At 44.5% G+C, this 69899-nt stretch overlaps 5 protein-coding genes across 10 annotated transcripts in view; 4 read left to right on the plus strand and 1 right to left on the minus strand.

Annotated features, from left to right (window-relative positions):
- The first annotated feature begins 2587 nt into the window (after positions 1–2587).
- PPP1R3E (protein phosphatase 1 regulatory subunit 3E) lies at positions 2588–10801 on the plus strand. Its single transcript, XM_058183658.1, has 2 exons — positions 2588–3043; positions 7782–10801. Exons 1-2 carry the CDS (start codon positions 2588–2590, stop codon positions 8262–8264), a joined length of 939 nt encoding a protein of 312 aa, XP_058039641.1. The 3' UTR covers positions 8265–10801.
- A 3066-nt stretch (positions 10802–13867) lies between these two features.
- LOC131198718 (twisted gastrulation protein homolog 1-like) lies at positions 13868–27701 on the plus strand. 2 transcript variants are annotated; one of them, XM_058183660.1, is made up of 5 exons: positions 13868–14283; positions 17104–17232; positions 17792–17885; positions 22103–22318; positions 26622–27696. In XM_058183660.1, exons 2-5 carry the CDS (start codon positions 17119–17121, stop codon positions 26849–26851), a joined length of 654 nt encoding a protein of 217 aa, XP_058039643.1. In that variant the 5' UTR covers positions 13868–14283; positions 17104–17118; the 3' UTR covers positions 26852–27696. The 2 variants fall into 2 exon arrangements, with proteins under 2 accessions (XP_058039643.1, XP_058039642.1); XM_058183659.1 differs by lacking the exon at positions 13868–14283 and adding an exon at positions 15271–15293 and having other exon boundaries at positions 26622–27701.
- A 4501-nt stretch (positions 27702–32202) lies between these two features.
- HOMEZ (homeobox and leucine zipper encoding) lies at positions 32203–39960 on the plus strand. Of its 5 annotated transcripts, none has more exons than XM_058183061.1 (2): positions 32203–32469; positions 36798–39960. In XM_058183061.1, the coding sequence occupies exon 2, from the start codon at positions 36859–36861 to the stop codon at positions 38299–38301; it is 1443 nt and encodes a 480-aa protein (XP_058039044.1). In that variant the 5' UTR covers positions 32203–32469; positions 36798–36858; the 3' UTR covers positions 38302–39960. The 5 variants fall into 5 exon arrangements, with proteins under 5 accessions (XP_058039044.1, XP_058039047.1, XP_058039045.1 ...); XM_058183064.1 differs by lacking the exon at positions 32203–32469 and adding an exon at positions 33077–33095; XM_058183062.1 differs by lacking the exon at positions 32203–32469 and adding an exon at positions 33298–34737.
- A 121-nt stretch (positions 39961–40081) lies between these two features.
- On the minus strand, positions 40082–52720 carry RNF212B (ring finger protein 212B). The gene is made up of 15 exons (XM_058183065.1): positions 52621–52720; positions 52163–52215; positions 51293–51367; positions 46519–46634; positions 45625–45685; positions 44875–44903; positions 44607–44653; positions 44335–44377; positions 43591–43648; positions 43015–43060; positions 42677–42716; positions 42396–42544; positions 41831–41877; positions 41192–41232; positions 40082–40682 (listed from the first exon to the last, which is right to left on the minus strand). The coding sequence occupies exons 1-15, from the start codon at positions 52718–52720 to the stop codon at positions 40649–40651; spliced, it is 939 nt and encodes a 312-aa protein (XP_058039048.1). The 3' UTR covers positions 40082–40648.
- Positions 52721–64653: 11933 nt separating this feature from the next.
- SLC7A8 (solute carrier family 7 member 8) overlaps positions 64654–69899 on the plus strand; it is a 57936-nt gene continuing 52690 nt past the window's right edge. Inside the window, exon 1 of the mRNA XM_058183926.1 lies at positions 64654–65665. Within this exon, the coding sequence (XP_058039909.1) occupies positions 65545–65665 (121 nt within the window). The 5' untranslated portion in view covers positions 64654–65544. The remainder of the gene's footprint in view (positions 65666–69899) is intronic.

Raw genomic sequence — 69899 nt, forward strand, 5'->3', positions numbered from 1 at the left:
GAAGTCCACCCGTCTTGAAGCCGGTTCCTCAGCGAGCATGGGGAATTCTGGGAGTTGAAGTCCACCCGTCTTGAAGCCGGTTCCTCAGTCAGCATGGGGAATTCTGGGAGTTGAAGTCCACCTGTCTTGAAGCCGGTTCCTCAGCCAGCATGGGGAATTCTGGGAGTTGAAGTCCACCTGTCTTGAAGCCGGTTCCTCAGCCAGCATGGGGAATTCTGGGAGTTGAAGTCCACCCGTCTTGAAGCCGGTTCCTCAGTGAGCATGGGGAATTCTGGGAGTTGAAGTCCACCCATCTTGAAGCCGGTTCCTCAGCCAGCATGGGGAATTCTGGGAGTTGAAGTCCACCCGTCTTGAAGCCGGTTCCTCAGCCAGCATGGGGAATTCTGGGAGTTGAAGTCCACCCGTCTTAAAGCCGGTTCCTCAGCCAGCATGGGGAATTCTGGGAGTTGAAGTCCACCCGTCTTAAAGCCGGTTCCTCAGCCAGCATGGGGAATTCTGGGAGTTGAAGTCCACCCATCTTGAAGCCGGTTCCTCAGCCAGCATGGGGAATTCTGGGAGTTGAAGTCCACCTATTTTAAAGCTGCTACTATCATAGATTGTATTGCCCTAAAGTTTTTTTCTCCTGGTTTGACCGGCCGGACTTGGTGGACTGGAGGCAGTTGGTCAATTTGCATTGACCAAGAGCCCCATCACCACCCTTTTTTGTTTTGGTTGCATAGCTTGGTTGTCAGCAACCTGCGGCTCCAGAGCCGCATATGGCTTTTTGGGCCCTCTGCTGTGGCTCCCTGTCGGGTGATCCCCACCCCTTGCCTGCCCCTCACCCTCCCCTCGCAGTCACTTCTCACCTGACCTGAGAAGGTAAGAGCAACGGCGGGGGATGGAGAAGCGGCCAGGGCAGAGATAGAGAGATACACAGAGAGAGGGAGGGAGGGAGGGAGGGAGGGAGGGAGGGGGAGAGAGAGACATCAAAAGGGTTTTGTGGCTCCCGGTGTTTTCTTTTCTGTGGGAAATGGATCCAAATGGCTCTTTTGAGTGTTGCAGACCTCTGGCATAGCTCAACCCTTTTTTATGCTGCATGACGAAGAGCTCAAGGGAATTTCAGCAGATCCAAGATGGGAGTTTCATTATTCATGACCGGGCGAATAAACCTTCGATGATTCAGATGTAAAGAGAAACTCCTAGTTAACGATCCCATCAAGCCAACCCAAACACCTCTTCTTGACATCCAAGGTCATAAGAAGAGCCCGGAAAGTGACTCTGTTTTACCCCTCAAGCCAACATGGAGGCCGCCCATGGCAGGATCCCATTTCTGACCTCCTGTTTCCAAACTGATCCATGTCAATGATCCACCCCACCCCACCCCATTCTCGGTCCACTCTCCTTCCTCGGTGAGTGTGAGGTTTTTCTCCTTTCGATATCTCTGACAGTGCATTAACTCCATTTGATCTTCTGAATTATTCATCTCCTTGGAAACATTTCTGGGCACGGAATCTCTTTTTAAAGAGACATTTTGTCCTTGGCACCCGGACTTCTCTTTCCAGAAGTAATAAAACATTTCGGAGTCTCGTCCTAGAGACGTTTCTTTGTCCGCCCTTCCAAACCTCTCGTTTTGGGTGCGATTCTGGGATTTCTCGCAAGGATTCCTTGCTCGAGCATCGATCCGGTCAAAAACTGGAAGTCCGGCTTTCAAAGATTGGCGGCAGGAGTAATTTTTGAAGCCACCTTTGGATGGACCGAACCCAAAAAAAAACACCCCACTCCTAAGCTTGCAAGCTCTCAAGGAAAACACATTGTTGCACAAACAGGGCAGGCTTCGGTGGAGATATAAAAGGATTGAGCTGGAGAGAGAGGGGCAGTCGGACAGGGTGAGTGATGGCTGGAAGGCAGAAAGGAACGATGGAGCCCTTGGCAAGAGGCAAAGAGACATCTCTCCGCCCCCCATTGGATCAATAGCCTAAGGGAGAGGGTGTTTGGAGACTCAGCATCTGCCTAAGATGTCAGCAAGCTCAGGAGACATAGATAACCAAAAAAAGTACAGAGGACAGCTTAGACAGCCGGCGCGATAGGACCGAAAGCAGAGATCAGGCAGACATAGGACATTTTCACTGAAGGAGAGGTCCGAACGTTACGGGTCACAGATCTGGCGTGGACGATTCCTTTTTTTCTTCCTCCTAAAAAGAAACCAGACAGAAGACTCGATGGGAGAAACAGAGATCACCAATGGCAGAGTTTATTCCTCCCCCACCCACCTCGCGTAAATTCCTGTGAAGAAGCAGAACGACGGTAGAGCCGCAAGGAGGCTGAAGAATCCACGATCCGAGGAGCTAACAGGATAACGAGGAGCTCTTGGCGCTCCGAAGATTGGAAGATGCGCAAGAGAATGATCAAGAGGCAAGTCTTACCCACTCACCCACCCAAGGAGATCTAGGACGGGACCTCCGAGCACCGTGAGAGCAAGGACGAGTCCCGTGGGAGGGTTGATCAAGGACTGTGATCCCTGAAGGTAACAATGACTAAAAGATCACAATCGACTGGACGGGGCAAGTGAGCTGGGCTGTAGGGAAGAGGGGTCGGCAACTTTGCTCCTATGGCCCATGCTCCACCTTCCCCTTTGACCCCCAGCAACATTCCCCGCAATTTAAGCTACATCGCCGGCTTGTACGAGAGGGCCTATTATCGCACAGCCCGTCCGAGCATCGCAGAGGATTCGGGAACCGAAGGTTCCGAATCCGAGTCCGAGGGCAGGCCGCGAGGCAGGACCCAGAGGAGACGTCGCCATCTCTTCCGGGGGCCCAAAAGGAATGGAAGACGCCGGACTCGCTCGGCCCCAGCTCAGGGTAGGATACGAGGAGCATCACGCAGCCGTAGCCCCGGGACTCGCAAGAGGGTGCGCTTCGCCGATTCCTTGGGCCTGGAGTTGATCAGTGTGCGGCAGTTCTGGCCCAACGACCTCCCGCAGGTGCCAGAGAGGGTCCACAACCAGCTGAGGCGCGACTCGCTCAGTCACTTTGCGCCGTGTCTGCCGTTCTGCCCGCCAGTGAAGGTAACGGGGGGTCGGTCCTGCTTGGAAGCACCTTGGGGGGGTGGGGTTTGGATGAGCCTTCCATAAAAGTTAGAACCATGCAATCAATTCAGCGTTTTCTTTTCCCCAGCAAAAGGAGAAGAACAGGGTGTTCATTTCCTTGAGGGGGAAAAAAAAACAACAGGACCAATTTCTAACCAGGTCTCGGAAGGTCAAAAATGTCTTCCTGGCAACAGAAATAGTGCTGCCTCCAGTGGCCACATGGGGGTGCTGTCCTAAGCCAGGTTTAAGCAAGATACGATTTTAGAATAGAATAGATGACTTTATTGAGAGAATAGAATAGAACAGAATAGAATAGAATAGAAAATAGGGAAGGGAAGGGAAGGGAAGGAAAGGGAGTAGAGAAGAATAGAATTAGAATTAGAATTAGAATTAGAATTAAATTAGAGTAGAGTAGAATAGAATAGAATAGAATAGAATAGAATAGAATAGAATAGAATAGAATAGAATAGAATAGAATAGAATAGAAAACATTTAGAATAGAATAGAATAGAATAGAATAGAATAGAATAGAATAGCATAGCATAGCATAGCATAGCATAGCATAGCATAGCATAGCATAGAATAGAATAGAATAGAATAGAATAGAATAGAATAGAATAGAATAGAATAGAAAATATGGAAGGGAAGGGAATAGAATAGAATAGAATAGAAAACATTAAGAATAGAATAGAATAGAATAGAATAGAATAGAATAGAATAGAATAGAATAGGGAAGGGAAGGGAAGGGAAGGGAAGGGAAGGGAAGGAATGGTTTTAGAATAGAATAGAATAGAATAGAATAGAATAGAATAGACAACTTTATTGAGATAATACCATAGAATAGAATAGAATAGAATAGAATAGAATAGAATAGAATAGAATAGAATAGGGAAGGGAAGGGAAGGGAAGGGAAGGGAAGGGAAGGGAAGGGAAGGAATGGTTTTAGAATAGAATAGAATAGCATAGCATAGCATAGCATAGCATAGCATAGCATAGCATAGAATAGAATAGAATAGAATAGAATAGAATAGAATAGAATAGAAAATATGGAAGGGAAGGGAATAGAATAGAATAGAATAGAAAACATTAAGAATAGAATAGAATAGAATAGAATAGAATAGAATAGAATAGAATAGAATAGAATAGAATAGAATAGAATAGAATAGAATAGGGAAGGGAAGGGAAGGGAAGGGAAGGGAAGGGAAGGGAAGGGAAGGAATGGTTTTAGAATAGAATAGAATAGAATAGAATAGAATAGAATAGAATAGAATAGAATAGAATAGAATAGAATAGAATAGAATAGAATAGACAACTTTATTGAGATAATACCATAGAATAGAATAGAATAGAATAGAATAGAATAGAATAGAATAGAATAGAATAGAATAGAATAGAAAATATGGAAGGGAAGGGAATAGAATAGAATAGAATAGAAAACATTAAGAATAGAATAGAATAGAATAATGTTAATGTAGACGAGAAGGTGGGCTGCCAAAGTCTAGCCGTCTGTGAGACGAGCGCGGTTTTCTGTGTAGCTTTTCTCATCCCCTATTCGGCAGAATCCTGTACGGTGGGTCTACCTTAGTCCACGAGAGAGAAAACAACGGAGTCATGACAGCAGGGCTAGCAAATTTAAACCTGCTGAATAATGCACAATCCTGAAGATTACGGCTAGCTCAGGAGCTTTATCCAAGAACGGCGGCGTCCATTACTTCTAATTAAAATAATAATAAAAATGTCAGTGCATTACAGCCTTGAAAACCTGGGGCAGAAGATCTTGAATCAAGAAGAAGACAAAAAAACCCAAAACATTTCTAGGAATAAAGTACGCAAAGAAGATTTCAAGGCTTTAGAGAGTCAGGCTACAAGGAAATTAGCCCTAATTGGAAATTATGGCTAGTAGACATAGTTTCGGCTGCCAAAAAGTCTTGGGTTTAGCAATTCAACATTTATTTATTTTTGCTGATATATTTTTTTTTAGTTGCGCTTTGGGATTTTAGATATGATTGAGCTATGCGGGTGGTAGGGACCAATCTCTTAAGCCAGGGGTCTGCAACCTTAAACACTTAAAAGAGCCGTTTGGACCCGTTTCCCACAGAAAAGAAAACGCCAGGAGCCACAAAGCCCTTCCCGTGCCTGACGATTTCCTGAGGGGGCCACAAAAGTAGCATATGTCATTGCATTAAATGTTCCTGTTTTCTTCTGAAACTTTTCTTTTTTTTGGATTTATTTACAGTTGGGCTATCGGAGTCAAAAAGCTCAATAAATCGTGGGCTGGCAGGTATCCCACATTGGCAGCTGGTGACGCATATCTTGAATGACAGGGAGCCGCAGCAGAAGGGTGAAAGAGCCACATGCGGCTCCAGAGCAGCAGGTTGCTGACCCCTGTCTTAAGCTGTGGTGAAATCCAAATTTTGTTACTGCCGGTTCTGTGGGCGTGGCTTGGTGGGCGTGGCAGGGAAAGGATACTGCACAATCCCCATTCCCTCCCCAGTCCAGGGGAAGGATACTGCAAAATCCCCATTCCCACCCCACTCTGGGGCCAGCCAGAGGTGGTATTTGCCAGTTCTCCGAGCTACTCAAAATTTCCGCTACCGGTTCTCCAGAACCTGCTGGATTTCACCTGTGCCCTTAAGGCTCCTAACAACCTGGAGTTGTTCCTGTGTCTTTGAAGTCTAAAAAAGGAAAGTAAGACGTGTTATTGATTGGTCTGTGTGGATGGCTGCCTAAAAATGTTCCAAGTGAGGCTCCTTGGTCCTGAAAATCTGCCCCAAATTGAAATATGTTATTAATTTCTTCATTCCAACTGATTAGAGCTTTGGGGGGGAGGGGAATCTTGCTGTCATTTTTTTTCCTCTCTCTCTCTCTCTCTCTCTCTCTCTCTCTCTCTCTCCCATCTTTTCCTTCTCTCTCTCTGTGCTGACTTTCTCTCTCTTAGCTCCCCCATCTTCCTTGGTTTTCCATCTTCCCCTCTCTTTTTCTCCCCTTTGACCTATTCCCCTTTCAGGTCTCCTTTTTTCCCCCATCATCTCTTCATCCTTTTCTCTACAAGCGCATCAGCTAGAAGGCTCAGTTTCATCTTGGAGTCCTAGTGGATAACCATTTAGATATGAGCCAGCAGTGTGCAGCAGCTGTTAAAAAAGCCAACCCAGTTCTGGGCTGCATAAACAGAGGGATAGAATCAAGACCACGTGAAGTGTTAGTGCCACTTTATAATGCCTTGGTAAGGCCACACTTGTAATATTGCATCCAGTTTTGGTCGCCACGATGTAAAAAAGATGTTGAGACTCTAGAAAGAGTGCAGAGAAGAGCAACAAAGATGATTAGGGGACTGGAGGATAAAACATATGAAGAACGATTGCAGGAACTGGGTATGTCTAGTTTAACAAAAAGAAGGACTAGGGGAGACATGATAGCAGTGTTCCAATATCTCAGGGGTTGCCACAAAGAAGAGGGAGTCAAACTATTCTCCAAAGCACCTGAGGGTAGAACAAGAAGCAATGGGTGGAAACTGATGAAGGAGAGAAGCAACCTAGAACTAAGGAGAAATTTCCTGACAGTTAGAACAATTAATAAGTGGAACGACTTGCCTTCAGAAGTTGTGAATGCTCCAAGACTGGAATTTTTTAAGAAAATGTTGGATAACCATCTGACTGAGATGGTGTAGGGTTTCCTGCCTGGGCAGGAGGTTGGACTAGAAGGCCTCCAAGGTCCCTTCCAACTCTGATGTTATGTTATGTTATGTTATCCCCATCTGCTCAGGGATAGCCTGATTCTCCTTATTCCAGCTCTCCCCCTTATATCTATATTCTCTTATGGTCCCCATCACCTCATTTTTTTCTATTCCATTACATTTTCTCCAGTGGTGGATTTCAAAATTTTTTACTATCGGTTCTGTGGGTGTGATCCCTTTTAGTTCTCCCTGTTTCTCTTATTCCATACTTCCTAGACAGGGTTTTGATAATTCACTCTCTTTGGGTCCCTTTCTCTTTGTGCTTCCTTCTCTTCCCTTCCCTTCAATCTCTCATATAGTACTTGCTTTCCTCCTTTCCCTGTCCGATGCATCTATAATCCTACACATTTTTCTTATCTTTCTGTATTTTTTTTTCCTTCCCATCAACCTCTAAACCAGTGGTTCTTAAATTGTTTGACTCAATTATCCCTAACCTGGTCTCCCAAAATGTTATTATACCCGTAATCGTCTTTTACAAGCATTTCGGCACCCACAGCCCTAAACTGGATCCCCAACTCATAAATGATCAATTACAAATTTATCCATCACCTCCCAGAATATGCCCCAATTAGCCCAGTTTAAGAACCACTGTTCTAATCCTTAAGGCAGGGCTACGATTGCATGCTTATGGCTGCCATTTTGACTTTTTTGACCTTCCACGCCGTACCCCCTGCCTCTAATACTGCAACAAAGCTACAATTTCTCCATTTATTAATCCTTGCGGAGTGGTGCGGTGGCCTAGAGGTGGAGCCCCCGTCTCACAATCAGGAGTTCGATCTCAGGTAGAGGCAGATATTTCTCTCTCTGAACACAATGAGAGTATATCTGCTGAACAAAACTCCGCATTGGCAACAGAGCAGGGCATCCGGCTAGTAAAACACTGTGCTAGCTCCATTCAGTTGCCCAGATTTCACCCCACAAAGTATTATGTGGTCATTAAAAGGAGATGATTAATCCTCGCTCTCCCGTTGTTTACCTCCTCAGGAACTTTTGAACCTGCAGACTCGGCTGCTGGAGCCGACGTTCCCAGATCCTCTGAGCATGCCCGATTTCCTGCCTCGTCTTCTGGCTCAGTGTGTGCTGCTGGAGGGCGTCCGGGCCGAGGGTTCCTGCGTTTCTGGCACCATCCGCGTGCTCAACCTGGCCTATGAGAAAAGGGTCTCTGTGCGATATACCTGGGACTTTTGGGCTACCGAGCACGAAGTTCGTGCCTCTTACGCCGCCCCTGCAGGGCGGGATCGGGACCACGCCGACCGTTTCGCCTTCCGCCTGCCTCTGCCAGTCCCACTCGCCGCGGGGGTGGTACTCGAGTTCGCCCTCTGCTACCTGGTGGGGGGGAAGGAATTCTGGGACAACAACCATGGACGTAACTACTGTCTGCGGCCGCCTCCTTGCGTGGCCGAGGAAGACGAATTCCCCAGCCCCATTCAAGATTGCTGTGAAACTGGCTGGATACACTTTCTGTAGGCAAAAACTCTGCCTCCAGGAGAGAAGAAAAGACGGGGAGACATGCTGAACTTTAAGTTTGATAGGAAAAGTCGAAGATCAAGGTTGAAACTCAAAGGTACATAGACATGTGGGCACACACCCACAAACACACCAGAATTTGACTCAAGACACTTGGATTTGCTTCCCGTTTCCCAGCAGGCTTTTCACTGAACCGAAATCCACTGCTTGTAGCTTTCGCAATCTCCGACAGAGCATTCACACAACCCCTGAAATTGCCAGGAGGACCGCTCTTTGTTTAAACTTGCTGACTTGCTTGCAATCCAAATCCAGTGTCGATGTTGAGCAGGGACGTCGCCCTATGGGGTGGGGGGATAAAGGGCAGAGATGCCCGTGAGAAAAGGGAATTAAAAAAAACCCTCAAAATGCTAGCCACAACGATGTCATCAAAGATCTGAGTTCCGCTCTCCCGTCTTGTAAACTAACCTTGATACCCAGGAGATTTTGGAGAGAAAGGGATCAGAACAAAAGAGAATAAGAGCAGAGCAGACGAAGATGATTTGGGGACTGGAGGCAAAAACGAATATGAAGAATGTCGCAGGAACTGGGTAGGTCTAGTTCAGGGGTCAGCAACCTGCGGCTCTGGAGCCGCATGTGGCTCTTTCACCCCTCTGCTGCATCTCCCTGTCACTCAAAATATGTGTCACAACTGCCAATATACAACACCCGCCGGCATGCAATTTATTGAGCTTTTCAAGATCCAGTAGGCCAACCATGGATAAATCCAAGAAGAGAAAAGTTTTAGAAGAAAACAGAACGTTTAATTCAATTACCATGTTTCCCTGAAAATAAGACCCTGTCTTATATTTTTTGAACCCTAAAATAAGCGCTTGGCCTAATTTTCAGGGAGGTCTTATTATTTTGGGGCGCGTGGAGAAAGACGTGGCTCCACTTGCCATCTTACCTGATTTCCAGCTCTTAAAGCTGTCAGAATATTTTCAGGGAGGGCTTATTTGCAGGGGGCAGGGGAGAGGTGCATGCACTCAAAAGCCCGATTGAGCTTATTATCAGGGGATGTCTTATTTTGGGGGAAACAGAGTACATATGCTAGTTTTGTGGCCGCTCAAGAAATAGTCAGGCACGGGAAGGGTTTTGTGACTCCCAGTGTTTTCTTTTCTGTGGGAAACGGGTCCCAATGGCTCTTTGAGTTTTTAAGGTTGCAGACCCCTGGTCTAGTTTAATGAAAAGGACTAGGGGTGACATGATAGAAGTCTTCTAATGTTTGAGAGTCTGTCACGGAGAAGATGGGGGGGGGGATCAACCTGTTCTCCAAAGTACCTGAAGGCAGGAGAAGAAGCAACGGATGGAAACTAATCAAGGACAGAAGCAACCTAGAACTAAAGAGAAATGTCCTGATCGCGAATACAATTAACCAGCGGAATGGCTTGCTTTCAGAAATTGTGGACGCGCCATCACTGGAGGCTTTTAAGAAGAGATTGGACAACCCTGTTGTGTCTGCGCCCCCCGAGCCGGGCCTCCTGCCAAAAAGTGACTTGGACAGTGAGGGGGAAGGGCCATCAGGACTTACCTCAGGAGCACCGGCTTCCCTGGCTCAGCTCCAGGAGTCAGAAACAGGCCAGGTGGAAGAGATAACGAGGCCTCCGTCCCCTGACTCTTTCCTCCCCCCAGGCCACGCCTTCAGACCTGGCTGATGGCAATCAGGCTTGGTTGGACCCTAGGTTTCGTAGGCAGGAGAGGAAGGAACAAGAGGAAGCAGGGGTGGGGCAGGCCTAGGAAGTGCTGAGTCATGGAGCCACACCCCACAGGATATAAATAATTTGTCTCTTCGTAGCAGGCAAATCAACTGAGTAACTAAAAGCTGAAGTTTGTTCCTGGGTGACTCATCGGCATCGAGGGAGATAACAGAGACACTTGGCAGACGCTCGCTATTTTGCTGCCAGAGCTGATAGTACCGGCTAATTAAGCCATCACTCGGACGGAGGCGAAGGAGGACAGAACAAACCCTTTGTCTGGAATGGTGTAGGGTTTCCTGCTGGAGCATGGGGTTGGACTAGAAGGCCTCCAAGGTTTCTTTCCAACTCTGCTATTCTATTATGTTGCCCACCTTGTACATCGGGGGGGGGGGAAACCCAGATCCATACCCATGTGGATGAAAAAACAGATTTTATTCAATTTCCTGTTTTCCTCGCCTTGGGAGGAATCTCCATTCCAAGGGACTCATTCGCACATGTTGTTTCCTCCTTTTTCTGCATGAATGAATGTATTCACACTTCTCGTCGCATCTTATGTTATTTCTATGCTGGCTGGTTAAAGGAGAGGGGGAAAAAAATCACTCTTGTTATTCCTGACGCGGCGTTTCTTATTATTTTCTTCTTTTTTAAAAAAATTAAATCTTATCGATTTTCAACCCTTAAAAAGCAAAAACGTTAAGTTTAAAAAAAAAAAGGTTTCTTGTGCATGACTGTGACCATTTGCATAGCATATCTCTCCAAAATACTTATACGCTATACAATTGACTTAAATCTAATTCTACTTTGTCTGAGTCTGTTTTATTTTTCTATTATCAATCCATTTGTACCGTTTCTCCCTTGATACGTAATATTCCAAATCCGTCAATCCTTTCGATTCCAGGGTCTGCTTGGCCATTTCAGCGCAATCAAAGACTTTTTTAATTATGAAATATTCGGACTGACATCTTTGTGCTTCTCCAACATTGCGCAAGGGCTAATCTTGCCGCAGTTGTTCTGTGTGGAATAATGTGTCTTGTTTTCTTGTCATAAATCTTTTTCGTTATCCCCAGGAGGAAGAATTCCGGTATGTATTCTAATTGAACGCCTGTTATTTCCTGTAACCAATTTTGTATTTTTTTCCCCAATATTTTTTCGATTCTGGGCACAGCCACCATGAATGATGGAAGAATGATGGGGTTAATTTTGGATATAACTTTGGTTTCTTATTATTTTCATCCATGCGTCATGGACCCTGATCGAGCGAATGTTGTTTTTTTTTTAGACCCCGCAAAAATCCAGAAAAGTTATTTTAGAAAAGACAACATAAGTGCCGATCGGTGCCTTTATTGGGGGGGGGACCACTCTAACATTTTAATCACTTCTATGCTTGATGGATTTCTAAGTCATTTCTAGCCCACAACTAAAAGAATAACATTTGAACCTTTGAACTCATGATGATAGTGGTATTTCCGAGGATTTTACAACATGGGCAGTTCAGTTCCCAGAATTCTCAGCAATAGCCATACTGGCTGGAGCAGACGGTGGGAAATCTATGGCCCCTTTATGATGTGTGGACTTCAACTCCCAGAATTCCTGAGCCGGTGGGAACTGAATTCTGGGAGTTGAAGTCCGCAAGTCATAAAAGGGACGTAATTCCCCACGTGTGGGCTAGGGTAGGGGTCTCCAACCTTGGCAACTTTTAAGACTTGTGGACTTCAACTCCCAGAGTTCCTCAGCCAGCTTTGCTGGTTTAACATGCTGGGTGAGGAACTCTGGGAGTTGAAGTCCACAAGTCTTAAAGTTGCCAAGGTTGGAGACCCCTGGGCTAGAGGATTCTGGGAAAATCTGAAGTGCCATTTCTGGAATAAGTAGTTTGACCCAATGGGCACAAGAAGAACTTTCAGAATTACAGATTTTATAACACTTCCTCCAGATCAGTGTCTCCGAACCTCAGCAACGTTAAGATGTGTGGACTTCAATTCCCAGAATTCCTCAGCTAGCATAGCAAATAGCTGGCTGAGGAATTCTGGGAATTGAAGTCCATGCATCTCAAAGTTGCTGAAATTGAGAAATACCCTTCCAGATTCGATTGCATTTTATCTCTGAGCTGACCTACTTTGCTTTATAACTTTAAAAGTTAAAATGTAAGACGGAGCAGGGGTGTTTCCTGAGTGGGGGACACTATTGGGAATTCTAGGAATCCCATGGCTTAATTTTTTAAATTTTTTAAATTTTTCGAATTTTAATAATTTTAATTGGGGTATTTTATTTATGGGTCAAATTTGACGGTTTTAATTTTCGGCCATTTATAGAATAGGTTATTTTAACTGTGGTTTTAATTTGTATATTGTACTGTTTTAATTTGGCTGTACACCGCCCTGAGTCCTTCGGGAAAAGGGCGGTATAAAAATCTAAATAATAAATAAATAAATAAATAAATTACGGGCCCTGCCACCAAACTCTCCCCATGTCCTCAAAGACCCAATTACTGAAACTGTCCGGACTGATGATCAGGCTATATAAAACAGATAATCAGCTCAATCATTTAATGATTCCTGTATTTGTGGGCCTGATTGAGTGGTGGGCCTGATTGAGTGGTGAATTCAAGGCAGAGATTTCTGCTAGATACCAAAGAAACATTCTTTGGTATCTAGCCAAAGAATCACAAGGAATCACATTCATTCATTCCTGTTACCAACTGAACAAGCCAGGGGGGGGGGGGAAACGAATAATCTCTCAAAGAAATTAAAATGGAAGGAAAACCCAGAGATTTCGCATTTTATATGCAGGAAACACACTTCTGGGCCTAAGGATCTACAGTTCTTTGAATCCAGGGGATCCTGGATGAAAATTGGGATATTCCAAGATGGGAGGTCTTGGCTTGCCCGACACCGCAGGGTTGTTGTTATCTTCTTGTCCAAAGAGCTTAATAGTGAGGTTTCCTGCAAGAGCAAAGTGTGCGTCCTTGTGAGATGGGTGGCAGTCCTTGTGGAAGGGTGGAAGAAAAGGAAGGAGGGAGGGAGGGAAGGAAGGAAAGAGGGAGGATGAAAGATAAAGGGGAGGAATGAGGGGAAGGAAGAAGAGAAAAGAGGGAGGGAGGGAGAGAAAGAAAGAAAAAAAAGAAGGAAAGAAAGAAGGGAGGGTTGGGAATAGGGAGGAGGAGAAGGAGATAGGAATGGAAGAGAGGGAGGGTGGAACAGAAAGGGCAGGAAGGAAGGGAAGGAAGGAGAGAAAAGAGGGAGGGAAAGAAGGAAGGAGGGAGGGAGGGAGGAAAGGAATGGGGAGGAGGAGAAGGTAAGGAAGGAAGGAAGGAAGGAAGGAAGGAAGGAAGGAAGGAAGGAAGGAAGGAAGGAAGGAAAAAAGGAAAGAAGGGCTGAAAGATAATAATAATAATAATAATAATAATAATAATAATAATAATAATAATAATAATAATAATAATAATAATAATAATTATTATTATTATTATTATTATTTAATTTTTATACCGCCCTTCTCCCGGGCGGTATAAAGGGAGGGAGGAATGAGGGGAAGGAAGAAGAGAAAAGAGACGGAGAGAAAGAAAAGGAAGGAAAAAAGGGAGGGAGGAGAAAAGGGAGGAAAGGAAGATAGGAAGGAAGGAAAGAGGGAGAGGGGAAGATGAGGAGGAGGAGGAATGAGGGGAAGGAAGAAGAGAAAAAAGAAAGAGAGGGAGAGAAAGAACATGAAGGAAAGAAGGGAGGGAGGGGAAGAGGGAGGAGGAAGAGGAGATAGGAATGGACGAGAGGGAGGGTGGAAGAGGAAGGGAAGAAATGAAGGAAGGAGAGAAAAGAGGGAGGGAGAGAAGGAAGGCGGGAGGAAGAGAAAGAAAGGAAGGAGGGAGGGAGGGGGAGAAAGAGGGAAGGAAAGAAAGGGAGGGAAGGAAGGATGGGAGGCCCCCAAATCGCGGCTCGCATAAAGAGAAGCCGGGAGGAGTCGCCCACCTGCCCGTCCTCCTGGCTGCCCCCGAAGCGATCGTCCGCTTTTGGGGCGTCGGGAGCGGCGGGGGAGGGAAGGGGAGGGAAAGGAGGCCCGATCTCTCCCCCACCCCATCCCACCTCCTCTCCCCCCTCCCGACCATCCACCGCCTTCCCATCCCGCGCGCGCCCGGCCTGCCCGGCTCGCCCCCTGTTCCCCCCCCCCATCCCTTCTCTCCTCCTCCTCCTCCTCCTCCTCCTGGAGAGAGAAAAAAAAAAGGGGGGTGACCCATCTTCGCCCTTCCCCCCCCCCCCAAAAAAAGACAGCCGCAGAGTCTCCAGCTTTTTGCCCAGGTAACTCCGGCCGCGTTTTGTTTTGTTTTTTCCAGCCTTTTCTTCTTCTTCTTCTTCTTTTCTTCTTCTTCTTCTTCTTCTTCTTCTTCTTTTTTTCTTCTTCGGGAAGGGAGAAAAACCAACGGCGGGGAGGGGAATTGGAGTGGGGTGTGTGTGTGTGTCTAGGATCTCATCTGCGCCAACTTTTCCCAGCACTTTCCAACTGAGACCCCCACCCCCCATTTAAGCCAGTTAAATCCAGGTTTTTTTTTGGGGGGGGAGGTCTTTTCCCAAGAGTCCGATCCGGTTTTATAGAGGGAGGGGGTCTCTCTCTCTCTCTCTCTCTTTATGCAAATCCGTTTGCCCCCCCCCCCACGGCTAGGTTTGCAGAATATGGGGCATAATCCCCCCACCTCCAAGAAAAAAATATATATCAGGGTTTATAAAGGCCAGGTGTGGAAAGGAAAGAAGGAACTGGGGGGGTGGGGAAGAGGAGGGGGAGGGAGAGGAAGAGTAATTTTAGAATTTTAGAATTTTAGAATTTTATTGGCCAAGTGTGATTGGACACACAAGGAATTTGTCTTGGTGCAGATGCTCTCAGTGTACATAAAAGAAAAGATACGTTCATCAAGGTACAACATTTACAACACAATTGATGGTCAATATATCAATATAAATCATAAGGATTGCCAGCAACACATTATAGTCATACAGTCATAAGTGGAAAGAGATGGGTGATGGGAACGATGAGAAGATTAATAGTAGTGCAGATTCAGTAAATAGTTTGACAATGTTGAGGGAATTATTTGTTTAGCAGAGTGATGGCCTTCGGGGAAAAACTGTTCTTGTGTCTAGTTGTTCTGGTGTGCAGTGCTCTATAGCGTCATTTTGAGGGTAGGAGCTGAAACAGTTTATGTCCAGGATGCGAGGAAAGTTTGAAAGAAAGAGAGGAGGTTAGGAGCCATGGATCGCGGAGGGAGCAACCCGGCTTGAAATGGGCATTTTTACTGCACGGTGTACGGCAGAATATGGTACCTTTGGTGTTCCTGTTTTACGGGGTTGCAGGAGGATGAGGAGGAGGGGGCTAATCGTTAGCCTCCCACTCAGTGAATTCCTTCCTTCCCAGGCCAGAGAATAAAAGAAAGAGAGAGAGAGAAAGAAAGAAAGAAAGAAAGAAAGAAAGAAAGAAAGAAGGAAGGAAGGAAGGAAGGAAGGAAGGAAGGAAGGAAGGAAGGAAGGAAGGAAGGAAGGAAGGAGGGACAATCAGAAGGAAGGAAATGAGGGGAAGGAAGGAAGGGAAAAAGAAAATGAGGGGAAGGTAGGAAGGAAAAGGGAATAAAGTACAAAGAAAAGGGAGGAGGAGGGAGGGATCAGAAGGAAGAAATGAGGGGAAGGAAGGAAAAAAGAAAATGGGAGGGAGGGAGGGAGGGAGGAAGGGAAAATGAGGGGAAGGAAGGAAAAGGGAATAAAATAGAAAGAAAAGGAAGGCAGGAAGGAAATGAGGAGAAGGCAGGAAGGAAAAGAGAAGAAAAAGAAGGGAAGGAAGGAAGGAAGTTTAAAAAGCTCCCTTTTTACATCCTATAAATAAAGCATGCTTTTCCAACCTTACCCACTTTAAGAGGTGTAGACTTCAACTCCCAGAATTCCCAGCCAGCATGCATTGTTGGCTGCAGCAGGCATCCCATCCTGGCTGAGGGATTCTGGGAGTTGAAGTCCACCTGTTTTAAAGTAGGCCAAGTTGCAAAACTCTGCCAGAGAGGAATCTATCATTCCCTCCCTCCCTCCCTCATCTCTATCTATCTATCTATCTATCTATCTATCTATCTATCTATCTATCATCTATTTATTTATCTATCATCTATCATCTATCTATCATCTATCTCTATCATCTAGCTAGCTAGCTATCATCTATTTATCTCTAGCTATTATCTATCTATCTATCTATCTATCTATCTATCTATCTATCATCTGTCTATCTATCTATCTATCTATCTATCTATCTATCTATCATCTGTCTATCTATCTATCTATCTATCTATCTATCTATCTATCTATCTATCTATCATATCTATCATCTTTTCTATCTATCATCTATTTATCTATCTAGCTATCATCTATTTATCTATCATCTATCATCTATCTATATCTATCTATCTACCTATCTACCTATCTATTATCTATTTATCTATCATCTATCTCATCTATCTGTCTGTCTGTCTGTCTGTCTGTCTAATCTATCATCTATTTATCTCTAGCTTCTATCTATCTATCTATCTATCTATCTATCTATCTATCTATCTATCTATCTATCAATCATCTATTTATCTATCTATCATCTATCTCTATCATCTAGCTAGCTAGCTAGCTATTTATCTCTAGCTATTATCTATCTATCTATCTATCTATCTATCTATCTATCTGTCTATCATCTATCTATCATCTTTATCTATCTATCATCTATTTATCTAGCTATCATCTATCTATCATCTATCTATCTATATCTATCTATCTACCTATTATCTATCTATCTATCTATCTGTCTGTCTGTCTGTCTGTCTGTCTATCTAATCTATCATCTATTTATCTCTAGCTATTATCTATCTATCTATCTATCTATCATCTATCTCTATCATCTATCTGTCTATCTATCATCTATTTATCTATCTATCATCTATCATCTCTCTCTCTCTCTCTCTCTCTCTCTCTCTCTCTATCTATCTATCTATCTATCTATCATCTATTTATCTATCATCTATCATCTCTCTATCTCTGTCCATCTATCTATCCATCCATCCATCCATCCATCCATCCATCCATCCATCTATTTTAATTCTCTTCCAGGTACAGCTGGCAGCCATGCGCTGGTGGGTGGTTCTGCTTCTCGTGGCAGCCGCCTGGGCTGTGGGTGCCCACGCCAAGGGGTGCAATAAAGCACTTTGTGCGAGTGATGTCAGCAAGTGTTTGCTGCAGGTAAGGCGCTGCGATGAGCATGCCGGGGCCGTGATCTGTGTGCAAACCTTCAGGTTTTGAGAAACAAATGGGTCATAATTACAGGTAGTCCTCGACTTACGACCACAATTGAGCCCAAAATATTTGTCACTAAGGGAAACATTTGATAAGTGAATTTTGTCCCACTTTTACGACTTTTCTTGCCACGTTTGCGAAGTGAATCCCTGCAGTTAGGTTAGTAACGCGGTTGTTAAGTGAACCTGGTTCCCACTTGATTTCACTTGTCGGAAGGTCGCAAAAGGGGATCACGTGCCCGTCATAAATATGAGCCGGTTGTCAACCCTCCGAACGTAAATTGCGCGATGCCGCAACGGTCGTAAGGGTCATCGGTTGCTTTGTTTCAACCTCAAAACGGCCACTAAACGAACGGTCGTACGTCGAGGACTGCCTGCTATTTCAGTTTTGTGGCTTGTGACGCCTCTCTTTGGGCGCCAGCGTGGTGTGCGCTCAGACGCCTGAATTCCTTTTTGGAAGAAAGCCCACGTTGCCGTAACCGATCTTCGGTGACTTCTCTCGGCAGGAAATGTGCCAGTGCAAAGCCAACCGTACCCGTTGCTGTCGGCAGTGCGCCTTCTGCCTGGCTAAACTCTGGGACCCTTGCTGCGATTGTGTAGGTGAGATGGGAAGGGGCAAGGAGTGGGATGCGGGAACCGGGGGGTGGGGGTGGGGGTTGTCTTCCTAACACAGGTGGATTTCACATAATTTTACCACCGGTTCGCCACGCACCAAAAATGTAAGCGTGTGGCTTAGAAAACTTGGCTAAATAAAACAGCATAGCTACCGGTTTGCCCGAACCGGCTGAATACCATCACTTCCTACCCTGTTTTCTCAAACTTCCATTCTTCACTCTGATGGGTTTCAATTTTCCAGCATCCTCAGGTTGAAAAAAATCTACAGGGACTCCTCGCTTTGCGACCGCAGTTGAGCCCCAAATTTCCATTGCTACTCTTTTCCCCCTAAAATAAGACATCCCCTGATAATAAGCCCAATTGGGTTTTTCAGTGCATGCACTAAAATAAACCTCCCCTGAAAATAAGCCCTCCCCGAAAAATATTTAAACGCATCTGCAGCCGGTCCCCGCCATTTCCTCTGGTTTCCTCCACGTGCCCCAAAATAATAAGACCTCCCCGAAAATAAGGCCAAAGGCTTATTTCAGGGTTCAAATATATATATATATATATATATATATATATATATATATATATATATATATATATATATATATATATATATATATATATATATATTTTCACGGTGTTTGTATATAGGTCTTTGGTTGTTCGGGTTTTCTCCGTGTAAAATTGGAAGTGTCTTGGCGACGTTTCGTGAAGTCTCATTCGTCATCTTCAGGCTTCAACCGTGCTTCTGGGAGCAATGTGTGATTGCAGCTGTTTCTTCCTTTTAACTGCTAGTGGGGTTTGAACTGATTGGGTGGGAGCTTGGCTGTGCTCTGATTGGATGGGGTTTTTGTGCTCTGATTGGCTGGGGTTTGTCCTGTTGGGGTGGGGGCTTGGTTGTGCTCAAATTAGTCTGAGTTGCGGGGGGGTTTGAGCTGGTGAGCTGCACTGCTGCTGTTTGGCTTCGTGTTCGTGGTCGTGCTACATCTTCATAGTGGGTGTCAGTCTGCTGCATGTATGGATTGGAGGGTTTGAAATGGCTAATGTTGCAGCTGCGGTCTGGCTTCTGGTCCTTGGTCGTGCTTCCTGATCAGTGTGGGTTTGGGTGTGCTTCTGGGTGGATGTGTGGTGGTGACATCCTGTGTGGACCTCGTGAGTGTGGGTCTGGTGTCATTCCTCGTGTTAGGGACACGTTTGTCAATAAGGCAGGTTTCAAATGGCTGGTAGGCGGAGGTATCATCTCGTTTGTTCATGCTGTGTGGGCGTTTTCTATCTCGATGGCTTCTCTGATTATTCTGTTGTTAAAGTGTTCAGTTTTGGCAATAGTTCTGGTCTTTTAAAGTCAATATCGTGTCCTGTGACTTTAAAGTGTTGGACCAGGAAGAAGTTAGTTCCTCTTTTTGAATGAGTTCTTGTGTTCTTCAATCGTGCACTTATTCTTCTGTTGGTTTGTCCAATGTATGTGGTGGGGCAGGCGGTGCATGGGATTTCATATACTCCTTGATTTTCTAACTCAATTTTGTCTTTGGGGTTTCTTAGGATGGTGGATATTTTTGGTTTGTGCAGAATGCTGTCTTGATGTTATGTTTGTGGAGGATCTTGCTGATTCTGTGGTGCCTTTTATATGGGAGGAGCACAGCCCTCCCATATATAAAAGGCACCACAGACAGAATCAGCAAGATCCTCCACAAACATAACATCAAGACAGCATTCTGCACAAACCAAAAATATCCACCATCCTAAGAAACCCCAAAGACAAAATTGAGTTAGAAAATCAAGGAGTATATGAAATCCCATGCACCGCCTGCCCCACCACATACATTGACAAACCAACAGAAGAATAAGTGCACGATTGAAGAACACAAGAACTCATTCAAAAAGAGGAACTAACTTCTTCCTGGTCCAACACTTTAAAGTCACAGGACACGATATTGACTTTAAAAGACCAGAACTATCGCCAAAACTGAACACTTTAACAACAGAATAATCAGAGAAGCCATCGAGATAGAAAACGCCCACACAGCATGAACAAACGAGATGATACCTCCCGCCTACCAGCCATTTGAAACCTGCCCTTATTGACAAACGTGTCCCTAACACGAGGAATGACACCAGACCCACACTCACGAGGTCCACACAGGATGTCACCACCACATCCACCCAGAAAGCAGACCCAAACCCACACTGATCAGGAAGCACGACCAAGGCCCAGAAGCCAGACCGCAGCTGCAACATTAGCCATTTCAAACCCCTCCAATCCATACATGCAGCAGACTGACACCCACTATGAAGATGTAGCACGACCACAACACGAAGCCAAACAGCAGCAGTGCAGCTCACCAGCTCAAATCCCCTGCAACTCAGACTAATTTGAGCACAACCAAGCCCCCACCCAAACAGGACACACCCCAGCCAATCAGAGCACAAAACCCACATCCAATCAGAGCACAGCCAAGCTCCCACCCAATCAGTTCAAACCCCACTAGCAGTTAAAAGGAAGAAACAGCTGCAATCACACATTGCTCCCAGAAGCACGGTTGAAGCCTGAAGATGACGAATGAGACTTCAAACGCCGCCAAGACACTTCCAATTTTACGGGAGAAAACCCAATAACCAAAGACCTACATACAAACACCAAAAACCTCAGAAAATATATATATATATATATATATATATATATATATATATATATATATATATATATATATATATATATATATATATGTTTTCTGAAACCCAACAACCAAAGACCTATATATATATATATATATATATATATATATATATATATATATATATATATATATATATATATAATTTATTTACATTTATATCCCGCCCTTCTCCGAAGACTCAGGGCGGCTTATAGTGTGTAATGCAATAGTCTCATTCTATTTGTATATTTACAAAGTCAACTTATTGCCCCCCCAACAATCTGGGTCCTCATTTTACCTACCTTATAAAGGATGGAAGGCTGAGTCAACCTTGGGCCTGGTGGGACTAGAACCTGCAGTAATTGCAGGCAGCTGTGTTTTAATAACAGGCTTCTTACAGCCTGAGCCACACCGCGTATACACCGCATATATATATATATAAGACAAAGTCTTATTTTCGGGGAAACAGGGTAAGTGAGACACTTGTTCGGTGGGGTTTTGCCCCGTTGTATGACCTTCCTTGCTACCCGTTGTTAAGCGAATTACTGTGATTGTTAAGTTAGCTATTGAAGTGAAGGACTTTGCTTGTCAGAAGGTCGCAAAAGGGATCACGTGTCTCTGGGAGACCGTCGTAACTACGTGCCGGTTTCTTGTGTCTCTCAATTTTGATCGCGTGACCATGGGGGTGCTGCAACTGTTGGGAGGTTCAATTATAAGTCGGATTTTTTTCAGTCCTGTTGTAATTTCAAATGGCCACTAAGTGAATGATTGTTAAGTCAATCGATCGATCGATCGATCAGAATAGAGCTGGAAGGGACCTTGGAGCAGGGATGAAATCCAGCAGGTTGTGACAGGTTCTGGAGAACCGGTAGCAGAAATTTTGAGTAGATCAGAGAACCGGCAAATACGACCTCTGGCTGGCCCCAGAGTGGGGTGGGAATGGAGATTTTGCAGTATCCTTCCCCTGGAGTGGGGTGGGAATGGGGATTCTGCAATATCCTTCCCCTGGAGTGGGGTGGGAATGGAAATTTTGCAGTAGCCTTCCCCTGGAGTGGGATGGGAATGGGGATTCTGCAGTATCCTTCCCCTGGAGTGGGGTGGGAATGGAGATTTTGCAGTATCCTTCCCCTGCCACGCCCACCAAGCCACACTATGCCCACCAAGCCACGCCCACAGAACCAGTAGTAAAAAAAAATTTGGATTTCACCACTGCCTTCGAGGTCTTCTAGTCCAACCCCCTACTCAAGCAGGAGACCCTATACCGTTTCGGACAAGTCTCTTCTTAAAAACCTCCAGTGATGGAGCACTCACCACTTCTGGTGGCAAGCTGTTCCACTGGTGAATTGTGACACTTATTACCATTTGCCATCTTCTGACAACGGCAGGGATTCACTTATAAAAGGGTGGCAAGAAAGGTCGTACCCACATAGGGCAAAACTCGCTAAACAACTGTCTTGATTAGCAGTGGAAATTTTGGGCTCAACTGCAGTCGTTCTGTCGAGGACATACCAGTAGCTCAGGTGTCCTTTGTTCTTTCCTTGTTGTGGTCCCCGTCTCAAGGTCTATGCGACGAACGCATCTCATCCGCTCCTCAGCCTGCCCAACGAAGTTCCATGCACGATTTGGTGTCACCGGTCCCGTCCCTGTTTCGGGCGCTCCTGGCACTCTCCAACAATCACCCTTCTCTCGGCTGGAGCATCGTGACTCTGTCGTTAGAAGAGGAACTGCGGCAAAACCACGTGGATACCGGACATCTTCTGCTGGGACCACATACAGGTATGCCCAGAGTGGGCCTGGCATACGGAAAAACAGAGTTGGAAGAGACCTCGGAGGTCTTCTAGTCCAACCCCCTGCTCAAGCAGGAGACCCTATGTACCATTCCAGACAAATGGTTATCCAATCTCTTCTTAAAAGCCTCCAGTGTTGGAACATTCACAACTTCTGGTGGCAAGCTGTTCCACTGGTTTATTGTTCTCACTGTCAGGAAATTTCTCCTTAGTTCTAAGTTGCTTCTCTCCTTGATTAGTTTCCACCCATTCCTTCTTGTCCTGCCCGTCAGGTGCTTTTTATTTATAATTTATTTATTTATTTATAATTTAATTTCTATACCGCCCTTCTCCCGAAGGATTCAGGACGATTTACAGCCATATTAAAAACACAGAATATACAAAGTATAAATAACGGATTAAAATGAATTTAAAACGAAATATTTAATAGGCCTAATTAGCTAAAACAGTCTTAGACTGATATAAAACCCTTTAAAATTTAAAATTATAATAAATTAATTAAAACACACGCTTTGGAGAATAAGTTGATCCCCTCTTCTTTGAGGCAGCCCTCAAATATTGGAAGACTGCTATCATGTCTCCCCTAGTCCTTCTTTTCCTTAAACTAGACATACCCAATTCCTGCAACTGTTCTTCATACGTTTTAGCCTCCAGTCCCCTAATCATCTTTGTTACTCTTCTCTGCACTCTTTCTAGAGTCCCAACATCTTTTTTATATGGTGGCGACCAAAACTGGGTGCAATATATGTGTAAAAATGCTTAGAGGTGAATAAACAGTAGAATAGAATAGAATAGAATAGAATAGAATAGAATAGAATAGAATAGAATAGAATAGAATAGAATAGAATAGAATAGAATTTATTGGCCAAGTGTGATTGGACACACAAGGTACTCGTTTTGGTGCATATGCTCTCAGTGTACTTAAAAGAAAAGAAAAAAAACCTTCATCAAAGGTACAACATTTACAACACAAAAGATGGTCATAGGTTGCAATTTAATCCTTAGTGATAGCAACAAAATGTTATAGTCATACAGTCATAAGTGGAAAGAGATTGGTGATGAAAATGATGAGAAGATTAATAGTAGTCTAGATTTAGTAAATAGTTTGACATTGTTAAGGGAATTATTTGTTTAGCAGAGTGATGGCCTTCGGGAAAAAACTGTTCTTGTGTCTAGTTGTTCTGGTGTGCAGTGCTATATAGCGTCATTTTGAGGGTAGGAGTTGAACCAGTTTATGTCCAAGATGTGAGGGATCTGCAAATATTTTCACAGCCCTCTTCTTGATTCGTGCAGTATACAGGTCCTCCATGGAAGGCAGGTTGGTAGCAATTATTTTTTCTGCAGTTCTAATTATCCTCTGAAGTTTTTGTCTTTCTTGTTGGGTTGCAGAACCGAACCAGACAGTTATAGAGGTGCAAATGACAGACTCAATAATTCCTCTGTAGAATTGGATCAGCAACTCCTTGGGCAGGTTGAGCTTACTGAGTTGGCGCAGAAAGAACAGTCTTTGTTGTCCTTTTTTGATGATGTTTTTGATGTTAACTGTCCATTTTAGATCTCGTGATATGATAGAACCTAGAAATTTGAAGGTTTCTACTGTTGATACTGTGTTGTCAAGTATTGTGAGAGGTGGAAGTATGGAAGGGTTTCTCCTAAAGTCTACCACCATTTCTACAGTTTTGAGTGTGTTCAGTTCCAGATTGTTACGTTCGACCTCACGTCTATATGCAGATTCGTCATTGTCTCGAATGAGACCAATCACTGTTGTGTCATCTGCGAACTTCAGTAGTTTAACAGATGGATCGTTGGAGATGCAGTCATTGGTATACAGAGAGAAGAGAAGTGGGGAGAGCACACAGCCTTGGGGGGCCCCTGTGCTAATTGTACAGGTATTTGATGTGATCTTGCTTAGCTTCACCTGCTGCTTCCTGTTTGTTAGGAAGCTTGTGATCCACTTACAAGTCTGTTCCGGTACCTGTAGCTGGTTTAGCTTAGTTAGAAGGATGTCTGGAATGATGGTATTGAATGCTGAACTAAAGTCTACAAAAAGGACCCTTGCATAGGTCTTTGGAGATTCAAGATGTTGTAGGATGTAGTGCAGAGCCATATTAACAGCATCATCTGTTGATCTATTTGCTCGGTATGCAAATTGCAAGGGGTCTAACAGTAGATCCGTGATGGTTTTCAAGTAGGAAAGCACTAGCCTTTCAAAGAAAGGTGAATAAAAATAAATATAATAGAATAACAGAGTTGCAAGGGACCTTGGAGGTCTTCTAGTCCAACCCTCGATGCAAACAGAACACCTATTGCCGTTTCAGACAAAGGGTTCTCCAATCTCTTCTTAAAAACCTTGTGATGGAGCACCCACAACTTCTGAATTGTTCTTTCAAGAAATTTCTCCTTAGTTCTAGGTTGCTTCTCTCCTGGATTAGTTTCCATCCATTGTTTCTTGTCCTGCCTTCAGCTGCTTTGGAGAATACCGTTTTTTCCTTGAAAATAAGATCGGGTTTTATAATTTTTGGTGACCACCTTTAAAGCGCTCCATGGCATAGGGCCGGGTTATCTACGGGACCGCCTACTGCGACCAGATACCTCTCACCGACCCGTGCGCTCTCACAGAGAGGGACTCCTCAGGGTGCCGTCAGCTAGGCAGTGTCGTCTGGCGCCCAGGAAGGGCCTTCTCTGTGGGGGCTCCCGCCCTCTGGAACGAGCTCCCCCCAGGACTCCGTCAACTTCCGGACCTTCGAACCTTCCGTCGCGAGCTCAAGACACATTTATTCATCTGTGCAGGACTGGCTTAGATTTTAAATTTTATAGGGGTTTTAAACTGATTTTAATATTTATATTTCTATTTTAAATGATAGGGCACTGGAATAAGTTTTTTAAAGATTATTTTAATTTTGTATACTGATGTTTTATATGCCTGTAAACCGCTCTGAGTCCTTTTGGGAGATAGGGCGGTATATAAATTTAAATAAATAATAAATAATAATAATAATAATAATAATTTTTGCTCCAAAAGACACATTAGGGCTTATTTTCCAGTTAGGTCTTATTTTGGGGGAAATAGAATAGAATAGAATAGAATAGAATAGAATAGAATAGAATAGAATAGAATAGAATAGAATTTTTTATTGGCCAGGTGTGATTGGACATACAAGGAATTTGTCTTGGTGCATATGCTCTCAGTGTACATAAAAGAAAAGATACGTTCATCAAGGTACAACATTTACAACACAAATGATGGTCAATATATCAATCTTAACTGGGGCTTATTTTCAGGGTAGGACTTATATTACGAGCATCCTGAAAAAATCATGCTAGGGCTTAATTTTCTGGTTGGGTCTTATTTTCGGGGAAACAGGGTAGGTGGACCCCTTCTTCTTTGGGGCAACTCCCCAAATATTGGAAGACTGCTAACATGTCATCCCTAGTCCTTCTTTTCCTTAAACTAGACCAGGGGTCTGCAACCTTAAACACTCAAAGAGCCATTTGGACCTGTTTCCCAGAAGGAAAAAAAAAGAACACTGGGAGCCACAAAACCTGGGTAGGCGTGGCCAACTCACTCACTTCCACTAGTCACATGACACACACCCCCGCCACGCCTACCCAGCCGGTCATTAGGGCAGAAAACTGGTTGTTACCACAAAATCCTTTCTCACAGAACCCCTCTCTCTCTTTCTCAATCCCTCCCTCCCTCCCCTCTCTGTATCTTCTATGTCTTTCTCTCTCTCTCTCCCTCTCTCTGTCTCTGCCTCGGCTGCTTCTCCATCCCTCACTGCCGCCCTTACCTTCTCAGGCCAGGCGAGGAGTGACTGGGAGGGAAGGACGAGGGGCGGAGCCAGCCAGTGGTGGGATCACCCGACAGGGAGCCACAGCCGAGGGCCCAAAGAGCTGCATGCAGCTCTGGAGCCACAGGTTGCTGACACCTGAACTAGACCGATCCAATTCCTGCAACCGTTCTTTATATGTTTTAGCCTCCAGTCCCCTAATCATCTTTGTTGGCTCTTCTTTGTACTTTTTGCCAGAGTCTCAACATTTTTTTTTTTAATATGGTGGTGACCAAAACTATGGAGAAATTTCCTGACAGGGAGAACAATTAATCAGTGGAACGGCTTGCCTGCAGACGTTGGGGATGCTCCAACACTGGTGGTTTTGAAAAAGAGATGGAAATTTTGTTTGAAATGGTATACACGGTCTCCTGACTGAGCAGAGGGTTGGACTGGAAGACCTCCAAGGTTCCTTCCAACTCTTGTGATTCGGTTATCAACTTTTCTCCTTCTCGTTGGCAGACCTGGCGCTCCCGGATCCCGCCGCCGCCAAGGGCCCGAATGCGACGGCGCCAGCTTGCCAGTCCATTTACTTCAACGACTGCCTGTCCATGAGCCGATGCCGCGCAGCCTGCCAGTCGGTGGGCGCCTGGCGTTACCGCTGGTTTCACAGCGCCTGCTGCCAATGCCTGGGGCCGGATTGCCAGGGCTACGGAGGTGCCCACGCCAATTGCTCCAACTGCCAGGACTGAGTTGGGGGGGTTGCTTTCTCCTTCCTTGACTCGCAGAGCGTCACCTCGCCTGCACTTTTCTGCGCAGCCTCTCCCTCTTGCAAACTGCACGCAGCCATTACAGGTAGTCCTCGACTTACGACCACAAGGGAGGCCAACATTTCTGTTGTTAAGCGAGGTATTTGTTAAGTGAATTTGGCCCCGTTTTATGGCCTTTCTTGGCCCGTTGTTAAGTGACTCGCCGCAGTCGATAAGTTAGTAACACGGTTGTTAAAGTGAATCTGGTGTCCCCCGTGATTTTTTTTTTTGTCAGGTCGCAAAAGGGGATCCCGTGACCTTGGGACGCAGCAAAGGTCATAAGTCCGAATCCGCTGCCAAGCATCGGAATTTTGATCCCAGGATCATGGGGTTGTTAAAAAGGTCATAAGTGTGAAACATAAGTCACTTTTTTCAGTGCTGTTATAACTTTGAACCGTCCCTAAATGAACTACTGTAAGTCGAGGACTTAGCTGTATTGCTTCCTGCTTCTGCCTACTTTCTAAACCCAGATATTTTCAGCATGGAGAACAAGTTTGGAGGGGGGCACAAAAGACCACTGCCCAGCCCAGACTTTCCCTCTGCAGTTGGGGGAGGGTCCATCTGTCCTGGGACCTCACCTTGGACATTATTCCTTCCTTCCTTCCCCTCCCCACCCCCCGCCCCACCTGGCCTCTCAGTTTTGCTGAAATCAGCCTTGCCCACAAATCCTCGAATCCTTTCTTTTAATGATAAAATATCTTTGTAGCATTTTGTAGTAATAAAAATAATGGGGGAAACAGGGTTGTCTGAAAGTATCGGAGGCACAAAGTCGGCATGAAAGCAAATGATACACGCCGTCCATCAAGGATCTGCCAAATGAGGGTTAACTTACGAGGTGATTTGTGGTTCCGACTAGCCCACAGGACAATCGGAATTGTTTGGGACATTGTATATCGTGTTTTCTGGGGTTTAGCAAGTTGTGTGAACCTGACCCACTTGTAGTTAAAAGAGTTGAAAGGGGCTTATGGAGCAGAGATGCTTATGGGGGATGGGATGGAGGGTGCCATCTTGACTTTTTTGACTTTGCCAAATGGCGCTCGCTGCTAATGGAGGAACAGGAGACGAGGAGTGAAAGTTATTAAGGGTACGTCTTGTATGGATGTGTGTTATGCCCACAAATCGTTTTCTATGGATTCATTCTAACAATGGCTGCAAGAAACACTGACCTCTAGATTTAAGAGTCTCCAAACTTGGCAACTTTTAAGACGGGTGGACTTCAGGTCCCAGAATTCCTCAGTCAGTCGTGTTGAGGAACTTTTTATTTATTTATTTTTATTTATTTATTTTATTTTGTCACAACAATATATGTAGGTATCATACAAAAAGATTATATAGTATATAAACACATATATGAGTAAATATAAGGCGGTATAAGCATATATATATATATATATATATAGGAAGAAGAAAAGAAAAACAATAGGACAGGAACGGTAGGCACATTTGTGCGCTTATGCACGCCCCTTATGGTCCTCTTAGGAATGGGGTGAGGTCAATAGTAGAAAGTTTTTGGATAAAGCTTTTAGGATTATGGGCAGAGACCACAGAGTCAGGTAAAGCATTCCAAGCACTGATGATTCTGTTACAGAAGTCATATTTTCTGCAATCTAGATTAAAGCGGTTGACATTAAGTTTAAATCTATTGGTTGCTCTTGTATTATTGCAATTAAAGCTGAAGTAGTCTTTAACAGGAAGGACATTACAATAGATGATTCTGTGAGTTAAACTTAGGTCTTGTCGAAGGCGACGGAGTTCCAAGTTTTCTAAGCCTAGAATTTCAAGTCTGGTGGGATAAGGTATTTTGTTGTTTTCAGAGGAATGAAGAACTCTTCTTGTAAAATATTTCTGGACACGTTCAATTGTATTGATGTCAGAGATGTGATGAGGGTTCCAAACACGCGAGCTGTATTCTAGAATTGGTCTAGCAAATGTTTTATATGCTCTGGTTAGTAGTGTGGTGTTTTTGGAAAAGAAGCTACACAAGATTAGGTTTACAACTCTTAGAGCCTTTTTTGCTATGTAGTTGCAGTGGGCTTTGGCACTTAGATCATTTGACATGAAAACTCCAAGGTCTTTGACGGGGTGGGGGTCGTCAGTAAGGTAATGTCCATCTAGTATGTACTTAGTGTTTGGGTTCTTTTTTCCTATATGTAAGACTGAGCATTTGCTGGTTGAGATTTGGCGCTGCCAATTTTTAGACCAAGCGGTTAGATGATCAAGGTCGTTTTGAATGATAGATGTATTGTCTGTGGTGTTAAATAGTTTGACATCGTCAGCAAACAGAACATAATTACTTGAGATATGGTCACAAAGATGATTAATGTATAGTATGAAGAGTGTTGGTCCAAAGACGCTGCCTTGAGGAACGCCACTCTTGACAGGAACAGGATTTGATAAAGCATTGCCAATTTTGACCACTTGTTGTCTGTTAGACAGAAAAGCAGATATCCATTCGTGAAGGGGTCCTGAGATGCCATAGGATATTAGTTTTAGGAGAAGTTTATCGTGTACTACTGAGTCAAAAGCTTTGCAGAAGTCTTTTAAGACTGTTGGACTTCAGTTCCCAGAATTCCTCAGCCAATCCTGTTGAGGAACTTTAAGATGGGTGGACTTCAGTTCCCATAATTCCTCAGTCGTATTGAAGAATTGTTAAGACAGGTAGACTCCAATTCCCAGAATTCTTTAGTCGTATTGAAGAACTTTTAAGATGGGTGGACTTCAATTCCCAGAATTCCTCAGCCAGCTAGGCTGGGAATTCTGGGAGCTGAAGTCCACCCGCCTTAAAGTGGCCAAGTTTGGAGAGCCCTGCGCTAGAGACCAATATATGTGGATTTCAAGGGCCGGAATAGCTCAGGTTGTAAGGAGCCTGTTATTAGAACACAGTAGCCTGCAATTACTGCAGGTTCAAGCCCGGCCCAAGGTTGACTCAGCCTTCCATCCCTTATAAGGTAGGTAAAATGAGGACCCAGATTGTTGGGGGGGCAATAAGTTGACTTTGTAAAATATTTCTGGACACGTTCAATTGTATTGATGTCAGAGATGTGATGAGGGTTCCAAACAGGCGAGCTGTATTCTAGAATTGGTCTAGCAAATGTTTTATATGCTCTGGTTAGTAGTGTGGTGTTTCTGGAAAAGAAGCTACACAAGATTAGGTTTACAACTTCTTAGAGCTTTTTTTGCTATGTAGTTGCAGTGGGCTTTGGCACTTAGATCATTTGACATGAAAACTCCAAGGTTTTTAACGGGATGGGGGTCGTCTGTAAGGTAATGTCCATCTAGTATGTACTTAGTGTTTGGGTTCTTTTTTCCTATATGTAAGACTGAGCATTTGCTGGTTGAGATTTGGAGTTGCCAAGTTTTAGACCAAGTGGTTAGATGATAAAGGTCTTTTTGAATGATAGATGTATTGTCTGTGGTGTTAAATAGTTTGACATCGTCAGCAAAGAGAACACTATTACTTGAGATATGGTCACAAAGATCATTAATGTATAGTATGAAGAGTGTTGGTCCAAGGACGCTGCCTTGAGGAACGCCACTCTTGACAGGAACAGGATTTGATAAAGCATTGCCAATTTACACCACTTGTTGTCTGTTAGACAGAAAAGCAGATATCCATTTGTGAAGGGGTCCTGAGATGCCATAGGATATTAGTTTTAGGAGAAGTTTATCGTGTACTACTGAGTCAAAAGCTTTGCAGAAGTCTTTTAAGACTGTTGGACTTCAGTTCCCAGAATTCCTCAGCCAATCCTGTTGAGGAACTTTAAGATGGGTGGACTTCAGTTCCCATAATTCCTCAGTCGTATTGAAGAATTGTTAAGACAGGTAGACTCCAATTCCCAGAATTCTTTAGTCGTATTGAAGAACTTTTAAGATGGGTGGACTTCAATTCCCAGAATTCCTCAGCCAGCTAGGCTGGGAATTCTGGGAGCTGAAGTCCACCCGCCTTAAAGTGGCCAAGTTTGGAGAGCCCTGCGCTAGAGACCAATATATGTGGATTTCAAGGGCCGGAATAGCTCAGGTTGTAAGGAGCCTGTTATTAGAACACAGTAGCCTGCAATTACTGCAGGTTCAAGCCCGGCCCAAGGTTGACTCAGCCTTCCATCCCTTATAAGGTAGGTAAAATGAGGACCCAGATTGTTGGGGGGGCAATAAGTTGACTTTGTAAATATACAAATAGAATGAGACTATTGCCTTATACACTGTAAGCCGCCCTGAGTCTTCGGAGAAGGGCGGGATATAAATGTAAAAAAAAAACAAAAAAAACCTCCCAGAATTCCCCAGCCAGTCTGTCCATTATAGTCCTAAATTGAGATGGTCGCAAAACGCATCACCCATGTGACTGAGGCAATCTTATGTCCTTTTTGTGGTGGTCATTAAGCGAATGCCACAATCGTTAAACAATCTTGTTGACTATGGAGCGTTTTACCCCAAACCAGAAGTAAATACTAGTTTTTGTCAAAAATGTCATGAAACATGACATGAAATGATCACAGGACATCACAACTGCAGGATGGTTGCTAAATGCCCAACGTACGTTCATATGACCAAACGGGCAGCCATTGGAACTCAAGTCGTAAGTATCCTGAGCCAGGTCCGTCCCAACTTTGAACCGTCGCTAACCGACAGGTTGTAAGTTGAGAAACTGCGTCTTATTAAATGAGTCTTCTGAAGGGTTATAAAATGCCTTTTCCTTCTTCATAAACCTCAGTCGGAAAAAGGTGCAAACCAAACCATTGTTAAATGACAAGATATATCAGTCTATCTGCTGTTGAACCTGGTCAAATTATGGTTTATGCCTCCCCACCCCTCCTATTTTAGACAGGTGAGTTTTCTTGGGCAGATTATGTGGTCTGCCATTACTTCCTTCCCAGGGCTGAGAGCGATGGACTGGCCCAAGGTCACCCGGTTGGCTTTGTGCCTAAAGATGAGATTCGAACTCGGGCCTAACAGTTTCTAGCCTGATCATTTACCACTTTTAATGGCCGAGTGCATGTGAACCCATCCATCGGGGTTTACATAAACTATGCATAAAACTATAAATCATGGCTTAAAGAGGAATTTAGACCAAGGAAAACTCGGGCTTCTCCGTTGCAAAAAGTGCCTCGATGAAGCAAGGGAGTAAAAACAGCCGAGCGGACGATCGCGATCCCGGATTCGCCTCTATAGACACGTTACTCAAGTTTCCTCGTTCACTGCACGCCCGAAGCGGAGAAAATGGCCGCGTTCCGACGACCCGCCAAACCCCCGAGTTCCCCAACCCCGCTTTAGAGCTCGAAGCCATGGCTGTCGACAAGGGAGTAGGGAAGGCGGCCTCGGACCCGCTCCTTCCTCCGCCTTGGAAGCGCCGCCGCTCCGCCCGCCCTGAACGCTCCGGAACGCGTGAAGCCACAATGAGCGGGAGCTTGGAGCCCTCTGAGCACGTGCAGAGTGCCGAACGCTCCGGAGCCTCCCCTGGCCGGCGCTCGGGGCTCGTCCAGCCAATGGCAGCCAGCCCAGCCTCTCCCGCGCCCGGGTAGCCAGCGCCCCCTTGCCAAGCGGAGAGCCGGAGCGCGGCCGAGCGGGTGAGTGGCCGGGGACCGAGCCGGGTGGCCCAGCTTCTCCTCCGGCCCGGCTCCGCGGCTCCTCTCTTCTCCCTTTCCGCCTCCGCCGCGGCTTTTCCCTCTTTCCCCTTTTCCCTTTGCTCGCTTGCCCCGCTTCCTCCGCGGCCTTTGTTCCCCGGGCCCCCAACGGGTCTCCCGATGCTGGGAAGGAGGAAGAGGAGGAGGAGGAGGGGGAAGAGAAAGGCGATCGGCAAGCGGGGTTGGCTTAGGCGGCCGCTTGGCCACCGGCAGGGAAAGACTCCCCCCCCCCCAAAAAAAGAGAAGAGCCCAGAGGCCGTGCAACATGGGGCCTGTGGCTAACAGCATGGTGGTGGGAGGTGGGGAGGGGGGTGGGCTTAGGGTTGTGGACAAAGAGACGGCAGGGGAGGAAGAGGGCGGGCGGGGAGGGCAAAAGGCTCCCTTCGGCATTCTCTCCTTTGAAGAAGGGGTGGGTGGGAAAAGAGGGAGGGGCGGCGGTTTGGGGAGGGGGGCTGCCCGGGGGGGGGGGCTTGCCGCGGAGGGGAGCTGTGGGGCAGTAGGGGCGAGTGGGTGATATCCCGCAAAAGGGAAAGCTTGCTTTCGCCGACGCGCGTGGTTGGCGGCAACAGGTTCGCTGGGACGCGAGTGTGCCGGGGGTGGCGATTCCGAGTGGCGTTCCTCACTTGAGGACTGGCTCCTTAAGCGTTCAGGGTCCTCCGCAAAAGCCCATGCTGGTTTGTTTCGCCCTATGTGGAGTTATTGTTTTATAACGGGCCGTGCAGGAAGGAGGAGGAAGGAAGGGATGAGTGGGTGGGTGGAAGCCCACCTCTGGATTTTTTTGCGGGGGTGGGTGGGATGTAAGCCAGAGGACAGGCTGTGCCCCACAGCAGAGAGGGTTCCTGGGTAGGCTGGCATAGAGGCTGGGATGGTGAGGCCAGAGATGAGGAGCGAATGAGATGGATGAACGTGCAGCTTTTTTAGGGGAGCCCTTAAAAGTGGGGGGGGGGATCTGTTGAGAAGCAATCATGGGACACCAGAGCCCAGCATGCACAGCCGCTTGCTGCCGGTGCTGCTTTTCTCAAAAGTTGGGTTTTCTCGTTTGAAAGAACCTGACAAAAAGTAGACGCGGGGCACAGTCTTTACATTTGCTTGTCAAGAAGTGCTGTGCGGCAACTTGCAATAGGTAGCATCTTGGTAACTTGCAATAGGTAGCATCTTTCCCTTGCCAAGTGAGTAACTACTACCTCCCGCTGCTGGTTGAAGGAGTCTGGATGGATGGTAGCTAACCCGTTAGGCAAAAACTCCAGCTTTACACGGCCAGGTATTGTCTGGCCTGCAGTGTGTTTGTCAACGGCTGCCGCACAATTATCCCCATTTTACACAAAATCTTAGCAGATAAGTCCTTGAGCTGCGACCCGCAGCAGAGCCCAAAATTTATGTTGCTAAATGAAACCCTTGTGGAGTGAATTTTGCCCCCGTTTTATGACACTTCCTGCCGCGTTTGTGAAGTGAATCGCTGCCATCGTTAAATTAGTAACCTGGTTGTGAAGGGAATCTGATTTCTCCATTGGCTTTTGCTTTTGTCAGAAGGACGCAAAAGGGGATCATGCGACTCTGGGACACCGCAACCGTCATATAAATTTGAGTCGGTTGCCAAAGCATCCGAATGTAAATCCCGTGACCGTGGAGGGATGCTGCAACGATCATAAGTGTGACAAATGTTCCTCAGTCACTTTTTTCAGTGCCGTTGTAACTTCAAGACGGTCGCTAAATGAACTGTTGTAAGTCGTGGACGACCTGTATTGCAGCAGGGGTTGGGAGCGGAGAGACCAGGAGTGTGGGATTTATTTATTTTTGCAGACCAAGAGGCAAACAAACTGTCTGCTGGTTAACCTTGGCGCGTCCGTCAAACATTGTGGCGGAAACCATCTCCATTTATTTGACTCCGCTTTTTCTCAACTTTTCCGTGGGGAAAAAGAAAATTTCATGTGTTAAAAAAAAAGACGTGCAGGGGATTTTAAGGGAAGGTGAACTGAGGAAGCGAAAGGGGGAGAAAAGCGAGAGGCAACTTAGAAAAGCTTTGGTGAAAAAGAAAACATTAGGACAACCCCCCCCCCAAACCTAGATCCCTAGCTTCCCCCCCCCTTTCTTCCCTTAAAGAGCCAGTGTCCCTTTGGCGTGAGAAACTCCGCCTCCTGTTTCCCGGCGTGCCTTGCAGGGAATAGGAAAGAGAAGGAAGGAAGGAAACTCCTGAAGTGGGAGGGAAGAAAAGTAAGTACAGTACAGCGTCCAGAATTCAGTGGAAAGGATTTGAAGACGGGTGTGGGGTGAGAGGCAAGACTGAAGAAGTGTTGGAGTGGGGGACCCACAAAGGAAAGGTTACTGAGGATGTTTGGGGATGCGAAGCTGGAAAAGGAGAGATTTTGATGCTGTTCACATCTGTTATCATTCCAGAGATTGGTTCAGGATAGTTCCCATATATACATATACACACACACACTTGAAAAAAATGTTAGCTCCTCCTGAAGTGCATTTACTGAGCAAGACACATTATTCCATTAGTGGCAGGATTTACTAAGAGGCTGTGGCTTTGGGGGGAAGCTGCAATGGAGCCAGTTTCCCATGAATTTTGACTTCAGGCACCTCATTTCCTCCTGTCATTTAAAGTGGCATTAATTGCCCCATTATTTCCATATTATCTGTGTGCTAAGTTGAAGCCATCTGTTTTTTCCATGGCTATTAAAGTGAAATTGGCTCTTCAGTCTGATTAGCACAATGGGGCCGGCACTGCATTTCGTTCCGATTTATTACCTCTCCAGGTTTTAAGTTCCTGGGTTATATAAATTACTGGCCTTTGAAACACCATCAGTTCCTCCAAATAGATTTTTCAGATAAAAAGCTTCCAACAAATTTCGGAGAATGCAGAAAGAATACTAATAGGTGGGCTTTAGCAAAGGAATGTGTGTTTGTGAATAATAAGCTGGAACTCAACACTTTTGCATCTTTTTCTATAGCAGAATTGAAATAAAAGGCCTACTTTTCACCTGCGTGCATAATTTGATTAATCAAGGTCCAATAAGCCAAATTAGAAGCTGTAGTTTATAAATTAGTATACATTGAATGTTTCATGCTTCATGTTAAGCCAAAACTGCTCACATTTTTAGCTTGGGAGCGACACGAAATCTCTGGTACTGTGTTAACACTGATGGTACACAAAAATATTTTTTGCTCCAGAAACCTGTTAAGATTACGATTATACCTCTCTATATACATAATCTCTATGTTCTCTCTCTAATATTAATAAGCGGAACTTAAAGCAGAGTTTTCCATTCACATGACCTGGGAGATTCTTGGCCAAGTATAAATATGATGTTAATTGCAAATCCATACGAGGGAAGAGAAAGATGAGCGGCTGTAAATGCCTTTTCAGTCTGGCATAGAAACCAAAATAATTAGGAGATACACTGTTTAGAAAAGAGGCTCTGGTAATGCAGAGAAGTAAGTAGTTTGGCAAGAAGTAAGCAGGGCCTGGATGGAGCCACTTTGGACAATAAGAGGTTCATGTGACACAGTTTCTCTGGATCTTCCTTCTGTCAACTGTCAAAACAACTCTAGCTGAAGCCATTCTTTACTTGGCTTCGTTTCTAATTTGCTGTGCATATTTCGGAGGCAGATTTGAAGAATGTAGAACGTTTTCCTCTACAGTGCCAGACATAACAGCCATAAGGCTCATGAGAACCAAGGTCAGCTCAATATGCCCTAGCAAGGGCAGGAGGGAGTGATGAAGTCATCGCCTGCTTGGTTGCTTAACGTGACCTGTCACCCGTGGGTGGGTAGGTGGGCAATATCTATTCTTCCATCATACCAAAGCGCGGGAATGATTCAGAGGTGGTTTCACCTTTGAACGTGCCGATACGATGCGCCCAATAAACAGGATCTTTGAGAAAAGCCACAGCCTCAGAGTCTTTTGAATGGATCGGGAGCATTACTCAGAACCATGACAAGCCAACCGATAGATTGCTGGGTCTCGACGCCATGTCCTCTTTCTGACCGAGCAATAGTTTTCGATTTTTTTTTTAAAGAAGAGCACACAATTATGCGAGCTGTAACTTGTAGACTTAAGTTGCAGTGCTTGGGCGCTGGGTGGTGAGCAGAGAGAGAAAAAATGGACTTAAGGTATTACATTAAAAGGTGCTCGCCTTTTCTCTAAAATTCTCTTCTTTAGCCTTGCCTCGTTTATTTACTACTTAACATGCTGCATATTTTTTACGTTTTCCCCTATAATTGATGCATTTTTTTGCTCTTTTCCTTTTCTTCCCCCTCTGCTCCAGCTCTTCTGAAAAGCCCGCAGCTGATTCCCAAAGAGAAGAAGACTTCTTGACCGCCGCAGCCATGCCCTCCAATAAGGACGCCTCTGGCTGCCTCGGCTCACCGCCAGGTTTGATCTGCTTGCCGCCCATCTCTGAAGACCTCCAGCTGGTGTGGACCCAGGCGGCCCAAACGAGTGACCTGGACGGTAACCAGCACCTGCTGCAGACTTTCAGCTATTTTCCCTATCCCAGCCTTTCCGACCTGGCTTTGCTCTGCCTGCGTCACGGCCTGCACATGGAGAAGGTGAAGGCTTGGTTCATGGCGCAGCGGCTGCGCTGCGGCATCAGCTGGAGCGCCGAGGAAATCGAAGAGACTCGGGCTCGCCTCATCTATCACCAGGACCAGCTTCACTTTAGTTGCCTGCTTGCTGGCAATGAGGGCGACTCCTGGCACCAGACTTGTAAAAGCCCTTCGTACCACCACCAGCAGCAGCTAGCTCCCCACTCCCTGCACTACTCCGCTAAATATCCAGAGAACCAGCAACCACTTGTAACCTCCTTAAATCATTGTAGTACGGCTCCAGGGACAAAAGAACTCGGGACGATCGCTCAGGACATTTGGAAACTGCAGGAAAACACCCCGTCATCCCACTATAAGAAACCTCAGGAACATTTTGAACCTTCAGGGATCATGATGAATTTTCAAAATACCAAAGAGACCATTTCCAGTGCTTATCCACCCATCACAAGCCTCGGCCTGGATTATAATCTCCCGGATTCTAACACGATGGCCTGGAACTTCCCCACGGCATCCCAACTGCCTGCCGAAATCATCACGCCTGCCATTAACGGTGGGCACCACCCGGTAATTCTTCCACTCGGTTCTTCGGTGAAAGTCGCCCCATCCTCCTCGAAAGTTACAACCAGCGTCGCGGACCGTCAAAACCATCAGCACTCTGTCAGCGACCAGCAGACTTCTTTGCCAGAGGTTTTACGGAAGCCTAGGCGGAAGACGAAGGAGCAACTGGATTTGTTGAAGGCCTTCTTCCTTCACCGGCAGTGGGCCAGGAGAGAGGATTATCATCAGTTGGAGCAAGTAACCGGGTTACCCCGGGCAGAGATCATCCAGTGGTTTGGAGACACACGTTACGCCCTGAAGCACGGTCAGCTGAAATGGTTCCGGGACAATGCAGGGCAGAGTCCAGAGCCCGCTTCCTCAGGTGGACCTCCTCCTCCCCAGCCATGCACAAATCCTCCGGACATGAGCCCCCTGGAACAGTATTGGGCCACCCACGCACAGCTGCAGGAGGATGACTTGCCAATGCTCTGCCGCCAATCGGGAATGAGTGCAGAGCAAGCATTGGAGTGGTTTCACTCGCACTTGCCGGCGCCATGCGAGGTGGAGGTGTGTCTCGGGGATGACGACGACGAGGTAGACGAAGAGGTGGCGGCTGCGATGATGAAGGCGGAAGACGAAGACTATGACGAAGAAGAGGACGTGGAAGAGGAGGAGGATGAAGACTGAAGGACTTTTGTGCGGATGCTGGAGAGTTTTGGACTTCTCTGAGGAGCAGGTGGAAGGATCAGAGAGACAGATTAGTAAATCCTGGGATCCAGGTTTCTGTCCCAACTGTTTCCTGCTGGTAGCAGTGACCCGCATCACTTATGTTCGAGATTCTAGAATGGTTTTTTTCTCCCTTTGAGCCACTGAATTTAAAAACAAAACTAGTTTTGTTTCCATTCAGTGTTTATCAAGGCAGAATCACAATGGTATAAAGATGGGGGTTTCCAACCCTTCAGATGCGAGTGCCGTAATATATAAATGCCTTCAGCAATCCGCTGGGTCTCCAATGATTTCTTGAAAAAACTTCAGAGAATTAACTTTGGTTAATCACATTGTTTTGGTTTCATATTGTTGCCTCTATAATAATTTAGAGGAAATTTTTTCCTTAATAATTATAGATTTGTTGTATAGGTCACTAAACCCTGGAGCCCAACAATTGCCTAATTTTATTACCTTTTCTAAGGCTTCGAATACAGATATTTTTCATTTACGCTTGGATGTATCTGTCTTGATTCTGTTTCTTCCAATTCATTTATTTTTTTATTTGAGATTTAGAAACTGGACCGTTCATTATCAGAGTTGCAGAGATCTGGCAACTCCACTCTTTCAAATTCCATAAAAGCCATATATAAGATTTAACTGGTCTAAGCTCACATACCAACTATATTTTCCCGAGTAAATGAACAGTTAAAGTCGTTATTTGTTTGTTGGTGCTTATGTTTTGTTTTTATAAGCCAGTTCTTTGAAATCAGAGAAATGTAGAAGACAAACTAAGGCTATATTTCCTGTTTTCATGCCTTCAAGATATGTTGGAACTAAAAAATGTTAGTTTCTAGACTGGTACTTAAGGTGGTGATTGTAGCTGTTACATTCAAATCGATATTTCGTCATTTATCTTCCATTTTCATTCTCTCCTTTATTTAATTTTTTTTTTTCGGAATGACTTCTAACATCTGCTCTTGGTGGTCTTCTTTATCATGTGATTCATATCATTTCTCTTAGCTGCTCTGTTTTCTTTTCCTTGTTCCGTTAGTGCCTTGATTCACCAGCTTTCCCTGTCATCCAGTTTTTCCATTCAAGTCATATATCTGGTCTGTGCTAGTTGGTTGATATAGTGAATTCAATGCCAGTTAGAGATATTGTAAGATAACAAGATTGGTTTCTTGCAGAAGAAGTGCAAACACTCCTAAATGCTTGGTTATCTTCCATTTGTCAAACTGTCATTGCCCTCAGATTGACGGGGAAAATAAAACCCATACATTCTGAGAATAGCTTTTGAGATTATTTTGAAAGGAAGTAAAGAGGAATTTGGAAGTTTGTGAAAGTATGAAGAGGTAGGAGACTAGACAGAGATTAATCATCTGTACTTTTAAAATTTCTATTTATTAAATACCATTTTCATTTTTTTAAAATAGAATCTTTACAAAAATATTCTGCAGGCAAGAGAATTTAAAAGTACTGAAATAAGCTAAACAACCTTAGATAAAGAGAAAGTGGTACATGGATTATGCCGGATTTAGTGAAATGTTCAAAGGCTGTAACTTGTCAAAGATAGAACTGAATTGAATAATTTTGATTTGTGGATTGGTTACTTAATAAACTGAATGAGTTAATAGATAATTATGTTCAGTAAATTATATTGTCTTTTTCCTCTTTCTAAGTATAGTCTTTTTAAAGGCTTATCTGCTTTGTTTCAGTTTGCGAAACAACATTGGTTGCAAATACAATAATCCTACATTATGAGCAACCTGGGTCAAATTGTTTGAATATTTATTTCATTTTGGAAGTACACAAAGCATTTTAGCTCAGAGAACATACAATGTAATACATTTTCTTAGCATCATAGTCACAAAGTAAGATTGGAGCTGGACCCACAGGTTACTTAATGGGCTATAATTGACACTTAAAACACCATGTATGATAATGCTACTGCAGAGCTCACTTGCTACGTTTAGCCATTTTCCTCTAAAGACTTTATAGGGATTTGTTTTAAAATCATGTCACATATGCTAAGTGCCCTAAATATACTTTGCCTTGTATAATAATTTTTATTTATTTACTACGATTCATACACCAGTCGGCTTCAAGCAACTGTGAATGTCTTATTTCAAGTCACCAAAAAATTTTTTAAAAGAATTTTAATCAAAACAGGGTCTCCTAATGGCATCACTCAATTACTAATGGATTGCTTTTTAATCAGGTTCAAATATTCAGAAGAGTTATACTGCAGGAAATCTGCACAGAAGAGTCTATCTTGAATCTAACATTAGGATGATGTTTAAGAACACAGCTGCTTTGGTCATCCCCATTATTGCTGATGGATTTGGCTGACGGATGGAAACCTGGGGAAAAGTGCAATTAACTAGTTGTGTGGAACCAGTCTTCCCACTTTAGAACTGCATTAAATTCTGATCACTATTTAGTTTGCTCAGCAAAATTACATTCTAATTTCTGATAACAGCAAGTAATGTATTTCTAACATGCTACACTTTTAGTTTAACAGAAGACATGGGGAATGAGGGAAAAATTGGGACTTTGTTCCTTTGGGTGCTGCCGTTAAGATTTCTAAATCGTAAAGCTGGGACTTAAACAAATTTGTTTTAACACCACAAAAAAAGTCAGTATTATTACATCTTGCTGGCAAGAGTGATGAAAACTAGAGCCGCGGTGGGGGGTAGGAGGAGAGTGATAATTTCACCTGGCTATGGATTACATTCATCATCTTTCACAAAGCTGTGTCATGTAACATATTTATTTATTTATTATTTAGATTTTTATACCGCCCTTCTCCCGAAGGACTCAGGGCAGTATGAAAGGGTGAGAATGAAGAATCCATGCGGGTCTCACTTACCTGTGGGGAAAGGATGGTGTAGAGTGAGGTGTGAATCTCAGCTGAGAATGACAGAAAAGGAAAAGCAATTGGAATGAGTGAAGCTTTTCTTAGTATGAACTATCTGTCTACAAGTCTACGGATTCTCAGTCATCCAGGTCATGGTTGTACCAATGGTGCTTTTTCAGGAGGCAACTGGACTTTCTTGTTTTTTTTTTCTTTTGAAGACGTTTCTCTTCTCATCCAAGAACCTTCATCAGCTCTGACAGGATAGTGGGGAATGGAACCGTGACCTGGATGACTGAGAATCTCTATAGACTTTTAGCTACACAATTTGGGATGAATGTCTTAAGGTGGTGTGGGAATAGGAATGGATTTTCAGAGGGAAAACTGCAGACTACAGGAACCAGAAGCACCACTCAGGTGACCCTGAGGATACAGATAAATCTCCAAGTGGCCTCAACGGCTCTCTAAAAAGGATGCAAATAACCAGCTGTCTTGCAAGGAATATAAATCCTTCCATTCCCCACCGTCCGGTCAGAGCTGAAGAAGCTTCTTGGATGAGAAGCAAAAAGTCTTTAAAAGGAAAAAAAACAAGAAAGTCCAGTTGCGTCCTGAAAAAGCATCTTTGGGACTACCTGCCTGCAATCTAACTTTTACCTGTAGGGGGTGCTGTCTTTCAGCACTGTGGTCAGGAACAGAAGCACCTATTGGATCTGTAAAAATGAAAGCAATAGGAAACAAACTGAACAGGAGGGCAAGTTTTGTGCACGTTAGTGAATTTTGGCATGTGTATGTTACGCTAAGCCTTAATTTGTCTAACCATTCTGGAATATATAATGCCAGGGTTAAAAATTGCACAATATACTTTGAGCAGACTGGTAATGTCAGTGGGGAAAGAAAAGAGGACTTTTCTAGGAAAAAGTGAGGGCGATTAGGATAAAGGTTTAATTTTACTTAAAAGAAAATACAGTATAGCTGATGTGATTATTCTTTGTGTATGGTTCCCCTTCTGTTAACTTTAAACAGTACTATTCAGTGACAACTTGGGTGGGGGGATCATTCAAGCTAAATCCAATGCTTTGTAGCTAGTGGGCCTTAGATGTTATTATTATTTACAAATCATTAGAAGCCAAATTCACGTAAGGAACTAGATCACAACCAAAAGTAGTGTGATACGACACAAAAACTCTACAGAATAAACATATATTCGCCAAAGAGGAACAACTTTCCTCACCGGGAAAGATGCTGAGGTTGAAGTATGGAGTTTCTCGTGGCTGCCCAGGGTTATTAGCACTCTGACTTAGTCTCGCCATCGGAGTTTGAAGACTGAAGACATTGAAACTGGGGGTGTGGGAAGTGGAAGGAGAGGCCCTATGGAGGAAGGAGGGTGGCAGAAGTCCTGATTATTGTGGAAGACAACACTAAATGCTTTTAGACTTACACTGTATAAACTATATGTAAGGAGCACCATTATCAAGGCCCCGCCCCACTTCTCTGACTCACCTGTAGAATAAGCTCTGCATGGAGGCTGAAGACGGAGTGGCTGCCAAATAGAATGTAAAGGTGTTACATCTGGAATGAATGATGGACAGCACATGGAAAGGTGACAGGAAGTTTTAAAGGTAGGCATGTGGGAAAAGAGTATTGTAAGGTGAGGAGGAGATCAAATAGAAATAGAAATTTTCACAAGAAATTCTGTTCCAAATAATAAACTGTGGAACGATGCTTGTCTGTAGAAATGAAATCCTGGAAGAGTCTTGATTTTATTTCCTTTGGTTTTGTTGCCCGGAATCTAAATACGGCAGAAATTTACTTGTTTGTTGACAGTTTACACTTCTTACCATTCGCAGAGACCGCCGGGGTCGTTCTCGTGGTTCTCGTGGTATGCTGAATAAAGGGGGAGAAAAGTTTAAAGGGATTTTCATGTATTTAATCTCATTTGTATAGTGACTCGGAGCAGCGTACAACAAAGCTAAGAACAGTGACTAAATATATAAAACTATTACACAAATATTAAGATATAGATATAGATATAGATATGGCCAGATGGAGGGATGTTAATGGAAAAAAGGTACTGAAAGGGCAACAATTAAAATATTCAGAAACACCTTAGAGGTAAACATCATTCATTGTTCTTTGTTGCAGATAAACCAGTTTGGGGATTTGGGGCTTTTAGGCTTCCCCAATGAAACCTCCTTTTCAACCATATTATTGCTATGGAAAAGCTGCCATGTGCAGCTAAACAGAAGGAAGAGCCCAGAATGTTTTATGTCCGAAAACAGCTTTTATTTTGGGCAGATGGCATCAGTGGAATTTTATTTTCAAAACTACTTCAAATAACTGCACGAAACAAAGCAGTCTTGTCTATCCGTGGTTTCACTTTCCCAGGAAAAGAAAAAGCAACGGCAGAAACTAACCTGCCAGCTTGGTGGATGGCTGACTCTGGAAGAAATGGAATCCATAGAAGATGAGCGGCTGAGAAAAGAGGCACAATACGTCAAGGAGGTGTCACTAGTACAACCTGAAAGCTAAATCTGCAGATCAATGCTCAGTACCTTTATGTGGTCTTTTTAAGTATAATAATCAAATTTTGCTGTAAGGGAGATAGACGGAAGGGACCATAGTCGCAGCAAGGAGATTCAAAGATATGGAAACACTTATTTCACTTAGAATATGCATACCATGGTATATAGGCAGCCACTTGTCTGAAATAGTACAAGGTCTCCTCTTGAGCAGGGGTTTGGACTAGAAGACCACCAAGATTCCTTCCAGCTCTATTCTATTCTGAATTCCAATTTTTCGAAGAAAACACTGTTCCTTCTCTTCAATTCTGAGCAAGTTTCTAAAAACTATGCAATCTTTCAGGATCTGGAGCACATTTAAAAGAGTGGTTGCCATGGGAAACTCAGCTCAAAATATCCTTTGCCAGAAAACCAACTAGCTCTTCGGGATATTTTTCCCATCCAACTGGGACTTTTTGTGTGGACCCCAGATACTTGGGTCCACACCCAAGTAGAATGGAGCATATTTTTGCTGGCTTATTTCCATATTTGACAGTTTTTACAAAAAAGAAAAAACTAACAACCTGTCCAAGGAGTTTTTAATAGAAACTATTAACAGTGTGAATCACCCCTAACTGGAAAAAACAAACAAACATTTACCTGACCACCTCACTGGAGCGCTGGAAAATTGGTTGTGGTGTAACTGCAAAGTATGAGATAGTTATTATGTAGTCATGGTTAACTCTGCTAGACATAATGTTGGCCTGAGATAACAAGAAACCTGATACTTGGATATATCCGTCCATATCTTACATTGTCCTCAGAGATCCAAGCAAACATCCATGTAGTTCCATCCACGCATGTATCTACGCACACACAAAATATTACCCTGGACCAAGAGAAGTGATTCAGGATCCTTAGCTCTCTCTTACCTGTCTGTGACGGAGGAGTGATGGCAATCGGCCTTGGGGTGCCATTTCTGCATCAAATGGAAATTAGTTTGATCAGTTAGGATAAATCCTCCCCACCCACCCCTCAACACTGGGGTTTTTCTTCGCCGTGTGTTTTCAGTGCTGGCCTATGATGGTTCAAAACCCAGGTCCCTCATTTTGCCACGGAGATCTCTTACAGTACTGCCTCTATTTCATGGGCTGCTGATCCTGATTGAATGTTTCCAAAGGACAGAACAGACCTACTGACCTGCTACCCTGGTGCTGCCTGGGAAAAGCCTGTTGAGAGACGAAGGGAAGGTTTGGGGGACAACAGTTGGGCCCCTAACATCGAAGAGGTTTGATTTACTCTCTCCTCAAAAAATAAAGCAGAAGAATGCGTCCAGAAATATTTCATTAGAAGAGTCCTCCACTCCTCCACTTGCAACAAAATACCTTATTCCATCAGACTTGAAATTTTGGGCTTAGAAAATTTAGAACTATGCCGCCTTTGGTATGACCTAAGCATAGTTCATAAAATCATCTGCTACAATGTCCTACCTGTCAATGACTACTTCAGCTTCAACCACAAGAATACACAAGCACACAACAGAACCACTTAAACTGAACCACTCCAAATTTGATTGCAGAAAATACAACTTCAGTAACAGAGTGATCAATGCCTGGAATGCACTACCTGACTCTGGTTTCTTCCCCAAACCCCCAAAACTTTAAGCTTAAACTGTCTACTGTTAACCTCACTCCAATCCTAAGAGGTCTGTAAAGGGCATGCATAAGAGCACTGGTGTGTCTACCGTCCCTGTCCTAATGTTCCCTTTAATTGTATTTATTTTACGTATTCAGTTCATGCTTATACTTATATACATTATCTAATACCTACTCGACAAATAAATAAAATAAAAATAAATTTTTAAAAAAAGAGCAGTAGTCATTGCTGCCAGCAGAGGGTGACAAGAAACCAAATAAGGGAAAATATAATTGTTTCCACCAAACTTCTTACCTTCAGGTTAAAGTACTTCTTCTTCAGTTCCCTATTTTCCTTCTGTACAGCCTCTAGTTCTCTACATATGGAAGTGGCAGGCAGGAGAAACAGAAAGCGGGTAATAATAATATGCCTTGATGCTTTAGAGCCCACTAGAGAACACTTCAGCAGCGATGAGAATAAAGGCAGGAGGGCTGCCTCTGGGGCCATGCAAGCTATTAGTTTTACTTCACAAATTATCAACATGTTTTAACATTTAATGGCTGATATCAGAAGGGAGCAGTAGCCTGGAGCCTTCTTTAGAAAATAATATAAATCCTATTTGCTTGCCCCAGTTTTTATCACCCATCAAAAATAAAACAAGTGTTTCTTTTTTTCCACCAATTAGGACAACTGAAGGATATTTCCAACTTACTCAATAACTTTCTTTTGGTGAAGAGAGGAGAGGAAAGAATGGCTTTCTGGATATATGAACTGGGAAAAAATGCTTTAAGCATTTTAATTATACAGCTCAGAGGAGGGGGTTGAGTTAAGAAGGCACAATGGACCTTTGATCAACCAGTAATGTTCTTAACTGAGTGACACTATGAAAACTAGATCTTGTAAAGTTAATCATATTAACTTTACTAATCCCTACAGATAAAACTAACAGGCTGTATTCATAGAGTAGGCCAAGCAGGTAAACAAAAGACCTAGCAACTGCATTTTCACAACCCCTTAACCTTATTTTGAATCTTAGTTAGGTTCTCTTTGTGGCTTAGGGTGCTGTATGAAGCAGCTTATTTGGTGCTTTAGCATGTTCAGTGTATTATATGTCCCCCCTCAGATAATAGGATAATTTAATATACTGTGTTGTGCAGACACATTTATACTGTTTTCCACTCTTATATGAACACAACCTGCATATCTCACTTTTCCTGGATAGTTAGTTTGTGGAGAGCTTGCTGGAGGGCTCCTTCGGCTTTTGTAGCATTATTTTTGTAGAAAGAGACCAGCAGGTCCATCTGGCTCTTCTGGAATGTCCATACCTAGAAAGAAGACCAGAAGGCACGAGTAGAAGTGGATTTCAAGGAAATTCAGCGTCTGGTCTCATGACTAACTCATTTAGGGATATAAGAAGCAGCATGTGTGGAACCTTTTAAGTCCAGGTACCTCACTCAGAGCAGAAGACATCTCCTGTATATGGATTCTACACGACCAATCCCTACAAATCACAGTAGGCTTGCGATAGGAAATCTTTGGCATTCTGAATATTATTCAGATCTTTTTTTCCCATAGTTTTATTAATTTATAATATGACGTACGAAAAGAATACAAAAGCAGATATTAGGTAAATTAGAAAAGGAAAAAGGGAAGTGGCTAGTGGGGGAAAAGCAAGGGAAACAGAAAAAAAAAGGCGTTGACTTCCAACTCCTTTGGTGCAGTAAAATAAGGCATTAATATTATTCAAATCTAACTCCCATATGTTTCAACTAGGATGGTCAGCAGTGATTGATGGGAAGATTGGTCCAATGACATCTTAACATAACATAACATAACATAACATCAGAGTTGGAAGGGACCTTGGAGGCCTTCTAGTCCAACCCCCTGCCCAGGCCAGAAACCTTGGACCAATCAAGTCCAATGATGGACTAACCAAAACAAATTTCTTATGTGTCCAATCACACTTGGCCAATAACAAATTCTATTCTATTCTATTCTATTCTATTCTATTCTATTCTATTCTATTCTATTCTATTCTTTCCTAGATTGGAAGTCTCTGCTCAGTCTCTGCTCAGTCACTCATGCCTTGATCACCTCTCTTTTAGATTGCCACAATGTTGCTAAGAGTTGACAATCATTTGATGACACATAATTATTTTGCTGTATTTAAAGCTACTCTTCCAGATAGATAGATAGATAGAATTTTTTATTGGCCAAGTGTGATTGGACACACAAGGAATTTGTCTTGGTGCATCTGCTCTCAGTGTACATAAAAGAAAAGATATGTTAATCAAGAATCATAAGGTACAACACTTAATGGTAATCATAGGGTACAAATAAGCATTTAGGAAACTATCAATATAAATCGTAAGAATACAAGCAACAAAGTTACAGTCATAAAGTCATAAGTAGAAGGAGATGGGTGATGGGAACGATGAGATGATTAATAGTAGTGCATATTTAGTAAATAGTTTGAGTGTTGAGGGAATTAGTTGTTTAGCAGAGTGATGGCATTCAGGAAAAAACTGTCCTTGTGTCTAGTTGTTCTGATGTGCAATGCCCAAAGCGTCGTTTTGAGGGTAGAAGTTGAAACAATTTATGTCCAGGATGCGAGGGGTCAGTAAATATTTTCAGAGCCCTCTTTTTGACTCATGCAGAATACAGGTCCTCAATGGAAGGCAGGTTGGTAGCCACTGTTTTTTCTGTTTTAATTATCCTCTGAAGCCTGGGTCTGTCTTTTTGGATTGCAGAACCAAACCAGATAGTTGTAGAGGTGCAGATGACAGACTCAATAATTATGATTACAACTCAGTTTGTAATCTATAGGGCTTGAGGTCTTGTTGTCTATAGGATCACCTTCTCTGAGTGGCTTATGCCTACTCAATAAGATCACAGACTCTTTCTGAATGTTTTATGAGAAGAAGGACTAGGGGAGACATGATAGCAGTGTTCCAATATCTCAAGGGTTGCCACAAAGAAGAGGGAGTCAAACTATTCTCCAAAGCACCTGAGGGGCAGGACAAGAAGCAATGAGTGGAAACTAATCAAGGAGAGAAGCAACTTAGAACTAAGGAGAAATTTCCTGACAGTGAGAACAATCATTAAGTGGAACAACTTGCCTGCAGAAGTTGTGAATGCTCCAACACTGGAAATTTTTAAGAAAATGTTGGATAACCATTTGTCTGAAATGGTGTAGGGTTTCCTGCCTGGGCAGGGGGTTGGACTAGAAGACCTCCAAGGTTCCTTCCAACTCTGTTATTATGAATCCCATTTCTTAAGGCACATCATTTTCAGGGACCTAGCTGACCTCCTTCTCTGGAGCACCATTTCTCCTGAGATCAAATTGTTTCCCACCCTTTTTTGGTGTGTGTGTGTGCGTGGAGCCCTTGGAAATAAAATTGTAATAATAGTCACTGTCCTGATATGGATTGTGCTCCTTAGGGTACTGATGGTTTGTTTTGCTATTTATTTTATTACTGATCTTTATTGTGTGTCCTTTGTTTTATAAGACGTCCAGTGCCTCACCTGAATTACAACTGGCAAAGAAATGGCAGTAATGGCACAGTGCCTATCTAGAGGGTTGACTATCTGGGCCTTAATGAAATGGTGAATGGAGAAGGGAAAGGAAGGAAAGGGTAGGCAAAGGACAAGGGCCAAAGTCCAAAGGGTTGACTTTATTTGGCCAAGTGTGATTAGACACACAAGGAATTTGTTTCCAGTGGAGAGGGAGGTTATTCTCCAAAAATCACAAGACTTGGCTTTTCCCAAAAGTGCTGGGAGAAAGTGAGGTGGGCGAGAGGATTTAACAATGGCCTGCATGTAGAACCTTAATTTTGGTGCCAGATTTCTTAATGTTCACGGTTTATATGTATAATGTTGTCTTGTATTAGGGATGTTGTTTTAATTGCTAATTGGGAGTCGCCCAGAGTTTGATGTAAGTTGGGTGGCTGTATAAATATTTTCAATTAAATAATGACCATAGATTCTCCAGCCCTGGAACCGTCTAGTAGCTGAGTGGAAGGACAAATGGTCCATCCAGTCAGGGGTGTGATCTGTGTTCTTTGTTTGCAAGGCATATAATATATAGAGCAAACAGTTCAGACTTTGTGTACTTAAAGCTGTAAATGAACAAGGTGATATGAATATTATCCACAAGGTGAGTTGAATGATAGCAAGGAATCTTACAACACCTTAAAGTCTAACCAATTTATTACAGTATAAATTGTTTTAGATTACATTTCCTGGCTTTCCTTCTTGGTTACCCCCAGAACTGTTTTTTAAACCATGAGAATTTAAGAATTAACTTTTAGAATTAAAGAGGACCTCTAGGGGGGAAAAAACCCAGTGCTGTACAGAACTGCCTGTTTGAATATCTGGCATGTGCTTCCTTTTTGCTTGATGGTTTATGTTAAGCAACTGCATGTCTGATTTATAAGGAAAATTTTTTATCAGAAATAAGTATTGTGAAACTAGTTACACCCTAATTAGTGCTTTGGGAAAATGTGTCATAACCCTCAAACCTCTTAAACATGGGTGCCTGTTATACAAATATAACAACTCTCTAGAAATTGGAATAATGGGCATGCAAACTATTCTTAGGTTGAGAAAGAGATAAGAAATAACTACCAGAGAACAATGGAAAGGCAGGCCATTAAAATATCTGTCCATCAGGATTTCTTAATCTTTACTTGAGACTAAAAAAAACCCCTTCTCTCACTTTTTTCCAACTTTTGGAATCTCCTTCCATATAGGTTGGTACTCACTTGTGTCTTATATTGCAGGGTTTTTTTTAAACAGCAGGGGGAGCCATTTATTTTTCCCAGGCCTTTAATAGTTTAAAAAGTAAGAGAAAATGCAGTGGCTGTTTTATCACTGTTGTAATTAATTATATATAATACTTCCATTCTTTTATCTTTTGTAAACTGTACTAGGAAATTTCTATTTTAAAATGTGATGCATACTAAGCATTCATGCGAATGGATGAAAATAAGGTGATGTTTTCTAAACCAGTATCTGCACGTGTGTGTGTGTGTGTGTGTCTGTGTGTCTGTGTCTGTGTGTGTGTCTGTGTCTGTGTCTGCATCATTCTCAGGCCTGAACTTTTGATGTTTCTTCATTACACGGAAATTACATGGATTGCTGTTCTCAACCATTGACCCCCTGGAGGCCAAATTTCCCTTATGAAAATCAAGATTGTACAGTATCTTTCAGTCTAGCACAAACAAACATAGAAAAGAGAGCCTTTTGTCACTGGCTCAGTAAGGATGATTTGTCATTTATCCAAGGATTTTAGAACTGCAGGATACTGAACTATCTTTTACCAGAGGCTCCTGTGCGGAATATTGAACACAAGGTAACAGTTTTGCCCATTTTCTGGATCTAACGAAGAGTAGTTGCAAACTTTGTTAGGTTCAATTAAGTGATATAATTGTAAGAAAATAAAAACAATTGTTGAATGGATGTCGAATAAAATACAGATCTATTCCATCTTTAAAGGTTCCTCCTTCCCCTTCTCTTCATCTGAGCACTAGGCTATCTGGTTTAAGAGATGGGATTAGGAGGAGGATTATCGTGGTGGATTTTACTGTGCTGCCGATTCTGCTGAAACCTCTTCTGTTGATTAACTAGCCTGTCACAATATCTATCTGGCTCTTTTATCTAGATTTATTATGGTGATTAATTAGCTTACTTGGCAAACTTGGGATCACTATTACTACAGAATTAACCTTTCCCCAGATTGGTTATTAACCAGTCCTCTAGCGGACCTTGGATCATTCTTCCATGGTGTAACAGCTACCTATTAAAAATGGAATAAAGCATACATTAATTTTAGGGAACATGTTTGACTAGGGAAGTAGTTCATTCATGTTTTCTACACTTTAAGTGGGTCAGAATAACTTCAGTATTACATATCTGTTTTAATCACTGTCCCTCTTTTTCGCAGCTAAAATCTATGAGAATATAACCCCAAATGGTTTCTTACCTGAGAGATATGAGCAATATAGTTGAGCGCTGTTTCAACAGGGTTTTTGAAAAACTTCTTTTCTTCTTGTTTCATCTGAATGCCAGAAAAGCAGACAAAGGGTAGCTAAGAGTTAAATTCTTTATAATCTAAAAGGTGAAACACATTGAATTTTTCAGACTTTATTTAATTGGTTGTACCATCTTTCTAATATCATTTCAATTGAAATATGTCTATCCAGCTACTCCGAATCATTCTGAATTCTTGTGCATATGATTTTGATTTTTTAAAATACAGTTTTTATTTATGTCATTATATTTTCTCCTGCCTTTCTTCCAAGGAGCAGAAGATAGTATAGTATGAAGATTACCACTTTGGGGTATTGAAAAACAGCAGGAAAAATATTCTGAAATAATTAATTTTTTAAAAATCATTTTTCTTCTCTCACCTAACTTTATAGAAGCCTTTTTAAATAAGTTATAGTGACTGATTCCATGTAATTCAGTACAAAGCATTGATGGGCAGTATTTGAATACTTTTCTCCATAATATAATTGGGATACATAATGACGTCCTGATTGCAGGTAGCTTAAATTATTTTTTCTAATTAAAAGTACATAATAAATCATTCTCAAGTTTTCAGGAAATGTGTTTTGTTTGGCTTTTTATAAATTAATATTTATCCACTTTCTACTAATGTCAGGGCCTTATTAAACTCATTGTTTAACACTCAGGTTGTTGTTTTTTTAAATCCTGCTCACTATTTGGTTTTCTTGCTTCTTATAATTTAAATATTTGACATATTCATCCAATAGGTTGGGATACAAAGTCTGAGTTCAGAGATACCAAAAAGAAAGAAAAAAGACTCTTTCTTATAGAAACCAGAACTTACATTATCTTTTAGAGACAAATATTTGCAGCTTGTTCCACAAGAAGGGCATTTATCTAACAAGATCAAAAACGTAAAATGTTAATACGATATTGAAATGTTTCATACTTAATAATGTCTGAAATTGAAAAATGGATGACTTTTCTAAAATTAGCGAGCCAATTTTTGTTTATATTCTCTTTAAAAGGATTTTGGCTGATCTCTATATGTGAAGGACGTTTGGGGCTGGATGGCACTTTGATAGAAAATCATCAGAAATCTCAAGAGTTGTAGATCAATCTAGAATGTGGCAAAAATACCTGTACTGTTATCGAGGAAATGACACAGAAGTGTCCAAGAGGTCATCAGAAGTCAGGCACATTTGAAGGAGATGTCATTTTATTTCTTTGACTTTTACTCCTTTTGTGCTGGGTGGCACATACACACAAGAGCCTCTATAGAAAAATCCACTTCATACTTACCTGTACCAGCACATTTTTGGCAAAATATGTGTCCACAGCTAGTAACTGAAAAGTCAGATTTCTCTTGGATGAAGCACTGATTGCAATGAAACCAATCCATGCTGCAGGGCAGAAAGGCAAGATAGATTTTTCTCAGCTTCTGTTGTGAATAAGTAAAGATGCGTCACATTGTTTTCCAGAAAGAATTGTAATTAAATTTGAATTTTTATGGGAAACAAAAAAAAAATTAACTCATGATATATGGTTCTGAGGATTAGAATAAAAATAAAAGGTTATAAAGAAGATTTCACAAATGCTGTAGCCACAGAACGAAAAGCTATTTTATATTTATAACTGCAGTAAAAGAAAATTGAAACTGACTTTTTTATTTCTGTGTTATGGTGTTTGCTCTTCTTCTTTCTTCATTCTAAACACTGGTTGTTGGTTCTTATTCTATATTTAAAATTTTAGTGTCATAAAAAGAATTGGATGGATAGAAAAGTAGAATTGGAAAGGTGATACAGATTAAAATAAGCAAATGGATTCTAAAAGTAGAGGGAGAGAGAAGTAGAGGAAAAAAAACCCAGGCATTTAGACAAGCCTGGATGGATATATTGGATTGGAAACAAAGGTGAAACATTTCTCCAGTAAGGGAGAAAATATAAGCAACTGAAGGATATTGCGTTAGTGTTACTAAATTGATAAAATTTTGATTATGTTAGTTTCTTTACCCTTTCTTTACCCACATTATCCTTTCTTTAACAGATGGTGAGGAAGGCAGAAAGTAGCACATCATCATCAACTGAGTATTACTGTAAGGTCTGGTCTTATATGGACTGAAAAAGGATGATCACAACTATATCAGGTCAATAGATCCAGTGGATGGATGGAAACTATTCAAGGAGAGAAGCAACCTGGAATTAAAGAGAAATTTCCTAACAGTGAGAACAATTAACCAGTGGAACAACTTGCCTCAAGAAGCTGTGGGTGCTTCATGACTGGAAGTTTTTTAAGACGAGACTGGACATGGTATAGGTTTTCCTGCTTGAGCAGGAGGTTGGATTAAATGACCTCAAAGGTCCCTTCCAGATCTATTCTGATTGACTAGGGGTGTCAAACTCAATTTCACTGAGGGCTGCATCAGGGTTGTGTTTGACCTCGGTGAGTGTGTGTGTGTGTGTGTGTGTGTGGGCCAGGAGAGGCATGGCCACCTCGACATCACACATTTTGGGGGCACCTCTGTTGGCTTGGGCGGGGCTGGAGGGATTCTCCTGCAGCCCTCTGCCAGCAAAAACAGTTTGGGATGGTCACATGTGGGAGGCAGTCTTGCTCCATTTCTTGGCATGGATCCATAGCAGGGAGGGAAGAGAATAGAGGTACAGATGTTAATATGAATTGCCATATATCAAAACTATGGCATCATATTAATGGCTTCATAACACCAACATGTCCTAGGCAGCAGAATGTGTCACTGTTATCATGAAATCCTGTTTACTTCCCCAATCCTGTTTCTTCTAGTGACCCTGGATTTCTCCCAGTTGTTGTTGTTGTTGTTGTTGTTGTTGTTGTTGTTGTTGTTGTTATTGTTGTTATTATTATTATATTTACACAAAATGACATTATACACAGCAAACGAGATAACTATGCTGGATTTTTTTTGTTTTTTGTTTGTTTTTATTTGCATTTATATCCCACCCTCCTCCGAAGACTCAGGGCGGCTTACACTATGTTAGCAATAGTCTTCATCTTATTTGTATATTTATATACAAAGTCAACTTATTCCCCCCAACAATCTGGGTCCTCATTTTACCTACCTTATAAAGGACGGAAGGCTGAGTCAACCTTGGGCCTGGTGGGACTAGAACCTGCAGTAATTGCAAGCAGCTGCTGTTAATAACAGATTGCATTAGTCTGTTGAGCCACCAGACTCAACAGACTAATAACGAAAGTTATTATCATTATTTACACAAAATGACAATATATACAGCATCATCATCATTATTATTATTATTTGCTTGCTGGTATATAATCTCTGAATCTAATCCTTTGGCTACGGTGATTAGGGATTAGGAGAACTGAAATCCAGTTTATCTGGAAATCAGGCTGGGGAAAAAAAACTGTTGTCTTTAAATCTGCTTGCCAACTGCAGTGAAGCAATGCTTTTTAAAGACTTTTAAGGAATTAATTAGGGGATTTGTTATGGGGTCTCAACTGGAGAGGCAGGTATTTGCAACCGGGGCATGGTGAATCCAGGGTTTGTGCTGCTCGATGCAAGGACACTGATTCAAGATTAGGGCAGGGGACTAGGGGGGAGTTGAGGTTCTTTAATGTAAAAATTATGAAAACTGCAGCTCAAATCTTTCTTCACTATCATGACATTCCCACTATTGTTAAAAGTATGATAAATTGCAACCCAATCAATGGGGATAGATACCATTTATATGTGATTTAATCATGGATTAAAGCAGTAGGTCAAGGATTTATTCATCGATCTTGTGACTCCAGGATGACTTTTCAAATCTGATCTGAGGGCAGAAGCAGCGTGAAAATAATGAGGATTTATAAGGGTTTCACTTATGGCTACTAGATTAATACTTTGAGCCAAGGGGGGGTGGGTTGATCTCTGAACAAGGGGATGAGCATCCATTTAAGATCAGATTTGACATTGAAAGGAAAATTTCTATAGATCCAAGATACTAATAAAGATGAATCTTCTCCAAACAAGTTTCTGAATAGTTATTGCCATCTTCTAAATTATTTTTTAAGTTTAGTTTACTTTATGGTCATTGCACATGGTATGCGCCCAACGAAATTAAATGCCGTCTTCAGTGTACATTATAACTAATAAAAATAAAACCACAAAACGTACATCCTTTACATTCTATATAATTGAAATTGAAAACCCGGTATTGCACTACACCGTAGAATTCAATAGGGTTTTCTTTGAACTATTCAATTTAATTATTATATTGTTTGGTTTTGGTGCGATTCTATTTTTTTTTTAAACGCTTTTGTTATAATTTTTCCTTCTATGGCTGTCGCTGGTAAAAAGCAGCTGCATTGCTTTAGAATTATTTACGTTTTTTTAAAGGGATGCCTTAACCATGATGGTTATTTTAATTGCTTATTTGATGAGCCTGTATTGATCCGGCAGTATATATATATATAAGGAGGAGGGAGGGAAGAGAAAAAGGGAGGGAGGGAGGGAGGGAGGGAGGGAGGGAGGAAGGAAGGAAGGAAGGAAGGAAGGAAGGAAGGAAGGTAGGTAGGTAGGTAGGTAGGTAGGTAGGTAGGTAGGTAGGTAGGTAGGTAGGTAGGTAGGTAGATAGATAGATAGATAGATAGATAGGTAGGTAGGTAGATAGATAGGTGTAAGAAGGAAAGGAAAATAGAAAAGGGAAGGAATTAAGAGAGAAAAGAGGAAAAAAGGGAAAGGGAATTAAGAAAGTACTGAGGAAAATTTAGAAAATAAAGAAGGCTCCTAGTTATTCACTTTGTTCATCAAAACCTCAAATCCCCGCAGTGATTCACTCCACCCCAGATGGAAACCATGATTCTAACAAGGTTATAACCAAGTTTAATGGCTTTTCCCCCCATTCCCTTTGGAAATTCCCCGCCTTGGCCAGCCTATAAATGTGGTTCATCCACCTCAGCCACCATCGAAACTAAGGTTAATTCTGAGGGGAAACCTCACCCTTCCAAATCAATAAACCCTATTTCCCTTGCTTGGACTACAGCCACCATCCTCCTCAGCGTGGCCCTCAGGATGATGGGAACTAAACTCCCAACTCATTCTGAGGTGGCGGGGGGGGGGGGAGGAGAAAGACACCAGGCTGAGGGTGAGAGAAACCAAGCGGGAAACCTCTTTGCGTTTGCTATAATGCGACGTCGATCGGGTATTTTCGTTTTGTTTCGTTTCAATATTGCGAGTTTGTAACGTAACGTAACTGAACTGCGGAGAAGCAGCGCCCTCAGAGGAGCCGTTGCCGGCGCGCGCATGCGCGGCACTTTCCCGCCTTTTTCCCCCTTTCCGTCTCTCGAGAAAGCGGCGGGAAAAGAAAGGATTGGTCGCGAGAGGGGGGAGGTGGGACTTAGGCGAATGGGCGGGAATAAGCAAAGGCTGCCATTCGGGCGTCTTCGAAAGAGTAGAGTGGCAGCTCCCAGAATTCCAAGAGAATCCTAAGAGTGTGCTGGGACTTGTAGTCTTGTGTGCTGACATCGTTTGTTTTTTTTTGGCAAGGCGTGCATAAGAGCACAAAATAATAATAATAATAATAATAATAATAATAATAATAATAATAATAATAATAATATAGCTGATGCATATTCTTTACATATATATATATATATATATATATATATATATATATATATATATATATATATATATATATATATTCTTCATGATATGTTGTTTTTTATGACAATGTTTGTGTATACTGTTGTGACAAAATGAAATTAAAAAAAAAAAGTTTTCTCACAATTCCTGCCCCAGTCCCTCTTCAACTGGGCGCCCTCGGAGCTGTGAAGCAACAAACTCGTTGGAGTTCTAAGAGAAAAAAAAGTGCTAAAGGGATGCTGGGAGTTGTAGTCTTTGCACATATAGAGCTGGGGTCTCCAATGTTGGCAACTTTAAGCCTGCAGGACTTCAGCTCCCAGAATTCTCCAGCCAGCTTTGCTAGCTTTGCTGGCTGGGGAATTCTGGGAGTTGAAGTCCTGCAGGCTTAAAGTTGCCAACATTGGAGACCCCTGACATGGAGGGAACCCAGGTGGCTGTAGCCTGGATGTAGGTTTCCCCTGAATTCCTACTTGACTCCGTCTCCAACTGGATGGCCTTGCAAGACACTGAAGCCACGATTCCCAGAATTCCCAAGGGAATCCAAAGAGAGGGTGCTGGGAATTGTAGTCTCACAGGTCTGCAGGATGCCCGATTTTGGTATCCCGATCTTCCAAGGCGTCCAATAAGCTTTCCCTTGAAAGCCCATGTTGCTCCATCCCCAACTGGGCGCCCTCCGCAATGCAGAGCGAAAACTCCCAGAATTCCAAGAAAACGGAATGCTGGGAAAACTAGGGTCCTACGTGTTTCAAGATTCACTCAAACAGAGCAGCGATTTGGGTGGCTCAGTGGCTGAGACGCTGAGCTTGTCGATCAGACAGGTCGGCAGTTCGAATCCCTAGTAGAGGTCTGCTGCGTGAGCAGAGGGGGTTGGACTAGATGACCTCCAAGGTCTCTTCCAACTCTGTTGCTGTTACTGTCGTCCATTACACAATAAATCCAACACAGGGTGCAGAAATCCAGATTACCACTAGATGGCAGCATAGAGATACACGAAACCATGGCTCTTTGCTGCCACCTGATGGACGTTTTGCAGTTCAGACCTGGTATCATAAGGTGAGCTTGGGGGGCGGTTGTTTAAAAAGATGGCAAGGGAATTATTACGATGGATGTGTGGGTGGAAAAGCACTGAAGATGGTTTAAAGTACATGTGTGGGAAGCTTGGCTGGAGCATAAGAATTCAAATGACAACTGGCATGTGACACATGGCAAAAATTAAAACTGGATGGGTAGAATTTAAGTTTGCAAAGAATTACAGATTTCCATTTATATATATATATATAAACATATACATTTGTTTTCTGAGGTTTTTGCGGGTGTTTGTCTTTGGTTATTCGGGTTTTTCCCCGCGTAAAATTGGAAGTGTCTTGGCGACGTTTCGACGAAGTCTCATTCGTCATCTTCAGGCTTCAGCTTCATGCTTCTGGGAGCAATGTGTGATTGCAGCTGTTTCTTCCTTTTTAACTGCTAGTGGGGGTTTGAACTGATTGGGTGCAAGCTTGGCTGTGCTTTGATTGGATGGGGGATTTTTTGTGCTCTGATTGGCTGAGGGTGTGTCCTGTTTGGGTGGGGGCTTGGTTGTGCTCAGATTAGTCTGAGTTGCAGGGGGATTTGAGCTGGTGAGCTGCACTGCTGCTGTTTGGCTTCGTGTTCGTGGTCGTGCTACATCTTCGTAGTGGGTGTCAGTCTGCTGCATGTATGGATTGGAGGGGTTTGAAATGGCTAATGTTGCAGCTGCGGTCTGGCTTCTGGTCCTTGGTTTTAAACGCCCACACAGCATGAACAAATGAGATGATACCTCCCGCCTACCAGCCATTTGGAAGCCCGCCCTTATTGACAAACGAGTCCTTAACATGAGGAATGACACCAGACCCACACTCACGAGGTCCACACAGGATGTCACCACCACACATCCACCCAGAAAGCAGACCCAAACCCACACTGATCAGGACGCGTCCCATTTAAATATACATAAAAAATAAATATACATAAATATACATAAAAAGGGATATACCCACATACATATACATATACACACATACACATACACATACCCACACACACACACACACATATGACATAGACAAACATCACAATCTAGTTTGAATGTATACACATACATGGCAGGGGGAAAAAAAAGAATTTAGAAGGAACAAAGCTGTTCAAGAATCTGGTAGTCCTGCTATAGATACTTCGAAACTCCCTCCCAGAGTAGAACTACAGAAACAGATTGTGTGTGTGTTTGTTTGTGTGTGTGTGTGTGTGTGTGTGTCTAACAATACTTAAATAGCACTTGTAAGCAGCATCCTGAATAATGGGAAACGAGCTTCCTATGATCTTTTCGGCTGTCCTCATCACTCTCTGTATGGACTTTCTATCTGAGCCACTGCGGCCACCAAACCAAACAGGGATGCAGTTTGTTAAAACGCTCTCAAAAAGTGGCGAGGACAGAAGAAGAACGATGTGCTCTCTTCATCCCACGCAGGAAATGCAGACGCTTCACTAAGGAGTACTAACTTAACATCCGCAGTGATTCACTTAACGACCGTGGCAAGAAAGGTGGTTAAAAACGGGGCAAAGCTCCCTTAACAAAAGGTTTCCCTTAGCGAGATACATTCTCGGGTTCCGCTGTGGTCGTACGTCGAGGACTACCTGTATATAGGTCCAGCTCGCAATTTTACCTTGCTGCCAGCAGGGGGCAGGGCAACCCTCATATACCCCGCCGAAGCGCAATTGCGTGCCTAAGGAACAAAAAATCATGATTTAAAATGTTTACAGGGCAAGGGACAATATGATGTTTGCGGGGTATGTATGTGTGTGCGTGCAAAATTTTGCGGGAAGGAACCACGTCCCTGTTAATCCTGATCTGCTTTTTTCCCCCCCCCAGTTCTCCTTGGGGCCCGCCCGCTTCCTTTTCTCTCTTCCCCAACCCTCCCCCTCCCTCTGTCTGTTCCTTAAACGAAGAGCCTCCCCCTGCAGGAGCAGCGCCGGCTGCTACACTGATCTGGTTCGCGACAGGTTTATCTCTTGTACCCCGGCCGGGCCCAACCCCTGACCTTTGTTCCTGCCTACTTCGGCTGATCGGAAGATAAGGGGAGCCCCCGTTGCTCCCGAAAGTTGGACTTCACCCCCATAGGATCAGCCAAGGGGGACGTGCCAAAGAAGGCGATCTGGGGACAAGGCTGTGGAGAGGGAGGGAGAGGTGGATGCAAGGCGGGGGAAGAAAGAAAGAGAGAGGGGGGAAGGGAGGGAGGGGAGGGAGGGGGAGAGAGAAAGAGAAAGAAAGAAAGAAAAAGAAAGGAAGGAAGAGGGAGGGGAGGAGGGGTGACACAGAGAAAGAAAGGAAAGAAAGGGAAAGAAAGAGAAAGAAGAAAGAAAGAGTGGGAAGGAGGGAGAGAGGAGGAGAGAGAAAGAAAGAAAGAAGGAAGGAAAAGGGAGGAAGAGGGAGGGAGGAGGGAGAGAAAGAAAGGAAAGAAAGAGAAAGAAGGAAGGAAGGAAGGAAGGAAGAGAAAGGGTGGGAGGGAGGAGAGAGAAAGACAAAAAGGCAGGAAGGAAGGAAGGAAGAGGGAGGGAGGAGAGAGAAGAGGAGAGAGAAGGAAGGAAGAGGAGGAGGAAGGAGGAGGGAGAGAAAGATGGAGAGAAGGAAGGAAGGAATGAAGAGGGAGGAGGGAGAGAGAAGAAAGACAAAAAAGAAGGCGGGAAGGAAGGAAGAGGGAGGGAGGGGAGAGAAAGAGGGAGAGAAAGAAGGCAGGAAGGAAGGAAGTGGGAGGGAGGGGAGAAAAAGATGGAGAGAAAGAAGGAAGGAAGGGAGGAAGAGGGAGGGAGGGAGGGGAGAGAGAAAAGGAAGGAAAGAAGGAAGGAAAAGGGAGGGAAGGGAGAGAGAGAGAGAAAGAAAAAGAAAGAAAAGAAAAGAAAGAAAAGAAAGAGAAAGACCCTCTCTCCTTTAAAAGACACCCCCTCCCCAAAAAAGCCTCCCTCCGACGCTGCTTCCCCGACAACAAAACCACAACAACAGAAGATGACAACCGCGTTGCGCAATTTCGAAGTCCCGGGATAAACAGCGGGGGGAGGGGAGCGACGGGAGACCCAGATGGAGAGGGTGGTGGGTGGGAAGTGGGTCGGGGATTAGGAGTAGGGGTGAGTGTGTGTGTGGGGAGAAAGCCAGCCCACCCCGCTTCCCCTTAAGGCAGTGGTGGTCCCCAATCTTTCTAGCTTTGGGGGGGGGAGGAGGGGGGGAGAGAAGAGGGTGATGGTTCCGTATTTGGCTTTATTTACTCAAACGGAGCTGCGCGTATGAGCATCGCTTGCGCGGACCGCTCTTGGGCCCTCGCCCGGGGAGTTGGGGGCCCCTGCCCTAAGGATTAGGGGGATGGGGGGGTGCGGAGTCGCTATTCCCGAGGGCGAGGCTGCACACGTTAAAATAATCAAATCAAATCTTCTTAACAGCTGGAGGTTGGGCTCGTGCAACCCCTCCCCCGCCCCGCCAGTTGTGCCAGAGACCCGAGGGACAGAATTGGGGGGCAGGGGTGGAGAGGAGGATTTGGGACGGAGCAGCGCCCCCAAAGCCGGGAAGGGGTCGGGGAGGAGGGGAGGAAGACACCCGCCGCCCATGTCGGGAGGAGAAAAAAATAATCCGACCGTTCAGAGAGTTTTGAAGAAAAAAGGGAGAAAGGAAGGAAGGAAGAAAAAAAGACGGAAGAAAGAAAGACAGAAAGACAGGCAGACAGAAAGATAGAAGGAAGGAAGGAAGGAAGGAAGGAAGGAAGGAAGGAAGGAAGGAAGGAAGGAAGGAAGGAAGGAAGATAGAAAGAAAGAAGGAAGGAAGGAAGGAAGAAGGAAGGAAGACAGACAGAAAGGAGGAAGGAAGGAAGAAAGACAAAGAAAGACAGACAGACAGAAAGGTAGAAGGAAGGAAGACAGACAGACAGAAAGATAGATAGAAAGAAGGAAGAAAAGGAAGGGAGATAGATAGACAGAAAGACGGAAGGAAGAAGGAAGGAAGGAAGACAAAGAAAGACAGAGAGACAGAAAGATAGAAAGAAAGAAGAAAGAAAAGAAGGAAGGAAGGAAGACTAAGAAAGACAGACAGACAGGTAGAAGGAAGGAAGACAGACAGACAGAAAGAAAGAAAGAAAGAAAGAAAGAAAGAGGGAAGGAAGGAAGACAGAAAGAAGGAAGGAAGGAAGAAGGAGGGAAGGAAGACAAAGAAAGACAGACAGAAAGATAGAAAGAAGGAAGAAAAGAAGGAAGGAAGGAAGGAAGGAAGACAAAAAGACAGGCAGACAGAAAGATAGAAGGAAGGAAGGAAGGAAGGAAGGCAGAAAGATAGAAAGAAAGAAGGAAGGAAGGAAGGAAGAAGGAAGGAAGGAAGACAAAGAAAGACAGAGAGACAGAAAGATAGAAAGAAAGAAGAAAGAAAAGAAGGAAGGAAGGAAGACTAAGAAAGACAGACAGACAGGTAGAAGGAAGGAAGACAGACAGTCAGAAAGAAAGAAAGAAAGAAAGAAAGAAAGAGGGAAGGAAGGAAGACAGAAAGAAGGAAGGAAGGAAGAAGGAAGGAAGACAAAGAAAGACAGACAGAAAGATAGGAAGAAGGAAGAAAAGAAGGAAGGAAGGAAGAAGGAAGGAAGACAAAGAAAGACAGACAGAAAGATAGAAGGAAGGAAGGAAGGAAGGCAGAAAGATAGAAAGAAAGAAGGAAGGAAGGAAGGAAGGAAGAAGGAAGGAAGGAAGACAGACAGAAAGGAGGAAGGAAGGAAGGAAGACAAAGACAGACAGACAGAAAGATAGATAGAAAGAAGGAAGAAAAGAAGGAAGGAAGACTAAGAAAAACAGACAGACAGAAAGGTAGAAGGAAGGAAGACAGACAGACAGAAAGATGGATAGAAAGAAGGAAGAAAAGGAAGGGAGATAGATAGACAGAAAGAAAGACGGAAGGGAGAAGGAAGGAAGGAAGACAAAGAAAGACAGAGAGACAGAAAGATAGAAAGAAAGAAGAAAGAAAAGAAGGAAGGAAGGAAGGAAGACTAAGAAAGACAGATAGACAGGTAGAAGGAAGGAAGACAGACAGACAGACAGACAGACAGACAGACAGACAGACAGACAGAAAGAAAGAAAGAAAGAAAGAGGGAAGGAAGGAAGGAAGACAGAGGAAGAAGGAAGGAAGGAAGAAGGAAGGAAGACGAAGAAAGACAGAAAGATGGAAGGAAGGGAGGGAGGGAGGGAAAGAGAGAGAGAGAGAGAAAAGGAAGTTAAAAAAAAATCTGATTTTGACGCGAGCCGTGCAAAATGTCAGCAGTATCTCCGGGGCTATTTTTGGGTTCTCGCGGGAGGAGGGAGAGAGAGAGAGAGAGAGAAGTGGGGCACAGCGGGGGTGGGTGAAACGAAGGCCGGACGCGTCGTAAATGGGGGAAAATTTTCAAAAATCCTGCTTTTCCCTAACACAAAGTATGGATGATACGCGATCGTAACATTATTCCATTCTATTATTGCCGTAAGGATGCAAACAGGGAGAGAATATTCTCTGTTCTTATCCCGTGGGAAAAGAAACAAACAAACAAACAAAAAACACCGCTTTGGTTAACCCCGGGGAACTCCCCGCTACAAGACCCAGCGCGCAGGATTGGAGCGGAGAAGGGCTCCGATCGGCTCTATTGCATCGATGCGGATTGGGGCGGAGAGGGACCTATGCGGCGATGCGGGTCGTGGCGGGAGGCTGTGCGGATGACGGGGGGGGGGGTTCCCCTTATGCTGTGGCCGACCCACGCGAGAACACGCCGGGTTCTTATCCCGGGCAGCTTAACCCGAGGAACTCCCAGCCACGAGAGCCAGCGCGGGAGGATTGGAACAGAGAGGGACCAATTTGGGGTGGTGGTGGTAGTTTCGTCTTATGCTGTGGCCGACCCACGCGAGAATATTCTTGTCCCGGGAAAGTTAACCAGAGGAACGCCCCGCCACGAGAGCCAGCGCGGGAGGATTGGAACAGAGAGGGACCAATTTGGGGTGGTGATGGTGGTTTCGTCTTATGCTGTGGCCGACCCACGCGAGAATATTCTTGTCCCGGGAAAGTTAAACCCGAGGAACGCCCCGCCACTAGAGCCAGCGCGGGAGGATTGAAGCAGAGAGGGACCAATTTGGCTCCGATCGGCCCTATGCAGCGATGCGAATCGTGGCGGGAGGCTGTACGGGTGGGGGGGTCGTTTTATGCTGTGGCCGACCCACGCGAGAATATTCTTGTCCCGGGAAAGTTAAACCCGAGGAACGCCCCGCCACTAGAGCCAGCGCGGGAGGATTGAAGCAGAGAGGGACCAATTTGGCTCCGATCGGCCCAATGTAGCGATGCGGATCGTGGCAGGAGGCTGACCGCACCTCCCGCATCCTACGCGTGTTTTCAGGGGGACCCCATCCCCACGCGTGTTTTCAGGGGGACTCCATCCCCACGCGTGTTTTCAGGGGGACCCCATCCCACGCGTGTTTTCAGGGGGGACCCATCCCCACGCGTGTTTTCAAGGGGACCCCCCACACACAGGCGCTTTTTTTCAGGGACCCCACGCGTGTTTTCAGGGGGACCCCCCACATCCCCACGTGTGTTTTCAGAGGGAAACACACACACACACACATCCCGCCAGCCTTCCCGCGGGGTGGAGGGCGAAGGGAGGCTAAATCTGAACTGTGAAGCCGGTGCCGGAGGTAAGGCGAGAGGGAGGAGCGAGGCTTGGCCACCGCCCTGGCCGGCGGCAGCCGGTTTCTGGCAGCGGAGCGCCGCCCGGGAGGGGGGGAAAAACACATCGCCAAGCCAGGCGCGGAAGGGCAGAGCGGAGTCCGGTGCCGCGGGGCCAGAAGGAAGCCCAAGAGCTCAGCAACGGAGGCATCCCCCTCCCCACGCTCGCCAGAAACCCCCGCAGCCCTCTAACCCAGCCCGATCCGGGGTTGGGGTGGGGATTATTTGCACCCAGAACCAGTTCGGCGGAGCTGCCTTTGCCCAAACCTCAGCCGCCTCCTGGCCGGCGATCGCGGGATAAATCGGAGGAGCCGGGAAGGCGGGTGCGGGGAGAGCGCTCTCCGCGGGGAAAACTTGAGCCAACTTAAATCCGGAGGATCCCCCGCGGTTGGGTCTTTTTCGCACGTGGGAACGGGGGGTGCGTGCGAGTCAGAGAACTCTGCCGCTGCTACAGCTTGCGATCCACCCAAACGGACTCCGGTGCCCCGAACAAGAGATTATTAATTAATTTTTTTAAAGCAATTTTGGCGTGGGAACGGACTGCGAGCTCCAAACCGGGACCTTTGGTTTGGATTCTGGAAGAAAGGGGGGGGGAAAAACAAAAAAACAAAACAAAAAACCCACCGACCCAATTTTGGATGCTGGAATTGCTTCGCAGCCTGCAAAAAAACTCTTTTTGAGACGTTCTTTGAGGCTTTCCAACCGGAGTAAGGAGAAATTGTCTGGGTTTGGGAGAAGAAGAGCCCCTCAGAGCTTGCCTAGACTGACCCTCCCCCCCCCCAGCTTTGGACTGAGGATCGAGCCCTGCGCTTCCCCACCAACTCCAATCCTCGGAAAGCGTTCCAGCCGAATCCAGAATTCCTGTGGATTGCCTGCCTTAAGAAAAAGGATGGAGGACGGTGCCCGTCGGCGAGGTGGCCCCGAAAAGTCCCCCGAAAAAACGGAAGAAGGCGGCGGAGTGGCGCTCAAGAAGGAAATTGGCTTGCTGAGCGCCTGTGGCATTATTGTGGGTGAGTGGGGTGTGTGTGTGTGTGTGTCTCCCCGGTGGAAGGGGGGGTGTCTTCTGCTCCCCCCTCTTTGCTGACTCTGAATTGGACCTTGTTATTTCCTGATCTACTTAGCCCCTTGCAGGGTGTCCGGCGGCGGTCATCCGGGATCAAACAGGACCAATTGTCTTGGCTTTTTTTTGATTTGGGGAGGCCATTGAAGTCTTCCAATTCTGCTTTCTTTTTTTTTAAGTATTATTTTATTTTGGTCCTTCTTCTCAGTTTTGGCCTCTGCCATTCTCTCCCTCTTCCTTTTTATTCGTATCTTCTCGGTTCCCAGCATTGATTGATTGGTTCCCAAAGCCAGCTTTTTCCTTCCAAACCTCACTTCCCCGTGCCTGGTAATCTATTGGCTTTCTTTGGCCTTGGTGCCAGAAAGAGAGGGAGGGAGAGAGAGACAGAGACAGAAAGAGAGAGAGAGAGACAGAGAGAGAGAGAGACAGAGAGAGACAGAGACAGAATGACAGAGAGAGAGACAGAGAGAGAGACAGACAGGGAGAGAGAGACAGAGAGAGAGAGAGACAGAGAGAGACAGAGAAAGAGAGACAGAGACAGAGACAGAATGACAGAGAGAGAGACAGAGAGAGAGAGACTGAGAGACAGGGAGAGAGAGACAGACACACAGAGAGAGACAGAGAGAGAGAGACTGAGAGAGACAGAACAGTTCCCATCACCAATCTCTTTCCACTTATGACTGTATGACTATAACTTGTTGCTGGCAATCCTTATGATTTATATTGATATATTGATCATCAATTGTGTTGTAAATGTTGTACCTTGATGAACGTATCTTTTCTTTTATGTACACTGAGAGCATATGCACCAAGACAAATTCCTTGTGTGTCCAATCACACTTGGCCAATAAAATTCTATTCTATTCTAAGAGAGAGAGAGAGACAGAGAGAGAGAGAGAGAGACAGAGACAGAGAGACAGACAGAGACAGAGAAAGAGAGAGAGAGACAGACAGAATGACAGAGAGAGAGACAGAGAGAGAGAGAGACTGAGAGACAGGGGAGAGAGACAGACACACACACACAGACAGAGAGAGAGAGAGAGACTGAGAGAGACAGAACAAGAGAGAGAGAGACAGAGAGAGAGAGAGACAGAGACAGAATGACAGAGAGACAGAGAGAGAGACAGAGAGAGAGAGACTGAGAGACAGGGAGAGAGAGACAGAGACACACCAGAGAGAGAGAGAGAGAGAGAGAGACTGAGAGAGAACAAGAGAGAGAGAGACAGAGAGAGAGACAGACAGAATGACAGAGAGAGAGACAGAGAGAGAGAGACTGAGAGACAGGGAGAGAGACAGAGAGACAGAGAGAGAGAGACTGGGAGACACAGATAGACAGAGACAGATAGACAGAAACAGACAGACAGTCAAAGACAGAGAGAGAGACAGAGACAAACAGAGAGAGAGAGAGAGAGAGAGAGAGACCTGGATTCCTGGCCTACTGCCCAACCTTCTTTCCCCGGGTCCCTTAGTTTGAGATCCACTCAACTAGGGCTTAGGGGGAGCCGTACCCTAGACAGATTTGGTGTTTTCCTGGGCCCGCTTGGCAGGATCACCGTCCCAACCCGGGAAAGATTCCCTCTGCCACAAACAAGCCAACAGCTGCGAGCCCGTAAGGGAGGGATCGCATACCCCCAGCTTGACGAAATTTCTCCGAAAACGTAACTGCCCCGGTGTGCCAAATCACAGCTCCTCTTTTTTTTTTCTTTTCCCCCTTGCTGGAAAACAGACATGGTGCAATAATTCTTTTCCGGCCTTCCCAAAAGAGATGCAATTTCATAACAACAGAGCTCAGAGGGATCTGGAAAGGGGTGGGGTGGGGGGGGAAAAAGCCGGCCAGCCCGAGGCCCAGAGGAACAGGTCCCCTGCCCACCCACCCACCCCCCTCCGGAGTTTGCCTTCCACCCCGATGAAGCGGGAACGCCAGCCGCCGTTCAAGCATGTTTGTTCCAGCTATTCCAGATGGCTTTGCTTTTTTTTTCTTCTTTTCCAGCAGGTGCCAGGAGACCATTAAACAAACACGGGGAGGCAGAAGTGGCGGGTCGGAAGTATGGGGAGTTAGCACTGAAGCACCCTTGCTTCCACCCCCCCCCCCACCGACCCCCACTCCAGCTTCACCCACGCTTCGCTTGCCCTCCTTCCTCCTGCTGTGAATTTAAATGCCCTCCGTTTTCCACGGGGGGGGGGGACGACCCTTTTCGGCCAGCGTCTCAAAAGAGATCGGTGGCTCCCTTCCAGATGTTCTCCTAGCTGATGTTCAGAGCATGACTTTCCTTTCTTGCTAATAATAATAATAACAATAACAATAACCAGAACAACAATAATAGTAACAGCGTTGGAAGGGACCTTGGAGGTCACCTAGTCCAACCCCCTGCCCACGCAGCAGATCCGTCCAAGGGATTCGAAAGATCTTTCTGATCGACACCAGAGGTGGGGTTTTCAGCAGGTTCTGACCGGTTCTGGAGAACCGGTAGCGGAAATGTTGAGTAGTTCTGGAGAACTGGTAGTAAAAAGTCTGACTGGACCCGCCTCCATCTATTCTCTGCCTCCTGAGTCCCAGCTGATCGGGAGGGAATGGGGATTTTGCAGTAACCTTCCCCTGGAGTGAGGTAGGAATGGAGATTTTACAGGATCCTTCCCCTGGAGTGGGGTGGGAATGGAGATTTTGCAGGATCCTTCCCCTGCCCCGCCCACCAAGCCCCGCCCACCAAGCCACACCATGCCGAAGCCACGCCCACAGAACCAATAGTAAAAAAAAAATTGGATTTCACCAAGACAAGAAGCAATGGATGGAAACTAATCAAGAGGAGAAGCAACCTAGAACTATGGAGAAAATCCCTGACAGAACAATTAATCAGCGGAACTGCTTGCCACCAGACGTTGCCAACTTTGGAGTTTTGAAGAAGCGATCGGACAACTTTTTCCCGGGTTTCTGATCAACAAGCTTATCAATCAGAAAGGTCCAGTGGTTCGAATCCCTAGAACAGGTCTCCCTGCGTGGGCAGGGGGCTGGACTAGAAGACCTCCGAGGTCCCTTCCGGAGTCTTGCGCTTCTCATTGCGGTCATGAACCAGTGGAACAACTTTCCTCCAGAAGTTGTGGCTGCTCCAACATTTTTAAAAGAAGAGATCGGATGGCCATTTGTCTGAAACGACAGCGTCTCTTGCTGGAGCTGGGGAAAGATGTTGCAAAATCTTCATTCCCACCCCACTTTGGGGCCAGCCGGAGGTGGTATTTGCCGGTTCTCCGAACTGCTCAACATTTCCGCTACTGGTTCTCCAAACTGCTCAAAATTTCCGCTAGCGGTTCTCCGAACTACTCAACATTTCCACTACCGGTTCTCCAAACTGCTCAATATTTCCACTACCGGTTCTCCGAACTGCTCAACATTTCCGCTACCGGTTCTCCAGAACCTGCTGGATTTCACCCCTGATCTCTGGGGCTTCGGAGGATAATTGGACCCCTTCTTCTTTGGGGCAGTTCCCTGAGATATCGGAACCCTGCTATCATGTCACCCCTATTGGAACCGGCGAGGGTCTCCTGCCTCCGGACAAGGGGTTGGGCTAGATCAGCGGTCACCAACCGGTGGTCCGTGGACCACCGGTAGTCCCTGAGAAAATTTTGGTGGTCCACAGAAAAATTAATGGCATTTTTTTATATATTGCACTAAATCAGGGGTCCTCAAACTAAGGCCCCCTGGGCCGTGTACATGCGATGAACATATGTGTTGCTGCAGAGAGTTTCCCCCTTCGGGGTCTTTTTGTGTGGGTCGGAGGGGGTCAGAAATTCCGACTTGGGGTCTGCTTCAGCCCTCCTGGTGCGGGAAGCGCCGTTGGTGGCGTAGAGCCAGAGGGCCTCATTCCAGTGGGACTGCATCATGGCTTGAAACTGGCTGACCATCTCAGCCCGCTCATCCTCCAGGCGCCCGGTACCTGGCCTTGCACACCTGCAGGTCTTCCCTCTGCTTGGAAAGCCTATGCTCCTAGTCCTCAGTGAGGTGCTTCTGCTGAGCCTCCTTCTCGCTCTGATCCAATTTGAACTGAGCTGTTTGGCCAACTCTTTCTCCCGGTGGCTGCTTAGCTCCAACAACTGCTTCTCGTTGGGGCCCTAAGGAGCCCGGGTGGGCAGGCGAGGAGTGGCTGGCGGGAGAGGGGTGAGTAGAGGTGCCACACCCACCCAGTCACAGG

This window comes from Ahaetulla prasina, chromosome 4 (genome assembly GCF_028640845.1).
Source record: "Ahaetulla prasina isolate Xishuangbanna chromosome 4, ASM2864084v1, whole genome shotgun sequence".
NCBI classification, from domain to species: Eukaryota; Metazoa; Chordata; class Lepidosauria; order Squamata; family Colubridae; genus Ahaetulla; species Ahaetulla prasina.

Coding starts and splice junctions, on each gene's coding strand:
- PPP1R3E (XM_058183658.1), top strand. CDS start 2,588: ATGGCCCATGCTCCACCTTCCCCTTTGACCCCCAGCAACATTCCCCGC. Junction 3,044..7,781: donor CGTTCTGCCCGCCAGTGAAG/GTAACGGGGGGT, acceptor TTACCTCCTCAG/GAACTTTTGAACCTGCAGAC.
- LOC131198718 (XM_058183659.1), top strand. Junction 17,886..22,102: donor CCCTTGCTGCGATTGTGTAG/GTGAGATGGGAA, acceptor CCCCGTCTCAAG/GTCTATGCGACGAACGCATC. Junction 22,319..26,621: donor TCTGCTGGGACCACATACAG/GTATGCCCAGAG, acceptor TCTCGTTGGCAG/ACCTGGCGCTCCCGGATCCC.
- RNF212B (XM_058183065.1), bottom strand. CDS start 52,720: ATGGATTGGTTTCATTGCAATCAGTGCTTCATCCAAGAGAAATCTGAC. Junction 52,216..52,620: donor CCAAAAATGTGCTGGTACAG/GTAAGTATGAAG, acceptor TGATCTTGTTAG/ATAAATGCCCTTCTTGTGGA. Junction 41,233..41,830: donor AAAGACAGCACCCCCTACAG/GTAAAAGTTAGA, acceptor TGTCATTCTCAG/CTGAGATTCACACCTCACTC.